This window comes from Camelus bactrianus, chromosome 5 (assembly GCF_048773025.1).
Source record: "Camelus bactrianus isolate YW-2024 breed Bactrian camel chromosome 5, ASM4877302v1, whole genome shotgun sequence".
Taxonomy (NCBI): domain Eukaryota; kingdom Metazoa; phylum Chordata; class Mammalia; order Artiodactyla; family Camelidae; genus Camelus; species Camelus bactrianus.
The window spans coordinates 62123349-62195437 of record NC_133543.1 but is presented as its reverse complement, the minus strand read 5'-3'; the positions used below and the strand labels follow the sequence as shown (position 1 = coordinate 62195437).

The 72089-nt window shown below is 35.4% G+C and overlaps 1 protein-coding gene and 1 long non-coding RNA gene across 2 annotated transcripts; both read right to left on the bottom strand.

Annotated features, from left to right (window-relative positions):
• Positions 1-24253: 24253 nt before the first annotated feature.
• LOC123618317 (uncharacterized) lies at positions 24254-36139 on the bottom strand. Its single transcript, XR_006726732.2, has 2 exons — positions 35059-36139; positions 24254-24762 (listed from the first exon to the last, which is right to left on the bottom strand). It is a non-coding gene; the product is annotated as an uncharacterized LOC123618317 (long non-coding RNA).
• Positions 36140-46095: 9956 nt separating this feature from the next.
• Positions 46096-71656, bottom strand: NUP35 (nucleoporin 35). The gene is made up of 9 exons (XM_010960010.3): positions 71512-71656; positions 68318-68488; positions 66463-66590; positions 63771-63831; positions 52360-52501; positions 49769-49838; positions 48847-48975; positions 47614-47778; positions 46096-46750 (listed from the first exon to the last, which is right to left on the bottom strand). Exons 1-9 carry the CDS (start codon positions 71549-71551, stop codon positions 46673-46675), a joined length of 984 nt encoding a protein of 327 aa, XP_010958312.1. The 5' UTR covers positions 71552-71656; the 3' UTR covers positions 46096-46672.
• Between the last annotated feature and the right edge of the window lie 433 nt (positions 71657-72089).

Sequence of the window (72089 nt, the reverse complement as noted above, 5' to 3'; positions counted from 1 at the left end):
AGATTGCTTTATATGAAGAGATGGAAGGGAAACAACCATCAGGTGGGTAGACTCGTTTGAATTCATATTCTTAAAAAAACATGTGCAAAGAGACTTTTAAAAGTTGGAGAAATGTAAGTAAGAACCTCATATGATATGACAGCAAAGAACTTTTTTGATGTTCATTGTGAAAATGAAACTGTAAGAAAATAACAATTTTTCTTTTAGACGTGAATACCAAAGTTTTTAGGGGTGAATGATATTATGTGTGGTATTTGCCTTAAATTTAATCAGCAAAGAAGTAAGGGGGAGAGGGAAGTAGATAAAGTAGATGTAGCAAAATCCTGATAATCTAAGTGATGGGTATATAGAGAGTCTATCCAATTATTTTTCCTATCTTGTCATATTTGAAAGTTTTCATAATAATTTTTAGTGGTCATTCATCAGATCTGCATTAGGCAATTTGTTTGAAAATGTCTTTTCGAGGACAAATAATATTAGCAAAGGCAATTAAAAAGAAAATATGTGGCTATTGAAAATGTAGTAACAGATACAAGCTGTCATATATTCATGGTGCACCACAGGGAAAAATAATTTACATTTATAATGGTATATTTTTATTAATTATGAATTGTATATATTATCAGTATCTGCTCAGTAGGAAAAACAGAAGAAGATTAAAGAAGGGGAGCTCAAAACTGATCCTCAGTTCTTACCACTTTTTAAGAAAAGAAGTCAGATCAGAGCCCATACATACAAATACAGTTACTGATTTTGGATTTCTTACAGCGCCACGTAGCCAACAACATACAGACTTCTGCGAATCTAAATATCTGTACACTTTTGCATAGCTCTTAAATTTTGCTTGTTTAAAACAGATCACTGTAAATTGTTGCAGTCTTTTTGGAGAGTAATCTGACAATCTATATGGTTGTCTTATTCACTTTGGGCTGCTATAATCAACTATCATAAATTAGGTGGTTTAAACAAATATTTATTTCTCACAGTTCTGGAGGCTCTGAAGCCCAAGATCAAGGTGCCAACAGAACTGGTGTCCAGCAGGGGGACTCCTCCTGGTTTGCAGAAATGGTCTTTTCATATAGCACCCTCGCACAACTGAGAGAGGAAGCAAGCTCTCATTGTGCTAAGACAGCAAGACCTGGAAGTAACCTAATATTAAGTAAGCCAACTCTGTGAAATAGTACAATAAATATGCAGATTATGCAGATGTATGCAATACTATAAATACACAATGTCAAATGGAAAGTATAATTTTAGATTCATTGAGTTTATAGTGATATTGTTCTAACATTTAGTAGCTGTAACTTTGAACACATTATGTAATACTTCTGGAGTTTAGTTTCCCTCAGAGACTTATAGTACAGATGCACTCAAAATACCCAATAAATACTAGCTACTGTGTTTATCATCATTTTTTATATTATCAGAGGGAGTCAAAAAGAAATACAAAAAAAATTGTATGCTTGAGGCAAAGGAATAATAGGTATCATTTCTGTAAATTTATTTTTCAAATCTTATTTAAAATTCAAACTAAAAAGCTAAAACTGAATCGCATGCTTCTCAAGTTTAGGATGATTTCCTTCTGTATCTATAGATGAGTACAGCATATTCAGTTTACCCCGGCAGTGAGTACAGCATATTCAGTTTACCCCGGCAGTGTCTGTGTTTGAGATTTCAGTCAATCAAAACCTGATAACTGAATTTAATAATACAGTTAACATGATAAATTACAATGAAAGATTTTCTGTTAACCCATTCTTACATTTCTAAGGGAAAGACTTGTCTATGATTTATTTATATACTGCTGAATTATTTTTGCTAATATCACATTTAGAAATCTGGCTTCATGTTCATAAAGGGAATTATCCTATAAAATTTCTCTCTCATCTGCTTCTCAGCATTTTTAATCAAGGTGTATTAGCATCTTAAAGTGATTTAAAGAGCCTTAAATTTAGAAAAATTCCTATAAATTAGAGATTATTTATTCTGTGAAGGATTGTTAAAATTCACCTGTAAAACAATCTGGACTTAGATGAGTACGTGTGTACATTGTGGGTGTGTGTGTGTGTGTGTGTGGTGTAAACTATTGATTTAATTTCTTTTTTGACAAGTTATAGGTATGTTTACTTTTTTATATCATCATAAGCCAATTTTCTACAAAATTGTCTGTTTTTTACCTTTTCCAATTCATTAGCATGTATTTGCACATGCTATTCCCACAGGATTTTTTAAGTCTCTGCTATATCTGTAGTTATGTTCTACTTTTGGTTCTAGAATTACTTATGTCTTCTATCTCTTTTCTCAGTCTTGCCAGAGGCTATTTTTTTTCCAGTTTTATTGATAAAATTGACATAAAACATTGTATTAGTTTTAGGTGTACAACATAATGATTTGATATATGTATGTGTATATATTGTGAAATGATTACCACAATAAGAGGTTGTCTATTTAATTCATCTTTTAACATAATCAGCTTTTGGCTTTTTGAACTTCTCTGTAATTTTTTTCTAATTCACCAATTCTGCTCTCATCTTTGTATTTTTGTTCTTCCACTTTCTTTGAATTTTCTCTCATTGTTCTTTTTCTAACTTCTTAAGTTGTACACTTGGCTTATTTATCACTCTTTGTTCTTTTCTACTATAAGTAGTTAAGATATAAATTTCTCCTTAAGGACCATTTTAACTGTATCCCAGAAGTTTTCATTGCTTTCCAGTTATAAATAATTCCTAATTGTATTATGATTTCTTCTTTGATCTGTGGGGTACTTAGCTAAATGTTTTTACTTTTCTCTTTTTTATTGATTTCTAATCAGTAATGAAGACATTCTTCAACCTTGAGAAACACGACCAGTCAGGTACAATTGGTCAAGGTGAAAATAAAAATGTGCAATACCAAAACAAAGGTGAGAAAGAAAAGAAATATTTTCACACTCTGCAATATGTATCAAAATGTACAATGCAGCAATTTAAAATACTGAAATACTTCTATACCAGTTGAATCATTGGCTTGAACCTCCAGGTGTCCCCCTTAAATTCTTCAGCCACCCAGCCCCTCCCATGGGGCCCCATGAACCTCCCCATGATGGAAGAATAATGGGTTAAAGCTTTGGGCCATTTGTTCTGATTGGTCAGTGTCCATGCCATAACATGTTAAATTTTTCACTAGCATCACTAATAAATGTGATTTGAGCCAGTTGTTCAAACATTTCTATTAATAATAATACCTAACAATTACTGAGTTTTTTCTATGTTAGTTTTTTCTAACAGTGCTTTACACTAATTACCTTGTTTGATCTTTGCAACAAATATGTGAGTTTAATACTACATTTAAATAAAAATGAAACTTATACTGTAAACTTAAACTGTAAAATGCTGAGAAAATGCAATAACTCACATCAAAAAAATCAATCACATAAAATATGGGTTACATTATGGTAATGGTCAATGAAATGTGTAAGCCTGCAGAACTAGCCATCCAGGAGTTCCATTAATCTCATTGTGCACACTAAAATCTCTAGTCTCAGTATGCTTTGGCATCACCTTGTAGGTAGTTGTAAACTCAAGCTTAAATATGAATAGGGATAATCTGACTGTCTGAGACTTTCAAGACAGTGGCAGGGATTTCAAGAATCTCCTGGTTAGTTCATGACCATTCTATCAGCCCATTCTGGGGAGAAACCTGGGGACTCAGAGACATACATCCCAATTTCCCAGTCACATTCCCTACCTAGCCTCACACACCTCCCACCTGCAGAATAAGAATGAGGGCCGGCCACCAACTGGGTTTCATTCAAGTATATATCACCGTGAAGCAAGCCATTGTGACCTTTTACTTTATTGAGAGATTTCAAGAAACTTGAGACTACCAAATTAAGTGCTATGCCTAATAGGATTATTTATTGAACATTTAATCACACAGTACCTTGTGATTTTCCTTCTCTTATTTCCCTGAATTATTATTTTGTCTCTTTAATTTGTTTTTAAGATGTTTATGCATATTTTTCACAAGATTTTAATTAACCTGAGATAAGAACTATGTTGTTGGGCCCCAAATCTCTTACATTGCCTTGCATAGAGCAGGCATAAAGAAATTAATTAAACTGATTAAATAAATAAATACATTGATTGAAATGTGAGTTTCTAATTCATAATGAATTTAAGAATATCATGTTGCATTCAGACAGGGGGAACAGAATGTGCAAAACTTTTTGGTAGAGAGTACACGGGGAGTTGTAAGAATTGAGAAAATCGTGAAGAAGTAAGAGTCTAGAAAATATATAGACTTGGAGGTTCTGGTAAGGATTTTGTTCACAACCTTATGATCAATAGAAAGCCATTAAACATTACTCGTAGCATTGTCAAAGTGGAATTTGGTTTTTGATTGTCCTTTGTTAGCTATCCATCTACTTTCTCGGTGGTTTTTAGAAACGGTACCCTCGTTAACTTTGCGTGAATGAAAAAGAGTTGAGGGTTTAGTTCCTTTATCATTATTTTAGATTTTTTTTTTTTATTAACAAGACTGTAAGAGCAAATGCAACAGTATTTTAAAATAATCTCCTTACAGCCCTGTCAAGTGTTTTATAGCTCTTCAATCCAATCACACATTATTAAAGTCCTCACTTGCTAGAGAGGGTCCCAGGTCTCTACGGCTGAATTCTGAGGATCCCAAAATTGCACATAAGAAGTGGAGCTTCTCGTCTAGTTGAGGTGAGAGTATATAAAGTCTCTTGGCTAACTCAGACCTCTGACAAGTTCTTGGGAAGCTTAGGGTCTAGTATGGGAGGTAGACTAAATATGTAAATAACTTCAAAAAACAAAAAACAAGAAGATGCCTTCAAAATAAAGATACAGACTTGGCATTATATAGATTTAAGGGGACAATGTCCAGCCGGTGCCATTAGGAATAGCTTGCTAAAGAGAGACTAATTGAAAAGGATGAATATAAGAGGTTAAAGATAGAATGTCTTTCATGGTTACTTGCAAGAACTTTGCAGTTGCATTTTTTTTTTATTTAAAATTGAGCTCCTACAGTTGTGTGAATTTGGGCAAATTATTTATTATCTAAGTGACTAAATTTCTTCATTTCCAAAATGGGGAAATTCATAGACTTGTAAAGAATAAATGAGAAATAATGACGGAGACTCTTCAGTAGACTGATGAGCTCAGTAAATACTAATCTCTATTACTCGTAGTATTAGTATTATTCAACAGGTAAACAAGATGGGTTCCACTAAATTGTCTAGAACTTGTTTCAGTTTTTGCATTTCACAGGATCTGTTTAATTCTCCCAGTGTCTTCACTGAAGTGCAGTGGAAAAAGCCTTTGGGGGTAAGGACAAAAGACCTCAATTAGTGTCCAGGTTATCTGCCTTTTGTCTAAACACCACGATAGGCAAGCCCCTCCTTTTTTTCTCTCCTCCTCTTTCCCGATTTCTAAAAGGATAATAGTGCCTAATTCACAGGGCTGTGCTTAAGACTAAACGAGACCATCGAGGCAAAATAGGATGGATCAAACAGGGAGCTGTGGAAACTTGGGCAAGTCTGCCCAGGTAGTTTTAGATTAGTGCTAAAAAAGTAAATTCCTTATTATGTGAAACTGAAATGATATTATGTTTTGTCAAAGCTAATTTAAAGATCTCTTTCTAATAATTAAGGAATGGAGGTAACTTGTTACGGTGTTGTCAAGGAGGAAGAAATTTTCCTCTATCCTCCTAAGTTCTTCCGGCTGATCTAAGAATTAAATTGACGTGAGACAGATTAACAGAAGGAAATCCCAAAAAAAGTTTAACAACATGTATGCATGAGAGAGACCCAGGAAAACTTGCCAAAATCGCCAAAACCCTCATCTTAAATACCATCTTCAGCTAAAGACAGAAGAAGATGTTGGTGGGTAGTGGTTTGAGAAATCAATCGGGGAAAAGGTAATTCACATGGAGATGGAAAAGCAAATGTTTGGTACATAAATGTTTGCTGGGCCAGGCAGAGACTATGGGACATGGAGAGAAATTTTAATAAATAGACTTTGCTAGGATCTTCCTGGTCTCACACCTAATTGATACTATAGTTATTTATGGTGACAGCTCCCTTCCTGGAACAGATCCTCCATCTATATTCTTTTAGACAGTCAGAGGAAAGGTGAAAAGTTTTTCCTGAGTCTTTTGGGATTTAAAAATAATCAGCCTAAATTAATCGCCATGCCCCAAATACACATTTTGGGGTGACAAATTTTGCTCCCCTACAGTGTAAAAAACATGGTATCAGACATAACCCTGTTCAAATGCTGACTCTACCTTTTACTAGATAAATCTGTGACCTTGAACAAATAAATTAACCACATTGAACTTCAGTTTTCTCCTGGGTAAAATGGAGATAATAATTACCTCAAAGGGTGTTGGAAAGATTTTAAAAAGATTTACTCTCTAAAGCTTAGTAACTAACACATGATCGGTCTTAACTCAAAGTCAGTCCCCTCTTCCACTTTTACTTTGTCCTGTAGATGGCAGGAAATAGACTCCTGATTTTTTTAAATCCTTAAATAAGACAGTCATATTCTACAAAACTCTTAAGGACACACGATAGCAACTCAAATGTTTTAAAGGAAACATGGAGATGAGATAATTCTATTTTTAAAATGTCAGATTGTATCATGTCAACTGTTCAATAAACAACTGTGAATTTTCTATTTGTTTGGATAATAATCTATTTTATACTTTATTATAAATATTTAATTTATAAAAGTAAATTTGAATAAATATTTTATCCAAATAAAATATTTTCTTTAGCATAGAATTGCACAGAAGTTAATTATATAATAAGGATTTATTAAGAGTCATTATTCAATGAGCTTGAATTTTTAAAAGAGCTAATTCAGGAAAACCATACCCCAAATTTAAGAAATATTAGAGATTTTTAATATTTGGATTAGTCAGACAGTTAATGTTGTTTTCTGAAGATACAATGACAATAAATGAATGAATAGAGTGGAACCTAGACAGATAATTCAGCCAACATAAACCCTAAAAAAGCTTAGGTGAAAAAGTTTTCCCTACTAATATATGTGCTTTGGTCTAAAGTTACCCAGATAAAAGCCAAAGTATTTTTCATCTTTGCTTTAGTTAGTAAGCATACACTTATAATCCAAGCTCTTTTATTTTAAAATGCCACTAAACAAAAATTAATATGAGAAGTAAATCAGATGGAACTGCTTAAAGACACATTTTTGGCACCTAAACAATGATACTTTTGGTAATGTAATACAGGCTGTTCACAATTTAATTTTAATACTAATGTCTTTCACATCATTATGTAAATAAACTCAATAAATAAAATGCCTATTAGATAGTATATGTTTGTATAAATCAGTAAATTAATATTTATTGAAGGTTCATTTTGTGCAATGCAATGTGATATAATCATTGGTTTAAATCATTTTTGATGAAATTAATAATGTCTCACATTTTAGACCTAAAAATTGCTTTTCAACAATCTATGACCATGAAGCCATGTATATCTTACTGGTCATTAACTTTAACTTTCCTTCTCCATCAAATACGTAACTGAGATAATTTGATTTTCTCTTTGTCTTAATCTCCTTGAAAGCTGTATTAGAGGTGCAAATAAATGACCACAATAAAATGACCACTAGTTCTGACTAAAAGTTCTTCCTTTGCACAGAGTAAGACTTACGTATGGAGAAGTAGAGTACATTTCACATTCACCCACAATAAAAGCTCAACAAGTTATTTAGCCCCCAAAATTTAGCTCAGGAAACCAGATTTATAGACACATACATCAGAAGCACTAAACAGGACTTTTGGATACAATATATTAAAATGTGGCTTAAAATTTTAGAAAGGAAAAATACATAGTTAGAGCTATATTTATATATGATTTTACATGTATATATACACAATTATATATCGTTTTATACTATCTAAACTGTCCCTGTTTTATTTTGAGAAATAAGATGTTAAGAAACAAGTGAGTTGAGGAATAGCAATGGAATTTTCAAAAGTATTTTGGTCCTTTATTAAAGATTTCTCGGGAAAGAAAACAGCTTAAGGCAAAACTTTTTAATGATTAAATAATATAAGGGTTTGTGGTGAATAATTTTAAATGTGAGAAATAATAAAAGAATTTCAACCATCTGAATTATTTCATAAATCTTAGTGAAGTACAGTGAGAATACTGTTAATTTAGCAAAGGCAGGTGATATTGCTAACTTGTCCCTCTTGTTGGAGCCCATAAGAAGTGGCAGATAGAAAAGCAGAGTGGAAAATTTGACAGCTTTGTGGCAAAAGAATTCAACCTAGATAAATATTAGGCAGAAACAATAATAAAATTGTCCAGGCTTCCCATTTACAGTGATAGCTTCTCAAACCACAGGATCTTCTGCTTGGCTTAGAAGTCATTACAAGTCCCAATCAAAGTGTTCTTTTTCAAGTACTCCTATTCCTTGCTTAATGATTTTCATTAGTACTTGTAAACCCTGCCGTTAAGTAAAGAGCTTTTAAAATGTCTTTTAAAAAGTGTTTTCATTAAATTTAATAGGAAAATTGTGATGTGCTTCACCTCAACACAAGATACTCAATTTTCACAGCTAGAAAAATACATCAATTGAATGAAAACATGTTTATATTAGTAATAAACAGCAATTTGAAAGTAAACAAATACAGCTTGTATATAAACTGCAGTGCTATTGTATTTGTCATTTTTTCTTATTTCTGAAACATTTTCTTCACGAATCTTTCAGATTTGGGTTTTCATGATTATTTTGCACTTACACTGCCCTTGAAAATAAAATTATATTCCCCTAAAAAAGAAAACATCTTCTGGATAAGAGCACAACAGACTGAAGATTCATAGAAGATATTACATCTTCATCTCTTTCCTTAGAGTAGGCACACAATGCAATTCAGAACACGCCACCCTAAAATCAGGTGCCTTAGCCGGTTGTTTTAAACTAAAGGAATTTGAGAAACAGCAGGTGAAGAAAGTACTCTCTGACCTTCCTTTCTCTCCCAAAGCAGTTCATGTAACCCTCATGTGAGAGGTGCCCTCCCTATGCCCAGAGGAAAGGACCATTCCTGCTGAACAGGACTTGCTAAGTTTCCCCTAGTTTACTAGCCTTAGTTCATAACCTTTGCTCTATCATATTTTTCCATAAGTTTCCACTCTTCATCAAACCCAGTATAAACATACTCAGATTTAATCATTTCTTTGGGTCTTCATTTCTTTATGAAGATTCTTGTATCACATAAAACTCATATTGAATAAACGTGTGTGCTTTTCTCTTGTTAATCTGTCATTTGTTAGTCAAGGCCCCAGCCAGAGAGAAACTAGGAGGTTAGAGGAAAAAGATATCCTGCCCCCCCCCCCCCAACACACACAAAGCAAAATGTTTTGGATTCATCCACACATGGCAGGTAATTCAAATGTGTTCCACATGATAACCCCTGCCTAGAAATTGTCGTGTGAAATAAACTGTTGAATGTGTCTTTGCCTGATGTCATAATGTTGAAATGTCACCTTTGATAGTACATTTATTTAATGTCTCTTTTGGTGAAAAAGGTGTTTTAGTAGGGGGGAAGAAAAGAAGAATCATTGACCAAAACGGTATCATTTTTCAAGATTCATCATGGTGGGAGAAAATCTGCACAATGAAATTCATTATGAGGGTAAATCTGAATAGAGTTACAGATTACTCATTCACTAAGAATTGTTTAAATCTTTACTTAAAGCAGGTTGGACTGCTTTTGTAATCTAACCCTTAGGATTATCTTACTGTCTAGTTCATATTTTCTTGAGATTTTGCTGGAGAAAATGCCATGGGCTTAACCTGTTTCATCTAGGAGACCTCCTTAACCTCAACTATGCCTTTTCTGTAGGAAAGATCTGCGAAACAAAAGATACATCATTTTGCTACAACTAGCCTCATTTCTTAGGAAAGGGTAATTGCAACTAGCAGTATCAACCACACAATTCCTATGTCAGTCTCATATACTGAGCAACTATTACTGCTTCTAGATCTTTGTCAAAACACTTGTCCTGTTTCATCTAGGAGACCTCTTTTATTGGGGACGTCAGAAATGGCCTGGGAGGAAATGGACAGCTGCCTGGCCAGTGAGGATCAGCCAACTCAACACCAGCAGGTCACATCTACAGCTGATTTTCCTTTCCCCTGAACATTACGCTAATATCATCTCCTCCCTCTTTATGTCTAAGCCGAACAACTGCTGCTCCTCAGGGCTTTACACAGGTAATTAATATTTTACCAGTTTCATTATCTTTCAAAAGTATATGACAATTAAATATGGATTACTGCCCCATTGGCTGAGCCTGTGTGACTGTAAATTTCATTTAGATGTCAAAAAAGCAATATAGCTACCTGAACTCAAGGCTGAGGAGCTGTGCTGTTATGTCTTCCTGCAAGTCAAGCCCTTTAGGAACAACCTAAGGCAGTGCTCTTGAGCAGAACTTTCGGCAGTGATGGATGTGTTCAGTATCTGCACTGTCCAATAGGGTAGCCACTAGCTAATCTCTATTAATTTAAATTTAAATAGCCACATGTGCCCGTTAGGCAAAGAGGAGAAGCAAGCAGTGAAAAGCTGGGAGGTCCTGGTAAAAGAATCTTTGTAGCATAGCAAAGAAATAAAATGCAATGCAAACAGACACCTCAAAGTTACAGCTGTCAGGCAAGAGGCCAGAGTTGGCAAGCCCTCATTTCTTCTCAAGAAAGCAAGAGCCATAATTCTGATAGTTCATATGGCTAGAGCTCATTTAAGGCTTGCTATTGTAGGGGAGAAAAAAACATTTTCCTCTACTCTCTGAAGTTTCTGAGGCATGTGAATTAAAGTGACAAGAGACAGATTTAACAGTAGAAAAATAATAAACTTTACTTGTTGTTGGAATTTTAATTTTTTATGTGCACGGAGGGCCTCATGGATGAGAAATGAAGACCCACAGAGGCAGATCATAGTGGGTGGAGGTCTTATATACCATTTTAACAAAAGGCAATAAATTTGTAGAGAATTAGTAAGTCAAAGGAAAAGGGTTTGGACTTCTAGCATGGGAAATTGTGCAAAGGGAAATATTGGGAAGAAACGAATGGAAGACAGAGGTTATTTTAGTAAAGGTTGTTTGTGCAGCTCCATCTCAGTGCTTTCTGTCTCCAATTACAGTGGTTGTTTTTCTCCTCCCAGTACAGGAGAGGGGAAGGGAGATCTCCACAAAGAAAAATGTATGTCATGCTTTGAGACAGAAAGGGGGAGGGCAGAAACATTTCTGCATTTACTATTTCTTAGTTGCCTTCAGCTCAAAACAACCCTTACATCTGTTAAGTAGCATATTTAGGGGTAGCATATTCTAATTCCCTGCATCATCACCACTGGTTTATGTTTAAGGAGAAGCTACTTGTTTTCTATGATGATCTTTTCAGTTTCTTCCTTGTTTAAAATAATTTGTTCAAAAATATAATGGGACTTTAGAGTTCAGCCTTCTTAAAGACATAGTCCTACCTCCACCATTTTTGAGCTTTTGCATTCCCCTATGTCTAACTCACCTCAAATTTGGACTCTAAATCTTTATTAGGCTCAAATTTCTGCCACCAACACTGAAACACATTGAAATACATAAGACTGGAATCATACTCCACATTTATTCAGAATCCACTGTGTAAATGAGACTGCTGAATGCTGATAATTTATTGGTGAACAAAGCTGATGGAGTCCCTGTCCTCAGTGAGCTGATAGTCTGGTGCATAAGAGATACATTTTAAAAGTACACAAATGAATAAATATAGATTCATGAACAGGAGTGAGACCCTGAAGGCAAGGAACTGAGTGCTGTAAGAGAGAACAGCAGTGGGATGGACCTTAGCCAGGAGAGCAGAGAATGCCTCTCTGGAGAGGTGAGACATGAAGCAAGCAAGTGAGCTAAGGCGTTAAACATTAAAGAGGAGTGACTGTGCAAAGGTCCATTTGAGGGAACAAGAGGACAGAGGTACATACACAAGAAGAGATCAAAGAGGCAGGCAGAAATGAGTACACTCAGGGTTCTGTAGTCCTGAGTGGGAGCTGGGATTTTTTTCTAAGAGCAGTGCAAAGCTTGGAAAGATTTTGGAAAGGAAGTGAAGTGATGACCACTCCAATTCACATTCTAAAATGGTAGTTCTTCACGGACACAGAAGACAAACCATGGTTACCAAAGGGGAAAGGGCAGGGAGAGATAAATTAGGAGTCTGGGATTCATAGATACACATCACTATATATAAAATAGATAAACAATAAGGACTACTGTATAGCACAGGAAACTATATTCAATTTCTTATAATAATGTAATGGAAAAGAATCTGAAAAGAAAATACGTATGTGTATGCCTTTGTATAACTCAATTGCTTCACTGTACACCTGAAACTAACATTGTAAATCAACTACATTTCAATAAAAAATAAAATTTTAAAAAATTATTTTAAAAATAAAATAAAATAGTGGTTCTAGCTGCTGTATAATAAAGAACAAAAGAGAGGGAAAAGAGTGGATGCAGGGAGACCATTTGGGAAGTTATAAAGTATTTCTTGTAAGTGCTTATAAATGATTGCAAGTAGTGTTTCCTTCAACAGTGTATAAATAATAGCTGTTGCATAAGAATCATTTTTTGAAACCCAGAACCAGATTACTAGGTTAAGAAGGAGGGTACTAAAATTTCATTTCAGACTGATGCCTGAGATATACTAAACTAAGAGACCACAATATGACGGTTATTCTGGCATAAGTGACAAGAACCCAGAAAAGGAGAAGAAAGAACGAGCCAAAGAAATAATGAAATTATAATACTTCATGACAGAAGGATGATGGGAGACGGGAAGAAATCATGAAATAAAACTCACTAGGTGACATGACTCAACCCCAAGACCCCACCCAGCTGCTAGCAATTTTTGTCCATTTGGAGCTCTACATTGTACTTTTCTCATCCATAAAATGGACATAACTCGGGTTTCCAGGTCATGGTGTTATTGTGAGGATTAAATGGCTAACAAATATGAGTACTTGGAATGGTGTCTCAGAAATTGCAGCAGGTTTGGGACACATACAAACTTTGTTTAAATAAATTTAAGTAAAATGTCAGGTATCACATACATTTTGTTTTGACTTCAAATAACAGCAATTTCATATGGCAATCTAGGAAAATTGAAGTTAATATTTATAAGGTCTTTTCAATATAAATTTTGTTGACTTATATGATTTAGCTGCCCCATTTTATTAACTTTATTTTTCATTAGTTATTTTATATACACTCAGGTACCTCCTTTAGAAATAAACCTTGTTTATTCAGTTTCCGGCTCCCTATTGAGTTTAATAAAATATTTACTCTGAATAATGTAATAATTCTAGGTAAAACAGCATGAATCGTTTGAAATTTATTTTCTAAGTTAGTAATATATTTAAATCTCTAGATAGAACTCTTTTGCAAGGCTAGGATCAACTTAGAAAATAATCACCTTCCAGATGATGAGTGGAAGTTCTGGAGACATCAGACCAAAAAAAGATGCATTCTTGTATTTTGAAACATCTTTGGGAAAGGTCAAAAAGGAAGTATTTTTATTTGAAGAATGATTCATACTGCCCTTGCAGTGATTAAAAACAGTAGAAACTGTTTTATTCCATACCAGTACCTAAACTATAAATCAAATAGCTATTTGGGGCCATATGTACTTATAATACATAATAAAACTTTCAGTCACAAGTGCTGATAGGAATCAACATTAACATTTTTATTCTTTTCCTTGTAAAATGGTTAAATGATGAATATAGTTATCACAAAGGGATTAAGGGATTGAAATTGCTTTAATTGTTACTAAATCCTAAATCCTGTTCTGAACTTGATTTGCAGTTATGGAATTTTTAAAGCACTAGCAGTTTGAAGTCAGTCTCCTTTTTACATAAATGCCATTTATTTCTTGCAACTTTCTTTTAATAATTGCTTAAGTTCTTTAATGCATGCAGACTTCTTACTGGGTGCTGAAACTGTGTACCAGCACTAAGGGTAAAATTTAATGACCCATTTCCTTTATGAGCAAAGCCACAAACCTTTTCTCATTATTGTGTAGTGAATTCCAGCAAATAACTCCACAGCCGTTTATTGAATTTTTTTTTTTCTTTCAGATATTCACACCTAAGCTATTGTATCGTAAGTGAACTGGTACTTTTTTCAATAACCTCAAAATTTCATTTTAAATGCCCTGCAGCAAAGACAATACTAGCTATTACCTGGCAGTGGAGTGAGCCAGTGTAGCCTTTCCAGAGTCTGACATTTAAAAGAAGTCCAGAAACACAGATTAAGACCGCCTTAAATTAATGCTGTAGATTAACATGCAGCAAAGAACACATTTGCCATTAACCGTTTTTGAGTAAATCCCTTACTAGAAAGAAAAAAATTCACCTTCTTTCCTAAATAAGGTATCCTCTTGTGAGTAACCCTGAAATATAATTTCCAAAGTCACAAAGCACCTTTGCTCTTTTTCAACAAATATAACAATTCATACACCTCTACTTATATCATGACATCATTCCATTGAAAAAGAAAACCAATCAGAAGTCTACTACTACAACAGTAAAACTTGGCAATTGCTAAATGACAATTCTCAAGAATCTAGAACAAAATATCGGTATTAAACTCTAAGAATCTTGGTAATTGTTTTTAAAAAATTGATGGAAGTTTGATATGACTATATGATGGTCGTTCATTAAAGTGAACTTTCCAGCCTCCTTTTAAATCAACTTTCTTGCTCTTCTAAAATCTTACTCAAGATCAGTTTGCCTTTAGATGGAGAAATAGTTTAACTCATCAATCACCAATAAAAACATGATCTTCACACGACTGGCAAATTGCATTTCTGGTTGCTAGTCCTGATGAAGATGACAGCAAGACATCAATCAGTTGATATGATATTCCAAAGGATCTGTTATGAGATGAATTAGGGCAGTGTAACGTGCAATGCCGACTATTAAAAACCATCAGCCCACAGTATAATTTCCATAGGTACCTTTCACTCTCTCCCTTTATCATCTACAGTCACCAAGTGCTGTCATTCTCCTGTCAGCATCTTCCTTCTTTCACTTACTCTTTCTTCTCCTTTCCCAGGTTTTCATCATCCCATGCCTGAATAATTATGATATTCTCTTAGCTCAGTAGGCCTCAGCCATCAATCTGAGAAGACATGCAGGTATGTGACAAAGCTTTACTGGTACAAGAGGAAATGAGAAAATAAGGACAATGCAGCAGGTCGTTAATACACCAAGTTTATTCATTGTAATGTTCTGTCCTTCACTCTGGAAGGACACACTTGTCCTTTCTGCAATTTGATGTGAAAATTCAGTTCTCTTATGAAATGGTAGAGATAGAATGTGGTAATTTTTTAACATCCTTCCTTAGGAAAATAAATATTTGACAACTATATATTAGCCCTCAAGAATTTTGTTAGGAACTTTACTGGTCTATGAAATCCAAAATTCTGCAAAACAGTAATGGCTGATCTCCCTGAGTCTAGTTACTTCCTTCCCAATTTCAAAACCCAAAATCAGGCCAAACAGATGTAATGTACAGCATGATGACTAAAGTTAATAACTCTGTATTAAAAAAAAATTTACTGACATATAGTTGACTTACAATGTTAGTTTCAAGTGTACAGCTGTATTATTTTTTGACAGTTACTAAGAGAGCAGATATTAAAAGCTCTCATCACACAAGAAAAACATGTATGTGAGGTGATGAATGTTAACAGAGTTTATTGTGGTAATCATTTTGTTCTGTATATCAATGTATCAATACATACACATATATCGATACATCGATGATATTATAATAGTTATACACCTTAAATGTATACAATGTTGTATATCAATTATACCTAAATAATTGGGGGAAAGAAAGAAATTTCAACAGCTCTTTGCTGCATCCAGCATGCATCCAACAGCTACAGCAGCCTCTAATCACCAGGCCTTACTATTGCTGTCCACCTCCTCTAGTGAGGCAGGTGGCCTCAGTGTCTTCCATGTGTAATATCCTCTAAGCTCCAGGTTTTCAATCATCCTCTTAATGCCTGGAAAAACCTCACTTTCCACGATTTAAATACACCTGAAACAAAACAATTCTATTTCTTCCAATAAATGATTGCTCATCCTGTTTGCTTGTTCTAGTTCCCATCTAGAACCAAATTCCCTGAATTCCTTTTCTTGCTGAGTCAGCTGATTGATCCTCTTAAACTTATTGTCTTGAATATTCCCAGTAGTCTGTGCATATTCTCAAGGAGACTGCCTTTGCGAAGGATTTTGTTAATATAAATTTGAACTGGGAAGAGCAAAGCCAGGTTTTTGCATCTGGTGTTCACATACCTATTACTTAAATTTTAAAAGTCATCTAGAGAGCCTAGATTTTAGTAAATCATATATACATCAGCCTTAAAGACAAGGTATTGTTTTGTAGTTTCACAGATACTGATAAATGAGCCAGAGGTGCTCACAAAATTTTGTAATGAATATTTTAGGACGGACTGAAACAAATCAACAGCCTGATGGCTGTATTTAAGACAACATCATATCCAATTACTCTTCTCACCATTTACACTCAAACTTCTTTAACCTCTTCTCATTACCAAAGGGTATTAAACACCCACTTCTATGTTAAAGACAATGTGACCATGTCTGTTCAGAGTGGGGTGGTGTGAAAGAATATTTACTAAAGTGCATGGTGGCTCCTTATTGTCAACCTAAACTCATTTAATATCTAAACTCATTCCACATGTAACATTTTAACAAGGTATCAAAATAGCTTAAAATTATGGGAAATGTATGGTCCTGTAATGTTTGAACAAAAATGTCAATTTAAAAAATGAATTTCATAAATAAATAAACAAATAAAAATAAAAAATGAATTTCCTTTGAATAGTCACTGTATCTTTGTTGTTATTTATGTATATGTACTGCAGCTAAGAAACCGGCAATGGTAGAAGCAGCTCTAAATTTGGAGTCAGAAAACCTAGATTTGAGCAAACATACTCAAAACCTGTGGCAACGTGAATGTGGCAATTTATCTTCTTTGTGTTTCCATTTCTTCATCTGTAAATAGGGGGAAATTAAACACCCTTCAAAAAGTTGTTAAATGAGGAAATATCTGTGAAAAATCTTTGTAATGTTGTTTATTACATTACTACAGGGAAGTCTCAAATTGAACAAGGCTTCATTATTGTGCTCAAGTATTGTGACTGTGAGTCAGAAGGGGGAAAAAAAATAAGCTGCCTGCAATTAAAATCCCAACTAAAATAAATAAGAACAGAAAACACCTTGTATACTTTCAAAACTTGCAACCAATGATATTTCAAATGCCACAAAAATATTTTTATTGTACAAGTTTCTGTTTACTTCTATTAAAAACTTATTTCTTATTCCATGCAGTTTGACTGACAGGTTCAATTTGCTCTTTGGCTAAGACAAAATGAACTACTCAGCAAATAATCTGCACCATGTCATAACATAAAATTAAAGAGATTAATGCAGAAAGTTTAAAAACTAATTATATATGGTTTTTTATGAAAAATCTCCCTGGTATTACTCATTTCACTAGATTGATGAGGTCAAAAGTCAATTTGCAATAGGCTAAAGAGGAGAAGAAGTGTGAATTAAAATTACATACTTATTTTTTAAGAAGTTCTACTGAGAAAGGATGGAGGAAGCTACTATAGAACCTAAAGGGTAGCTACAGAGACAGGAAGGAGGGAAAGAAGGAAGGAGTATGGAGTACGTAAATTCAAAGTGACCATGGAACAGGGAAGGGAGAAATTGCTGGGCTCAGAAGCCAACTGCTGATGTTTGCAAAGTAAATGAGAAGCAAGGAAATAGCAATGGCAAGAGCCTCAATTTTGCTGCTGTCCAGGCGTGTATTTTTTTCCTTTGACTGTTAACCATTTGAAAGAAACTGTTTTTTCTTCACATTGCATAACTTACTAAAATTACACATGACCTACTAAATGCCAAATCTAATGAACACTTTTCAATCTGTATCTTGCAGTGAAGGATTTGATATCTTTATCTTCTCAAAACCTTCTCTCACTGTTCTTTTCTATTCTCCCTGAGAGTCTCCTTTTCTTCTTCTTTTTTTATTTATAGTAATGTGTAACTGTTAACCACAAACTCCTAATTTCTCTCTCCCCCTTTATTGATTTTTTAATGGGGGTACTGGGGACTGAACCCAGGACCTTGTGTATGCTAAGCACGCGCCCTACCACTGAGCTATATTCTCCCCTAACCCATTCCCTCTCCCCCGACGAGAGTCTCCTTTTCTTAAATCCCTCCCAGAATCACCAAGACAGAGCAGATTATAGTGTGGTAACAAACAACACAGTGACATAACCCGACAAAAGTGTCTTCCTTACTCACACTGCTAGTCCAGGACAGGCCTCAAGGGGCTTCAATATTGATAATCACTCAGGGAAAAAGGGTGACAGAGGCTCCATCTCATCACATTTTATACTCATCAGGGCAAGGAAAAGGGAACCAGCTGACTCCTGTATATCCTCTTAAAACTCCTCCTAAGAAGTGATACACAACATTTCCACTCACATTCAATTGACCAAAGCATGTCGCATGGCTATAAATTCACAGGAGCCAGAGAGATGCAATACAACCCATATCCAGGAGGAAAAGAACAGGGATATTTGTAAACAGCCCCTATAACTATATCCTCTCCCTCCTTCTATATATGTTTTATAAAATTACATTCTTAATCCCCTTTTACACTATGTACATTCTTCCTTAGTGACCTTATTCCCTTCCTATATGACAATGACACCAAAACTAAATGTCTTGCCCAAAACTCTCATAAACTCCAGAAACATTTATCTCCACTTGGATATCTCAAAAGTACCTTTAACATGTCTAAATCCAAACTAATCCCACTCTATCCCATCTCCTATAATGAACTGTTTGCTGTCTTTTCCTTTCTCTTCAACTCTAATTTTCTTTAGACTACGGGTATGTTTTATTTATGCTTGTATTCTCAGGACCAAGCAAAATGCCTGTCATTTAACATAAATTCAAGAAAAAATATTTTTTGAATGAATGAATGAATGATGAAGGCCATGTTTATCGAGTTTGTATATATCCTTCAAAACCTTCGAATTGGTCATGCAAGCTTCAGGATTCAGTGCTTTAAATTAAGTGGATGCCAGATATTGAAGAAAGGACTTAAAAAGTGAGACTCCAAGAAACAGGAAATCAATCAACAAATAGATATTGAGCAACTACTATTGACCAGGCACTATTTTAAGTATTTAAGGTGCATCAATAAATACAATAGGCAAGGATTTCTGCTCTTTGGGAGAGAGAAACAGTAAAACAATAAGCAGTGCATAACATGAACATAAAAGAATGAATCATACCATATGTTAGTGTGAGGCAAGGCAGGATCAATGGCATGCTGAGTCCCAGAGAAGGGATAGGGTGCAATTTTAAATTAATAAGGTGGCCAGAGTATACTTCATTGGAACAGTAATATTTGTGTGATGTGCGGATGTGAAGAAGGTGAAGGAGTTGGCTGTGTGGATATCTAAGCTTTTCATTTGGCAGGAACCACTAATACAAAGACTAAGGTGGGAAGATCCCTAGGATGTTTGAGAAACATGAAAGAGAACAGGGTGAATGAGCTGAGTAAGTTGATGGGGGGAAGGAGGAGAAGGGGTCAGTGAGGAAACAGTGGAGAAGGATCACATCCTATAGGATCTTGTCCATCATTGTTTTAGTCTGGTCAGGCCACTATAACAAAAATACCATTGACTGGATGCCTTAAACAGTAAACACTATAAACGTATGTCTGTATATGCATGACTGGACATTGTGCTGTATACCAGAAACTGACAAATTGTAATTGACTGTACAAGGAAGGAAGGAAGGAAGAAAAAGAAAGAAAAAGAAAGAAAGAAAAAGAGAGAAAGAGAAAGAGAAAGGGAGAAAGGGAGAAAGAAAGGGAGAAAGGGAGAAAGAGAGAGAGAGAGAGAGAGAGAGAAAGAAAGAAAGAAAGAAAGAAAGAAAGAAAGAAAGAAAGAAAGAAAGAAAGAAAGAAAGAAAGAAAGAAAGAAAGAAAGAAGGAAAGAAAGAAGGAAAGAAAGAAAGAAAAAGAAAGGGAAGGGAGGGAGGGAGGAAGAAAGAAAGAAAGAAAGGGAAGGGAGGGAGGGAGGGAGGAAGAAAGGAAGAAAGAGAAAAAAAAACAGCATTTATTTCTCACAGTTCTGCAAGCTGGGAAGCCCAAGATGAAGGTGCTGGCAGATTGCATCTGGTGAGTCCTCACTTCCTGCTTCTTAGACAGTGTCTTCTCGTATTCTTACATGGCAGAGAGCTGAGAGACAGAAGCCCTCTCGGGACTCTTCTAAGGGCCAGGATCCTCTTCTTACAAAGACATCTAATCCTAAATACCTCCAAAGACCCCATCTCTTAATACCATCACATTAAGGGGTTTCATCACGAGACTTTGTGGGGGACACATTCAGTCCATAACAACCATTAAAGACTTTCCATTTTGCCCTAAGGAAACGGGGAGCTATTAGACTGTTGTGTAAGAAGTGGAAAGACATGACCTGACATATTTTTAAAGCATCCATGTGGTTGCTGTTTTGAGAACAGATTAAAAGCAGGTGTATGAGTTATCTATTTCTACATAAATTTCCAGAAGATATAGCAGCTTAAAACAATAAACATTTGTTATTTCTCAGTTTCTATGGATCAAGTATTTGGAAGTTGCTAAGCTGGGTCATTCTGGCTCAGAATCTCTCAAAAAGTTACAGTTGAGATGTTAGCTGGGGCTACAGTCATGACAAGGTTCTACTGGGGCCAGAGGATTCATTTCCAGGATGGCTGACCCACATGGCTGCTGGCAAGAGGTATCAGTTCCCTGTTGGTGAGAAGCTTCAGCTCCTTGACATAGGGTTTCTCCACAGAGTTGAGGTCCTCATAGCATGGCAGCTGGTTTCCCCCAGAGCAAGTGACCCAACAGAATGAGGCTAAAACTGACCCAGTTCTCAGAAGATGCACATTGTCATTTTTGCCTTTTTCTATTTATTAGAAACAAGTCTGTAAGTCCAACTCACACTCAAGGAGAGGGGATTAGGCTCTATCTTCTGAAGAGTCAGAGTTTGTGAATATATTTTAAACCACCAAAGAGGGCAAGGATAGAAACAGGAGACTGACTAGTTCAGAGGCTAATACAGTAAAAGATGATCGTAGGTGGAACAGGCTGATAGCCATGGAGATACTAAGAACTGGTTGGATTCTTTACACATTTTGAAAATAGAATTAGCAGGTTTACCTCGGGATGAACAAGATAAAGAGTAAAAAAGAATGAGAAAAGTCAAAAATTGACTACAAGCTGCCTGGCCTGAGCAACCAGAGGGATAGAGTTATCAACTGAGATAGAACTGCAGAGGGAACAACTTGGGGTCGGTATGAGCAGTTCAGTTTCAGGTATTTTAAGTATGACATGTCAGATACCCGAGGAGAGATGTTAACTAAGCAGTTGAATATCTGAATATGAAGTTCAGGAGAAAAGCTAGGGAGGAGACATAAATTCGGAAGTTCTCAGCAACAATGGTATCTAAAACCTGAGAATAGATGACCTCACCTAAGGAATGAGTGCAGACAAAGGAGATGGCCCAGGACTGAGCACTGAGGCGTTCCACCATTAAGAACACAGAGAGAAAAAAGATAAGAGAAAAAAAAAAAAAAACAAAAAACCCGAGAGAGAGTAGTAAGATAGAATGAAAACAAGTATGTTGTCCTAGGAAAAGTAAAAACGTGTATCAAGGAGAGGAGAGGAGAGTAACTGATCTGTTGTATTAGCTACTGCTAAGTCAAGTCAGATGAGGACTGAGAATCGACCATGGAATTAGGAAGGTGCGGGACATTAGAAACCTCATCTGGTGTAGTTTCAGTGGGGTTGTGGGGACAAGAGCCCAAAAGGAGGGAGCTTAGAGAGAACGGAAGGGGAAGAAAGAACTACCGTTAACATTTTAAGAACCAGGACACGAGTACAATTGGAAGCTAACATGCATTCTCATCATTTTTACCAGTAATTAAATCTTTAGTTAGTAAAAAATATGAAGTTTCAGGGATTTCACATGACCTATCCAAATAGTGGGGGTTTTTTCAACACTTTTTATTGAGTTACAGTCATTTTACAATGTTGGTCAAATTCCAGTGTAAAGCACAACTTTTCAGTTATACATGAACATACATACATTCATTGTCACATTCTCCTTCGCTGTGAGCCACCACAAGATCCTGTATATATTTCCCTGTGCTATACAGTACAATCTTGTTTATCTATTCTACACTTTGAAATCCCAGTCCCTTCCCACTCCCCGTCCCCCTGGCAACCACAAGTTTGTATTCTATGTCTATGAGTCTGTTTCTGTTTTGTATTTTTGTTTTTTATTTTTTTTGATTCCGCATATGAGCAATCTCATATGGTATTTTTCTTTCTCTTTCTGGCTTACTTCACTTAGAATGACATTCTTCAGGAACATCCATGTTGCTGCAAATGGCGTTATGTTGTCGTTTTTATGGCTGAATAGTATTCCATTGTATAAATATACCATCTCTTCTTTATCTAGTCATCTGTTGATGGACATTTAGGCTGTTTCCATGTCTTGGCTATTGTAAATAGTGCTGCTATGAGCATTGGGGTGCAGGTGTCATTTTGAAGTAGGGTCCCTTCTGTCCATATGACCAGGAGCGAGATTCCTGGGTCATATGGTAAGTCTATTCCTAGTCTTTTGAGGAATCTCCATACTGTTTTCCACAGTGGCTGCACCAACCTGCATTCCCACCAGAAGTGTAGGAGGGTTCCCCTTTCTCCACAGCCTCTCCAGCATTTGTCATTTGTGGACTTTGGAATGATGGCCATTCTGACTGATGTGAGGTGATACCTCATTGTAGTTTTGATTTTCATTTCTCTGATAATTAGTGATATTGAGCATTTTTTCATGTGCCTATTGATCATTTGTATTTCTTCCTTGAAGAATTGCTTGTTTAGGTCTTCTGCCCACTTTTAGACTGGGTTTTTTTTTTTTCTTGTTAAATCATGTGAGTTGCTTATATATTCTGGAGATCAAGCCTTTGTCAGTTTCATTTGCAAAAATTTTCTCCCATTCCGTAGGTTGTCATTTTGTTTTACTTATGGTTTCCTTTGCTGTGCAGAAGCTTGTAATTTTCATTAGGTCCCATTTGTTTATTCTTGCTTTTATTTCTATTGCTTGGGTAGACTGTTCTAGGAGAACATTTTTGAGATGTATGTCAGATGTTTTGCCTATATTCTCTTCTAGGATGTTTATTGTATCTTGTCTTCTGTTTAAGTCTTTGATCCATTTTGAGTTTATATTTGTATATGGTGTAAGGGAGTGTTCTAGCTTCACTGCTTTACATGCTGCTGTCCAGTTTTCCCAATACCATTTGCTGAAGAGACTGTCTTTATCCCATTGTATATTCTTGCCTCCTTTGTCGAAGATTAATTGACCAAAAGTTTGTGGGTTCATTTCTGGGCTCTTTATTCTGTTCCATTGGTCCATATGTCTGTTTTTGTACCAATACCATGCTGTCTTGATTACTGTAGCTCTGTAGTATTGTCTGAAGTCTGGCAAAAAGTGGGTTTGATGAGACTAACTTTCTTACTGATTTGCTTGCTTTGACTAGTAATCACATTATCATTATATAAAAATTTATAATGCCCTATTTATGATTTTTATATGGGTCATGCTCAAAAGAAATTTTTTGCTTTGTTTCTAGTTTTAAAAATTTAAGTAAACTGCCTTTTTGTAAATTTTCTATTCCTTCCCCCCATTGTCTTCTTTCCTGCGCTTCGCTTTTGAGTGAAGGGCTTAAAAAGTAAAACTCCACTTTTTTGTCTTTAATTCAATTTATGTTTATCACAATCTTGACATACTCATCCCCAATGATTTAAAGAATTAAAAAGTAAATGTAAATGTTTTCAAAAGATTCAAATGTAAATATGTTTGTATCAAAGATGTGAGTTAAAGTAAATGTTAAAAAACTAAAAAATTACTCTTCATATATTTTTCAAATAGTTTATTTTTTCTTAAAGTATTCAAAGTTATTTCTTAAAATTAAAAGGCATAACTATTAATGGAATTACTTTTTTTAGATCACAAACTTTTTCCCTGGAATTAATTTTTATTTAGAAATTAAAGTCAATAAATTTGTTTAATTTTTTGAATTTAATTAATATTGCTAAATAGTTTAGAAAAATAAAACCATTCCCAGTGCTAACCTTCAACAGCCATCTAGTTGTCAATGTGGTAATCATACTTAATGCATAATTACATCTAAACATAAAGGTATACAAATTCAAGAATAAAACAAAATGTTTACCATTGCAAAATATTGCTCAGTCAACACATGCAACCACTGAGCATACTTCACCAACCCATGAGTATCTCCAAAGCCACACGCTGGAACACAAAGTGAAACAAGAAAATGGCACTAGGCACTGCTGGGATCTCCTGCATTCACACTCTCTGATAGGAAGGATTTGACAAGTTCATTCATCTTTCTTCTCACTGTTTCCTCTGCTCATATTCTCCCCATGAAGCTGTGTCCTTTCCAGTGTGAACAGCACCACAGCACACAACCTTCACAGCATTTTTGTTTCAAGGACTTTGGGCAAGAAAAGTAGGGAAGTTCTCCCAGAGGCCTGAACAATGAGTCCTGAGAGGGAAAGTTTTGTAATTGAATTTCACCATTGGCACTTCTCTCCCCTCCTCTACCAAGAAAAAATTAAAAGGTTCAGAAACACCCACACTTTGTTTCAACAGTAACCCTGTGCCCCTCAACAGGTCACTGGATGAAAATCAGAGCCTCTGTTACCTGCACACAAACACCAATGAACAAATTAAGAGTTTGAGATCTAGGACATCTCAGACAGTTGAAGACTGTCATCCTCAGGTAGAGGACTCAAAGTACTGTGACTAATAGCTGAATGTTATTGGAAGCATCGCATGTGATAGAAAATAAAGGGTGTGCAAATGTCATTAAACGATCTGTCTTTCTTTTCTAAAATTTCCATCTCATTACTATTTAAAAAAATATATTAAAGGAAGTTCTAGCCTAAGATGGAAAATCACCTCTAGTTTTTGCAGACAACCATTTTCTACTTAATGATCCTTTTATTTTTAAACTGTCTTATTTCCTTTAGTCTAATTAATTTTAGTTCCTATAGATGGATTAATTTATGTAACTGCAGCATATGTTCCATTAGTTTTCACTCATAGGAGAAAGTTCTATAGTTTCGCATATATTCTGATTTACGGATATAATTATGCAGAGTTTTTTAAACAGCTGAGATCTAAATTTTAGCTCTTTTGGAAAAAATTCTTCCAAGAAGGTGGTATACTTTTTTTTAATAGTCACAATGTTCCCTACTTAATTCAATGAAAGACTTAGTCCTTCATTGAGCATATGATAAAACTGATCCCAGATGCAGTTTTTATTTCACTAAATGCAACCTGAAAATGAACACGCTCTTTCATTTGGGAACAAAATTCAATTATAAAGAAACAGAAAAATGCAACCTGAGATCAATAGCCTATTATAGTGCCAGCATGAGGAATAATTTCAGCTCAGTTTAATCTACTGAAATATGTGGCTATATACTGTTCATTTGCTTGTTCATCCCAACATGAGAAGTGACATACATTTAGTTTAATTTTATTGAAATATAAAGGGTATATGTAGAATTGAGTAGTGTTCAAAAGCATAATAGAAAATTCAAAATCAACAAGCTAACCTGAAGCCAAAAAAAAAAAAAAAATCTCAGTAAGCTAGATTCTCTTTAAAATTACAATTGGAATTTTAATATCCAATAGTCTCATTTCAATGAACATTATTTTTTTTAAAAGTTGATCACTAAGAAAACAGAAACACACTCTGTCTCCGAGCTGGAAGTTAATTTTTAAAAAGATGCATATTTCAATTTCATCAATTTGTTTTAAGATACAAGTCTTGTATAGATTATGTAATCCACTTCTGCGATCTCATGGATGAGCAAACAAGGTCCAGAGAGATTGAGTGACTTGTTCATTCAGTCAGCTAGTTAGTTGGGAGAAGAAATGTGCTCTCCTAGCTGGTTAAATGGGATAGAAAGCCTCCAGAGTTGAAATGTCTCTGACAGGGCTCAGGACATGCTACCCCAAAATAGGGCACCCTGGCATATTGGATATTTCAAGCTGAAGGAATTGAGAGATGGCACATTGAAATAAAATTCTAGGACCAAGATTGAGCCGCTTCTGTCTGGGTTGCCATGGCAGCAAACCAAAACATACATGACTTTCATGTCCCTGTCAATATTCCACTTGACCAGAAATACAGCCTGTGCCCACCTTCTAAGTGTTACATGCTGATTGTAAATAATTCAAACAAAAGAAAGGCCTAATGCCTTGTTATTTCACAAATACACCCCGTTATGCAGCATTCTTTTCTCTTAAACTACGTAATGCCTAGTTTTACAGTCTTTTCGGGAAATTTCTCTCTCCATCTCAAATACTAACTTTGATCAGGTGCAAGTTTTCAATCAAACGTATTCTTCTGGTGTTGTAAAATAAACGAAGTCCCTCGCTAGGACTCCATTGTTCTGATTTTATCAACAGTAATACAGGAACTGAAGTCCAGATTTCTGGCATTACCCAAGCCTCCAGCCATTCAATTTCCTCATCTTCTCTTATTAAAAAAAGAAAATCATCAACAGAAAAAAGAAATAATGCCATCTGGATCCCTGACTCCTTTAACGTTCTACCAGAACATAAAATTTTTTAGAAATTTCTTTCAGGTTTCTTCTGAGTACATATTTCAGCTCTTTAATAATAATAAATGGGACAGTTTCACAAAGGAAGGTAGGTGGACCACCTGCATCAGAATCACCATAGCAGAGGTTAAAATCGCAGACTACCAACCCAGAACCCAAACCCAGAGCCAGGAAATGTGCATTTTTGACAAGCCTCTCCACCCCACAGCCTATTCATGGTGATTCTTACCCATACTAATTTTGGAGAACCACTGTGATTTGGTAAGTCTTAGCTGCAGTCCTCACTGTCTCCTATGCCCTAGTCTAGATAGAGTATGATATCACTAACAAAGTGGAGCACAGGACTTCTGAAGGACTCTTCTCTTACTCCTAGAACAGGACAATAAACTTAAATTTGCAGTTAATACGAATGTAATTAACCTAGGTAGAATGAAGACAGCACAGGTTTCTGCACGAGGTCTCTCACCTCTCGTTTTACATCGATGTAAACCAATGGTATTCCTTAAATCCCCCGGAAATTTCCCTCTGCAAACTGCCCAAGAAACAGATTCTATGTTTCTTCACACTGTCCTGGGTTAACAGTTCCTTTTAAGCCTACTTAGCCTTGCCCTTGTCCAGCTGTGAACTGAATTCTCTGTTTTTAACAAATTACAGTTAGACTCTAATTCTTGAATATAGTTCTACAACTACTAACAATACAGTAGAACTCTATTAAAAATAAAATAAATGCATTGCATTGGATATGAGAAAGTGGTAAAAGGTATGGAGAAAAACAAAGCCAGACAATGGACAGGGAATGCCAGATTAGGGGGTGGAGATTGCAATTTTAAGTAGGGTAGTCAGAGAAGGCCCCACTGAGAATGTGATATTTGAGAAATAAAAACAAATAGGGTGAGAGCTTGAGTCATGCAGATATTAAGGTAAGAGCTTTCCAGACAGAAAGAACAGCAAATGCAAAAACCCTGAGATCAGAATGTGCCTGGTGTGTTTGAAAAACAGGAGACCAGTGAGGCTGAACAGAGTAAACAAGGGGGAAAGTAGTAGAAGATGAGGTAAATAGGTGGGAGCAAGGAGGCTGGAAGACTATGGAGGAGCTTATGGACCAGGGTAAGAAATTTAGCTCTTAAAAAATAAATAAGTTAGTTAGTTAATTAATTAATTAATTAATTAATTAATTAATTAAAGAAATTTAGCTCTTACTCTGAGGGCCACAGGGAGCCACTGGAGGGTTTTGAGCAGAAAAGTAACATGAACTTACACTCAAAAGCATCATTCTAGTTATATTAAGAATAGTCGAAGTGGGAGGAGAGTATAGCTCAAGTGCTTAGCATGCATGAGATCCAGGGTTCAATCCCCAGTATCTTCTCTAAGAATAAATATATAAACCTAATCCCCTCCAATAAAAAAGAGAGAGAGAACAGACTTTAGGGGAGACAAAGGTGAAAATAGTGAAAAATGATGGTGGTGAGGGTGGTGGTGGTGATGATGGTGGTGAAGAGTGAAGACAGTGAGAAAGCTGGATTCTAGGAGTTGATGGGTTTGATAAGAATTGTAAGAGAAATAGAGGAGTCAAGGATGACTCCAAGGCTCTCTAACCTGAACAACTGTAGGTTGGGGCTATCATTAACTGAGAAGGAGTTTCATTTGGGCATGTTAAATTTGAGATGCATATTAGATATCTCAGTGGAGTTGATGAATAGGGAATTTACTGTAGGAGAAGTTCAGAAGAGTTTCATACTAATAAAAAAATTTGAGAAGAATGATATTAAAAATCATGAGACTGGGTATGATCACAAAGTGTAGATAGAAAAGAGGACATTTTCAAGAACTGAATTCTTACAACCTCCATCACTGAGAAGCTGTAAAGATGAGGAAGCACCAACAAAAGAGAATGGGAGGGGCAGTTATTAAGGTAAAAGAAAGAGAAAGAGAGTGATCAACTGTGCCAAATGCGCTGAATGTCAAATCAGATGAAGATGGAGGGTTAACCATTGCATTGAGCAACATGGATGTCATCAGTTACCTTCGTAAGAGCAGTTTCAGTGGAATGTGTTGGGTGAAAACACACTGCAGCAGGATTAAAAAGAACTGGAAGAGAGAAACTGGAAATATTTGAGATTTGCTATAAAGAAAGAAGAGATATGAAACTGAAGGGGATGAAATTACATGAAGAGGATATAATAGTGTTATTGTTGTTGTTTTCAACGGGCATGTTATGGATAAATATTTGTGGGCCCCCCCAACCGCCCAGCCTACCAAATGCAAATATTGAAATCCTCACCCTCAATGTGTTGCTATTAGGAGCTGGGGGTTTGGGGCGGTAATTAGGTCATGGGGGTAGAGCGCTCATGATAGGATTAGGTCCTTATAAGAAGAAACACTGAGATCTTGCACGTGCTCCCTCTCTCTCTTTCTCTCTGCTCTTAACCATGTGAAGACACAGCAAGAAGGTGGCCATCTACAAACCAGAACACGGGCTCTCACCAGACAACAGATCTGCCAGTGCCTTGATCTCGAACTTCCCAGCCTCCACAAATGTGAGAAATGAATGTTTTTTAAGCCACCTAATCTATGATAGTTTGCTAGAGCAGCCCAAACTGACTAAGACAGGATGGAAATAGCACATTTGCTTTATGATGGAATAAATCATAGCAAGGAAAGAACTGACGACTCAAAAAGGAAGTGAGAATTGTTGCAATCGGCAAGAAGGGACACGAACTAGCGCCCTGGTAGAGGCGTTGCCCAGGGATGAGACACCAGACAATTTCTCCAAAGTTACAGAAGTGAATATAGGAGAGATGGTCACAGAAGTTTGTAGGTATTTGTAGTAATGGAAACTTGTGGATGTTCTCTTTCGATTTCGTCCATTTTCTTAGTGAAAAAGGAAGCCAGAAAATCAGCTGAGAGTGAGGGGAATGAACAACAGAGAGAACAGCAAATTCATTAGCAAATTCTAAAATTTACACCACTCCTGAAATGAGCAAAGAAAAGTCTAACATCTCTATTTTCTATAACACATTTAATACTCATCTCAATATTCCATCCCATCTGGGGAGAAGTGAGAGGACAGAGACACATCTAAAAACTGTCAATTAACAGTTTCAGTTTACATAGTCTCCATAATGTAAAATGGTCAATCACGGCACAGTTTAGCTCCCCATCAGAGCTGTTCTCACCCTCTTCTTCCCAAGATGACATCTGACTGAGTATATGGGAAAGATTACAGAATCCAAGGGATTCTCCCTTCCATGGAGCCTGCCATCCTTGTGCTGGTCTCCACTGAGAGATGGCGGGTGAGATCCTGGGTGTGCCAAACTGTTATGACTGAAGAATACAAATTCCGTTACCTTTACTTTACCCAGTCCTGGTCTAGTGAGACTACACCCTCCATCTCACCCCACACTCCAGGATTCAACCCCCAATGAGACCTGGCCAATGGGCAGACGTTCACAGGGAGTCTGCGGGTGACTCCCACTGAGTGTCTGGCCTCACCCACCAGTGCAGCAAACCACTGAGAACAAGTTCCCAGCAATCTCCCTTCCAGATAGAGCTGGATGGGGAGACCTGGAATGCTGCCTCACACTTGTCTTTCCACCCACCTTCATCAACCATGGCTACACTACTGCCTCCGACGTTGACACAGAGCCACCCTGAGTGGCAGCCTCATGCCAACAATCCAGAAGGAGAATGAACAAAAACTTTATTTTTGCTTTCTTGCAGATGTATCAGCCTGGAGAAGAGAAGTGAGACATAGACCTCTCCCACATGTTTCGGACCAGAAAACCCAGTCTTCCACTTTCCTCTGGTCCAGAGCACAACATCTTACTTTTCTTTTAGGTACTAAACCTAACGCTCAGTCTGAATGGTTGAAGGGTTATCTTTGCTTTATTATAGGAGAAAATATGTGATCTGAGGCCTCTTTACATGATTCTAAATAACGAAAGGCTTGGATCAACTTGGAACTAGGAATTACTAAAGATGAAAATATATTGGTTTAAGAGCTCCATGGTATTATCCTCCACACCAACTACTTTCTACCTGTTCTATGTAATTTGGAGCTGAGTTGAAAATGTATGACTTTCCACAAAAGTATGTCATTAAAACAGTGACTTTTTTTCAAACCAGTATTTCATTCTACGATTGCTTTAATTGTTCAGATTTTGTTGTCATCACTGTCTTTTTGCTTTAATTCTGTACTGAGGTGATTTCTCAAAGGGCACAATTTTAAAAAATCAAATCAATAAATATGCTTTACTTCTATCTAAATTGTAAACCCAAAATATGGCACCAAGTGATTATGCTAAGATTATTTATGCATTCCCTTTTAAAGGTCACCCCTCTAAGCTGAAGGCTTTCTGTCAGACTGACATCGCCTCTGTTTTGCTCATCATTGTTTAACCTACGACAACCTATTTTCCTCGTAGGAGAAGAAAAGCTCATTAATTCACATTAATACACACAGGTTTGACAGCCAGTGCTGTTAGGACTTCAATGCTTATTAATACTTATGTACATCGACCTTACTGAGAACTTTTCTTCTAGTCAGATACACTGAAAACATGATATGAAAATATAGCTTCACCAAAGATGCTTGCTTGAGAGTTAACATTGTACCTAATGGATCAAAAATATTTACTCCATTTATTGTTCCTCTTCAGTTCAAGGTTTAATAGACTAATTCATTAATCATCCAGAGTTGTTATACGAAGGAGGGAGTCAATTCATTTACACTAAATGTGTTTTTGTGATGTGGGAACATGGACCTTTTTGAGCTAAACTACAAATACACTGGAGGTAGGCAGAACTAAAATGAAAATTTTATAATGAAAAAACAAGTTCTAATTGGTATAGCAGGAAAAACTTCATGATACTTGGTCTATAACATCCCTCAACTATAATATTTCATTTCAGTTTTTAATGTTATATCCTATTAGTGGAATTTTTCTGTTAATACTTGTGTCTTAAAATCAACCACAAAGAGAAAATGTTTGTAGCCCTAGAGTGGGTCATTTCTTCAAGGAAAAAAGGGAAAACGGAGAAAAGCAGAGGGTCAAAGGAAAAGGAAGATCAGGTAAGGAGACCTACCAGTAAATCTAAAACTAGAAATAAAACATATTGTTCAAATTAATTAATTTTATATTTATTCCCTCTAAAACCTAGAGAAGAGCATTAAATAATTTCAGAGAAATAATTTTGATGTGCTGAAATACTAGAAGGCAAGTAATTCTCTGATTAGCTATCTGAAGTTAGAAATAGCATTTTGCCATTCATTTGTTCATTCGTTCATTCATTCATTCAAAACCTGTTCTACACTATGCACTGGGCAAGAGACTGAGGATACAGAATAAATAAAATAGTCCCTGACCTAATGAAGCTAATTTGAATGTTGTTTAAAAGTTTGCCTATAAAGAAGCCTATGTCACTTGGTTCAAATTATGCTTGAATGTTTCGGCTACTGTAAGAAATGAGACCTGGTTCCTAGATGCATCTGCTTTGGAAAAGACAAGCACAACTACCATTATATTTGGCTTGCCTGTTCAGTTTGGAATTGGTGCTGAATCCTAGCAAACAGGGAAAGTCCAATTAAGGTAAACTATACTCAGCAACTAAAGCAGCTGTGGGTATAGATGTAGCTGTTTGACTCTGAGGTTAAGATGGAATCAGTGAGTATATGACAACACTAAATTACTATCTTACAATTCCAGAGGTCAGAAGTCCAAAATGGATCTTACTGGGCTAAAATCAAGGTGACAGCAGGACTGTGCTTATTCTGGAATTTCCAGGGGAGAACTGGCTTCCTTGCCTATGCCAGCTGTTAGAGGCCACCGTGTGTTACTTGGTTCATGGTCCCTTCTTCCATCATCCAAGCCAGCAGTGGAGCATCTCCAAATCTCTCTGACTCGGACCCTTCACATTCCTGCCTCCTCTTTCATTTATTAGTACCTTTGTGATCACATTGAGACCAACAAAACAATCCAGAATAATCAAATCCCTAATTCTAGCACACCTGCAAAGTCCCTTTTGCCAAGTAAGGTAGCATATTCATAGGTTCTTGACATTTTACAGCGTCATTAATCTGTCTACCACACTGAGGTTTTATTTCATAATTAGTTATTAACTAATTAGTTAATTAGTCTATAAACCCTTTTCACAAACACTGCTAGGAGATGGGGTTTTATCAGAACTTTTCAGAAATTGGCTGCATAGGAGGGTGCAATATCTAGAGACCTAAAGATAGTCAGTTCCTAGCCTATGATAAAGTCAGAAAGAGAAAATTAGCCCGTTAAAACTGTTAAGAGGAGGCTACTATTTGTGAGCTTCATACACACAGGTAATTGATGTATGTATACTCATCCTACCAACATTGTAACAGTTAAACAACAAGAAAAACGTCTAGAGCAATGGTTTTGAGACAGGATCACTCCTTCAGTAGTTAGTGGGCAGTTACTAAGTCAGTTAGTAGTTAGTGGGTGATTAGTGGGGATGTTCTGAGTTGTCAAAATGATTGGGAGGGACACTAGTTGCATTTAATGGGTAGGGATCAGACATGCCAGATATCCCACAACATAAGGACCAAGACTACAAAAATTAAGTATGAAATGACAACCCACATGGTTTGTATAGGTAAGAACCTGTTTATAACTAATTACATGGGCCTAGAATCTAATTCCATTTTACATGTAAAAACAAAGTATTTTTTTTTGCATTCTTTAATGCAATGAACATATATCTTGTACTACATAATCAAGCAAACAATGTGGGTTTTTATTCAAAACTGAACGAAGAATTGTTATCATTTTAGAAAATTATACCATCATCAATCATGCTTCCTCAGTGTATCAGTACAATACAACCTACACTATTAGCTATTCCTTTCAAGGTGTTCCTATGATTACGTACAAGGCCCTGGTGACATCATTATGTCTTCTAGTGTGATTGTGCCCATGGATTTACATGCTGAAATACATGTTCATTATATATTATTTTGTTTCTATTCCTTTTTATATTACAATTAGGACATTATATTTATTCTCCTAAATTTGTGAGTGTAGGTAGGTTAAATTATCTATGAATTCTATGTTAAGAGAGTAAGGGAGGCAAAATAAAACATTTGTTATAGAAAGGGAGCCATAGGACTGTGCTGAATCTTCAGGGCTACAACTAGCATTGATCTTCACTTTGGCATTGACTTTAGGTAGCCTTTGAAAATTACAGATGCTCCTTACTTCAATCAACAAATAAAGATTTTGCTTCCACTTTTATATTTCAGACAATTTAGTTGGCTGCTTACAGCTTTGCTACATATCATGGCTAATGGTCTACAACATGTCCCTCTACTAGACCCCAGTGACTTTTTCTCCATCACCACTCAATCAACAGTTGTGGACTGTGGAAGATATGAGAACATTAAATTAAAGAGGTCAAAGAGGAAGTCTCAAGGGAAATTTTTAACTATTTTGAACTAAGTGAAAATTAAAATTAAACATTTCAAAATTTGTAGAATACAGCTAAAGCAGTACTTAAGGAAAAATGTATAGCATTAAGTGCCTATATTAAAAAAAAGAAAGATATAAAACCAGTAACTTAAGCTCTACCTTAAGAAGCCAGGGGAGGGGGAAAAAAAAACTAAAGCAAACAGAAGGGATGAAAAACTAAATATTACAGCAGAAATCAGTAAAATTAAAAATATAATTGAGAAAAATCTATGAAATCAAAGGTAGCTCACACTAAATAAAGGTGAAATGAGAACTTCCTTGAGATATCATAGTGCACTGGTTCTCACACTTTTTAGTCTCAGGATCCCTTTACACTCTTAGAAATTCTTGAGAACTCTCCAGCCCCCAAATTTAGAACACAAGAATGCACAACCACATATTCCATTAGCCACCAGAGATATTATCATCACATATCATGTAGCCTCTGAAAACCTCCACTGCGTACTCATGTAAGAATGGAAAAGGCAAATAATGTCTTATTATTATGAAAAGAGTTTTGAGTTTATGGACAATCAGCAAGCCTCTCAGAAACCCCCAGGAGTCCCCAGATAATACGCTGGAGAATCTGAAGAGGAGATATGCAAAGGCTTAGGTAGATTGGAATGCTAGAGTGAATTTATCATATAAGACTTGATCATCTACCATCTAAGAATATATCCCCTGGAAAGGTCCAGAGGACACTCTTTTCACCAAGGCTATGCAACATACATTCATGAGGGGAATCTCATCATCCTCAAAGCTCTGTGGTGGTTGTTCTTTGCAGGCCAGGAAAGACAGAGGGAACTGTTGTCATCAAACTGGGCTCCTTAAATCCAACAGGGATAGTGGCAGACTGGCAGGGACCAAGTTGCAACACTCAGTTGCCAAAGACAGGTTGATGTGGCTGCCATAAAAGGTAGTAAAATTAAAGCATTAATCAGAATAATTTGACATAAATATGTATCTTTGGCGTAGGTAACTGACCATGGTGTCCCTAGAACTAAATTAGAAGGGCAGCCTACCAAAGTCTTAATTTAAAGATGTGAAATGTTCTAGGTCTGACTTGAATCACCACAATGAGGAATTTGGGTCCCCCAAAATTCCCAGAGTGAAGCCTCTTAACTCACTGTAAATAAGTTTACATTAAATTTTACAAGCCCTCAGTCTCCTTGGTTTTCAGTATTGCATAGTACTAGCTTCTCTTTCCTAAATTAATCATAATATTGACACTAATGTTTCTAATTTTAACTTAAATCTAACAATGTTACATTGGGGCTAGGGTTTCAGCAGGAATAGGAACTTGCTGCTATGAAAAGTTATATTATGCTAAAGATTCAGTGTGACCAGGCTTTATTGATACTTAGAGAACCAACTGCCTTAATGTTTGGTGCAATTTACAATGCATAAGCAAATCTTAGGTAAAGTAACTTCATCGTTTTTAGTTCAGAAAGCTGCAGAAGCAATACATCCATTGTACCCAGCGTTTTATCACAAAGAGGATTAAATTCTTTTCTCTCCAGGGAGATGGGAGTTTGTCCCTAAGAATGCTTATGTATTATACATAGTTCTATTACTTACAAATAATTTCTTAAAGCTAGTGTCCTTCTAGTGCACAGAGTCGGTCAATTTATTTTGAAACACAGAAGCACAATAGAGGATTAGCTTCCATCAATGTATATACTATACTGAATATAGATACTTTTGAGAAAATCTCTTTTTAAGAATATTCTTTCTGCTAAGTCCCATTTTGGGCCTTTCTGCGTGCTGGCCTGGAGGTTTCCCTTTGCCATAATCTCTTAGAAATACAACTTCTTACCCATAGCTGATAGGAGAAGCTCTGTGGTCCCAAGCTGAAATGTGATGCCTCAAATAGGATTAGGTATTATTGACCTAATATTCTGTACAAATTTAGAAGACATACAGTTACTGAGAATTGACTCACAAACTCATATGCTTGCTTCTGCCTAAGACAGCCAAAATGCAATGCTGTGGAAAATATATTCAAATTTTAAGAAACATTGAGACAGGAGCTTAAAGACAATCTTGGTATCTTTTAATTCCTCGCTTAATCTTTAGTAACTTTGGTTTTATCAAGGACTTATTTTGTGGGAAGAAAAAAAATGCAAAAGGCGGGGGAAAATGGAAAGTAGAGGATTAAGATTATTTTCAGAGATAATTCAGCATGGTCTTTGCTACAGATAATAGGCATCATTTTCCCCTAAATGAGTGAAATAACTTTAAATTCATTTAATTGTTCCAGACCATATTAATCTGGATTTCCTGGTAAAAAAACATATATTAATGCTGAAATTCAGAAAATGTAAAAGGCTTTTCAAACTGTCCAAATAGTGTCTGATATCAAGGATATAAATTACTCAGCTTTCAACTACCAAAGTCAAAAGGTGATTATCCTTAGTGAGAGATTAATTGTAAAAACCACTTTTGTCAAGAGAGCACAGAAATTTACATAATTAGTAAAAAGGACACAAGTCCTATCATGATACTCCTCTAAAAAGTATCTAATTGCTCCCAGTTTCACTCAGAGTACATTAGTTTTCTAATACTGCCAAATCAAATTATCATAAACTTAGTGGCCTAAAACACTTATCTTGTAGTCACCACAGGTCAGAAGTCCAGCGAGCTCAGGTGAGTCTCTGCTTAGTCTTACAAGGCCGAATCAAGAAGTCAGCAAGCATGTGTTCCTTTCTGGAGGTTCTAGGAGAGAATTATTTCCTTGCACATTCAGGTGGCTGCCAGAATTTGGTAGTTGTTTCCTTGCTGGCTGACAGCTAAGAACTCTTCTCAGATTCCAGAGGACCACCTGAATAATCAGTGATACTCTGCCCATCTCAAGGTCCATACCCTTTCATTGCTTGGTTGGTTGGTTTGTTTTTTAAACTGAGGTATAATTGGCAGAGAACATTGTATTAGTTTCAGGTGTACAACACAATGATTCACTATTTGTCTGTACTGCGACAGGATCACAAGTCTAGTCAACATCCATCACCACACATAAGCAAAATTGTTTCTTGCAATAACTTTTTAAGGTCTACTCTCAGCAACTTTCAAATATGCAATACAGTATTACTAATTGTAGTCCCCATGCTGTACATTACATGCCTATGACTTATTTTATAACTGGGAATTTATAGCTTTTGACCCCCTTCATCCATTTTTGCCTTCCCACACCCCACCTCCAGCAACCACCAATCTTCTTCTCTGAATCTATGAGCTTAGTTTTGGTTTCTTGATGGTTTGGGTTTCTTGATGGTTTTTGGTTTTTGTTTCTCGAGTTTTTTATTTTTACATTCCACATATAAATGATATCATACATTATGTGTCTTCCCCATCTGACTTACTTCTCTCAGCACAATGCCCTCGATTCCATCCATTATGTCACAAATGACAAGATTTCATTCTATTTATGGCTGAATAATATTCCATTATACATATATATACGTATGTATATATATGCGTGTGTGTGTGTATCCCTTACAATTTCTTTACCCATTCATCTATGGACACTAAGGTTGTTTCCACATCCTAGCTGTTGTACATAATGTTGCAATGCATATAGTGGTGCATATCTTTTCAAGTTAGTGTTTTTGTTTTCTTCAGATAAATATCCATAAGTGGAATTGCTGGATCACATGGTAGTTCTATTTTTAATTTTGGGAGGAAGCTCTATACTGTTTTCCATAGTGGCTGCACCAACTTAACATTCCTGCCAACAGTGCACAAGGGTTGCCTTTTCTCCACATTCTTGCCAAAACCTGTTTTGCTTTGTTTTTGTCTCTTTGATAATAGCCCTTCTAACAGGTGTGAGGAGATACCTCACTGTAGTTTTATTTGCATTTCCCTGATGATTAGTGATGCTGAGCATCTTTTCTTGTTTATCTGTTGTCAAGTCTATACTCTTAATCATATCTGCATAGTTCCCCTTGCCATATAACATATTCACAAGCTCTGGGGTAGGACAACGACATCTTTGGGGACCACAGAAAGTAAAAGGGAAAGTCCTTATAAAGGTCTAGATCTTATGTGATCTAAGCCACCACTACCTCTGATCTCCTTTCCTTTCTCTTGCTCACGCAACCCTAGCTTCCTCCATGCTGTTCCTGGAACACACTGAGCCAACTCCTGCCTTTGTCCTTGCTGTTCCCTCTGCCAGAGGTTCTTCCACAGATTCCATTCTAAAAACCTCATCCCTGTAAAAATTTTGCTCTAATCTCACCTTCTTAATGGGGCCTACCATGGGTGCCCTGTTTAATACTCGAGTAATTGTTTATCCCATAGCACCTATTACCCTTTAACTTACTCTTTAACTTATTTACTATGATTATTTCCTGCTGTCTCTTTCTGCTGGAATATTAGATCCACAAGAGTGTCTTTATTCCTCTGATCTATCCCAAGGCTCTAGTACACATCAGGAGCTCAATAAATATTACTTGAATTGGTTGTTAAACAAAGTTTTCCAAATATTGACTGATAGATGGGATTACAGGTATATGTTCTATGTTCTTTTTGAAGGTCATGTAAACTGTCACAGCGCTGCCTGAAATACTGAATTAGTTCCTTGATTCTTACTAGTTTCTCCTTTTTAAATCAATGACATTATTCAATGTTTCCATATTTTAATTCATCAAAGTCAATATTCCTTTTATTCTGGCTCAAAAGAAAACTTTGAAAACAATGAGTTATTTATACCTGTCCATTCCCTCTAAAAAAATTTTTTTGATCTTCTGTGATAAAGAGGTAGAGTAAGACTAATATCAAGCCTCAAAAAAAGGCAAAAAGAAAAAAGATGTAATAAAGTTGTCATTATTTCCAAAAGCTTAAATAAAGCAATGGCTTTTTATCTCGGATTCTCCAGCTTCCGTTTTTAAAGTTTATTGTAAAACTTTCTCATTTTGGACATTTCCAACAGTTACCACAAGATGGAGGCACATCTGTAGCTTGAGTTAAATGTTTCTGAAATATTAGGAGCATGAACGATGTTTTCAACTACTTAAATTCCACTTCAAATTATGCCTTAAAAACTACTTCTGCAAGACTTAACTGCTACTTAGAAGAAACAGCCAGGAAGAGACAGATGGTTTAAATTTGTAAAATATCTCTACTGATTAATCAAGAAATAACCTGGTAATTTAAGATATGACCCAAAGGCTCCAAAGTCACCAGTTTCACTGATCCATCTCAGAAAAAAAGTTCTCAGGCCCTCCCCAGTGTCAGTGTCACTACTCCAGCACACACTGCCCTGAGCTTTCTCACAGACTGCAGAAACTTCGAGCTAAAGCATGCATAGTTGTCCTCTGGTCAGAGATGCCTTTTGTCCCAAGAGCTTCCCTATGCCTGAACCTAGATACTAAGTACTAGCCCAAACAAATTATATGAAGACTTAAGCAAACTTTAATGATGTTTAAATACTCACAATTAACAAACATGCACAGTGATGTGTTGAGATGATCCTTTGTATACAGTAAATTTTTAAAAACTTTATAGGGCCAAAAATAACTCATTTGTTTTATGTTGTTCTTAATATTTTCTCTTCAAATATTCTTTCACACAGTAGATATTTCCAGTGCTGCAACTGGAACCCAGGTGATTCATTTAAAACACTTCTCAACCTCACCGAATCTTAAACTTAATGATTTAAAAATCAAATAGCCTAAATATTAAAGAAAATGCACTATAATTCCACAATGGTGCATTCTCAAGAATCTTGTTTCTGCCCAACTGTTATCAGCAAACATCTATGTGATTTTAGGCAAGACATTTATATGTTCTGTGTTCTTATCTTCTGCTCCAGATGCTGCAAAACCTACCTCCCTAAAACTTAGTAGCATGAAACCACCACTATATTTTTTTATATCTCACGATCTTGTGAATCAGGAATTCAAGCAAGTCTTGGCTGGGTAATTCTGTTCCACATGATAGGAACGGGCTCTGGTGATATTGAGCTGGCAGCTGGGCTGTGCTGAAGGGTCTGTGACAGCCTCACTCACATAATTGCTGCCTTGGTCAACTAGAAGGCTTAGTTTAGCTGAGTCCTTCTCCAGGCCCTTCTCATGCCCTTTCCATCTCTCTCCCACAGGGTAATGCATCTTCTTACCTGACAGATCAGGACTTCAAGAGACCACGGTGGAAGCTGCTGGTCCTCTAACAGGCTAGTTACAGGGGGACTGATGCCATGCCAGTTCCAGAACTGGCATATAGTTGGTAACAAAACCATTGTTCTCCACCTGCAAAAACATCCAACAACTCAGCCCACACACACACACTGTCCTCTCATGCGGGACCAAAGGGAGTGGATAGAGGGCCCTTATACCAAATCTTCACTATATACCCTCTCCTCAAAACTCCATTGTGGCTTCAAATGCTATTTATTTCAATGTACATAATATTCAAATTTTAATGACAGCCTCCTGAGAAATAACTTATACTAAGGGAAGATTAAGTCAAGTAGATACATTTGGCCTATTATCAAAAACAATTTTGAGTACATATGATGTTGCCATTTAAATTGGTGCTGATACGTCATCCCTCGTGAATTCACATCTGAGTGCTAAGAGCTTGTGAAGAGGGATGGAAGTGAAGATGGGTATTTTTTTTTTTTTTTTGAAAACTGAAAGAGACTGGTTTAAGATAACAGCCCAAAAAACACTTTCGTAATCTCCGTCTCGATAGCCAACATGAATAACTACAGGAAATACCATAATAAACTTAATATCAAAGACAAAAAGAGCAATCATTACCTAAGAATTTTAGCAAATTTCTACAAGAAAGTAAACGTGGGAAAGGGAGGCAGGTACAATAGACCTAAGTATACAAGCGAATGGACTTCAGTGAACATGGAAACAAGACTTCATAGCAGAACTTTGCTGTGCACATTATTTCTTCTCAGCATCAAATTCACCCTTCCTTACCCTAGTTTGTGATACTGGAACTAAGTCCTGCAGACTACATTTCTCCTTTTCAGCAAATTTGATACTGGATTTTGCCAACAGAGAGTACAGAAGGAACACTGCAAAGCTGGAAGAGGAAGAAAGGTGAAATCAAAATTGAGGATGATAGTGAAGATAAAAGAAAGAGAACACTCCTTTCAAATTGAGGGAGTAGGAAACTACATAACGCTAGCTGCCATATTTCAAACACGCTAAGAAAATAAAAGGAACCACTGTGAAGTTAGAAAGGCTTCCTAGAACATTATTTTTTCTAAAAATTCAGGAAAGCTAATTTCATATAAAAAATGAGCAAGAGCAAAGTACTGAAGTCAAATCCCATACAAAATTATTAGGAGAAAAAAGAGAAGAATGACATCCCTATAGACAATGAAAGCATGCCAGAAAGAAAGGGAAACTAAAAAGGTCAAATGTGCAACCTTGTTTCAAACTGAGCTAAAAGACATCAAGAAAGTGATACAAGCCTCAAAGAACAATATAAATGAAAATCTGAAAAACAAAATGAGGTAGATAATTCAGAAAAGAATCAAACACTGAAGAAAAAATAACTTCAAAATGAGGACTAAACCAGAAGGTACACAAAACTAAATAAAGACAAGAAATAAAGACAAAGGAAAAAGAGAGTGAAAAGAAGGAAAACTCAAAGACAAAAAATATTTAGTTTCTTCCACGTCCAATTTAGGAAGTAATTTTCAATGCCACAGCATGTCTTCCTCAGTTTTCAGAGTGCACTAAAGAAGAGGAATACAGTGGTATTTCCAAGGGCTGTTAGACACAGGGTCTGAGTTGACACTGATGAACCAAAATTTCTCATGGTTCCTGCTGGAGTGGAACCAGAAGGAAGCCAGGTGACAAATGGAACCTTGGCCCATGTCTGTTTCACGGTGGGCAAGTCACGATATACAGCCAGAAAATTCTTGATCATTTAAACATTGTGCTGATCCACTCACTACACTGATGGCATCATGTTCACTGAACCTGCAAGAAATAAGTGGCAAATACTATGGACATCCTGGTAAGACACCTGTATGCCAGATCACAGGAGGTAAACCACAAAAATTCAGGTTTACCACATGGGTGAGGTTGTGAGTCCAGTGGTCTGGCATGCTGAGACATCTATTCAAAGGATAAACATTGCACTTTGCTCCTCCTACCACTAAAGAGATATAGCATTTGGTATCATTTTTTGGTAGGTTTGTAGATTTTGGAGACAACACAGTATCAATGGGAAAGTGCTTAAACTAATTTCTCAGGTGGCTTATAAGGTTTTAGTGGACCCCAGAGTGAGAGAGGGCACTGGGACAAGGTACTTACCACCTAATTATCAAGTACATCATATCATAGGAACTGTGATCAGAGCTGCCCATCATAAGCTCAGTACTGTCAGATCCACCAAGCTCTAAGACTGGGCCAGCTATGAAACCCAAGGTACATTCACGTTGGGGCACAAAGAGGTCCACAGGAAAGGTGGCCCAGAAGCCCATGTCATTTACCTCCAAGACACTAACACTTCTCCCCCAATTCATAATCTATGACTTCATTGGAATTCACCACCATCAGCTGAGAGAAGAAAAAATCCAGGCTTGATTCACTGATAGGTTGGCTTGATACGTTGCTGTAAACCAAAAATCTGACTGCTGATATTCAGAGTGGACTTGAATGACAGTGATGGGAAAATCCACCCAATGGGCTGAGCTTCAAGAATTAACCTGGTCAGCACTTTGGTTTAGTGATGTGATATCAAAATTAATGCTCACCACAAACTTCATGTCAGTACGTTTCTAGTTACTTAGCTTGTCTGAGCACATTCTGTAGTCCACCTTTCCAAGAAGCCGTCAAAGGAAACATATTTTCTGAATTCTTGCATGTTGACATTATGTGAGCAGTGATTTTCATACTCGGAAGTCAGTTTTGTCAAACACATGTAGATGCAGAGAGGTTACCAGAGGTAAAGGGGGGTGGGGGAGGGGGAATGGGTAAATGGAGTCAACTGCATCAAACTAGACTTCTGGTGGTGAGCATGCTGTAATGTATACAGAAGTCAAATTACAATGCTGTACACATGAAACTTTATACCACTGTTAACCTCAATTTAAAAAAAGATCAGTTGTGTTACATATATACTCTTCTGCTCACATTTTTTTCCCAAAAATATCTTAAATGTATTATTTTCTCTTGGCACAGTGCTGTATTTAAGTCTTGCTTTTCTAAGTCACTTGCTGTATTTGTCTAGATAGCCACACTCAGTGTACATCTGAGACAATATTCTCAGGTAGGCAAGATGCCCTTTCAATACGTAGCTCCAAATATTCTTTTTCAGCACAGCATTCTTGATACAGTTTTGTTCAGTATGTCTTTTTATCTCTAAAATTTGTCATTTTTTCACAAATCCTCTTTATATCTTTCTGCTTTCTAAAGCCATTACCTTTTCTTTTATATTCTATTTTCCATAAGGCTTTATCTACTGTTCATCTACTTGTTTTATTCTAGTCTTCATTTCTGAATTGTTTTTCTATTTATTTCTAGTATTTTCCCAAGTTCTTCAAATTGTGATTTTTAGTATTCTTTCATACTTTGTATCATTTTTCAAAGCATCTTAGAACTTATTTTTATATAAGGTCATAATTTTGATCTATTCTTATGTGCATGCCTTTCGAGTGTGCTTTCAATGTCTATAGGATATTTTGTTTCTTATCCTATTTTTTTTTAACAACTCTGCCTGACTACAGTTTTATGTCTACTTATTTTGTGTGAAATTAGCTTTTCTGAACTTTAAAAAGAAGTTTGGTTCCAGGTAACTTTTCCAGCTTCACAGATTTCCCACTTCTATTGTTTCTGTATAGCAATGAAAAATATGGCAGTTTCCTTTCTCAGATTTTCCTGATTTTTGTTGTTGTTATTGTTGCCTTTATTGTACTTTTAAGCAGATATAACTGACATATAATACTGTGTAAGTTTGAGGTGTACAAAGTGTTATTAGTTTGATATGTTTATGTGTTTCTTGGCTCTTTTTAAATAAGTATGATGGGTACAAACACAGGTAAGATACAATATTGGGTTAAAAAAAAAAAAAAAAACCGAAACACAATAAACAAATACTTTTACCAGGAAAGCAAACTTCATACTCCACAGAGGTTTACAGAAATGAAACACCCTCTTAAAACAAAAACAAGCACAGCCCTTTAACAAAAATGTATATAACTCAAATACAAATTCAACAGGTCACTGGGATTTAGTAGCCACTTTTACCTTGAATAATTGAGTTCTGTATATAATCAAATAGGATGATAAATATAATCCTATTTAATCTGGAAAAGAAAGACTTTAATATAAAAGTTTCAGGTGAAAAACACTATAAATGTAATGATAAATGGATTTTCATCCGTGCCAGTACATTTCATAGTGTCACTTCATCTCAGAGAACTAAACAAGTTTTCAATGGTAGTTTGCTGTGATTTAAAAAGGACATCAAAACCTTCCATACGATGTGTTGTTTTACTTATTCTTTATAAAGATGTATTAAAGATAAAGAAAGATACAGATTACCTATATACATGTACTACGGTGAAATATTATGTCAATTAAAACGTCCTTTTCCCACAAGTGCCAGCTTGATGACGTTCTCACTGGACAAGGAGGATAATGTGAATAAAGTAATGACTGCAAGTGTCTTAAACAGCACATTTTTTTTAAGGGTGGGGAGAGGGAGCATAACTGCATACTGTTATCAAAGGGGAAAAAAAGTCTTTTTAAACTCAAGACAGCAATGGAGGTTGCCAGGGCACCAGAAATTACTATGAAAACTGATAAAGAATTAAATATATTTATCCTGCTATCTTAGTATGAATGTTTTTTTTTCCCATGATAACCAAATATCCCTAGTGGATGGAGCAAGGTTCTTCTATATGAAAGAATTCCAGCCAATAAATGTAACAAGAATAATAGATTTGGAAAATCATCACTATGCAAACCTGAATGAAATAACTGATTCAGGCAAGTATCATTAATGCATGCTTTTAAAAACATTAGGTAAAAAGCTTACAAGGGACTTTCCAAGGATGGTGTCCAGCTTTTGCCTGTGTGCCCAATGACCAACCTGAGGATCATTAAAAGTGGGACAACCAGAATTAAATACCTCCTGGTTTAATATAAAGTACACCATACTACTATCAAGCATTCTTGCTCAAAAACGTGAGATCAAAATCTAACTAATCTTCTCTAGATTTAACTTCTAGGATATGGGACAAGTGATAAAACAAGTTAAACAAGAAAGCACTGGATCAAATTCAGTCTGTGGGACACTCCACAGGCAACTCACATGGTTCCTTCAACAAGTTGTGGTGTACTGAACAGGGGAGAAGAGCAGGGGAACTAATTTAAACTTTAAGACACTCCAAAGACAAAACCAAATATACTGTGTAGACCTAGTCTCAACAGTGACTCAAACCAACCAACCAACCATATAATTCAAGCAAATTCTGGAAACAACTGAGAAATTTTTAAATGCACTGTATAGTAGAAGTTAAGAAATTATTATTAACTCTGTTAGGTGTGATACTTACATTGTACTCACATGTGGAAATGTTCTTTTCTGATATATCCTCAAGTATTTAAGTTAATATCACATCTGAAATATGCTTTAAACAAAAGGGTGAGAGAAAAAACAAGTATAGCAAAATAGTTATGGTTACACAGTTATTAAAGCTGGATTACAGGGAGGAGGTACATGACATTTTATCTGTTTCAGTGAAGGCTTCAAACTTTTTGCAGTAATTAATAAATCACACTTTCAAAAACTACTCAATACATATAATTGACAAGTTTATTATCAAGAAACTTTAGTAGGTTTTTAAAAAGACTGTTTTGGTCTTACAAGCTGAAAGATGACAATCCAGGACAGGACATATATAAACAAGGATAATTAAAATATTAAATATCATCTAAATTAAAAGACCATAATTCAAAGTGTTAATTATCATCTTTGTGCCTTGTTAGAAGCAGCTGTACAGTTACCCTTCATGAAATTTACCTCACCAACTCACGAAGATGACAAAGCTTCACTACAAACTCAGCTATGTAATTTACAGTAATCAATGCTGAGTTTTTTGTGCTTACGCATGCACTATCATAGAAAGCACAAAATCTTATTTACAGGGATTTTTTTGTTTCTTTAAAATGTATCTCAAATATCTTTTAAAGTGCAAGCTACAAATTTGCTGTATCCTTAAAGAAAAAGGCTTCTAAAGGAAGTATGAGACAGCTATATGACACTGCCAAGAGTGGTTATATAACTAACCGAAGGACACCCAGCAGTAACCTGATAACTGGTTCTTAGAGTAGCAGCCTTCTCCTTTGTAGTTGAGTTCTTAGCTCTTACTTTACTACCAGCCGAACATGTATTCCATTGCTTTGGATATGAGACTTTCATCTTTTTTTGGCGTCTGTCTGTCAGAAATAACCTATTAAAAAACACAAATAATTGTTAGGTTACGATTTCTTTAGGGTCATAGTCAATTCTAGAGTTAATGGCTAATTTAAAAGAGCTGAACAGTAAAATGCATTTGTAGCATGAAATTGTATATTTAAAGATTAAAACATAGATTTAATTAGAACATCCTTATGTTTTTAAAAATAGCAAAATTGTTTTCCTTAGGCAAGGCAAATTACACCTGCTTAAATTAGTAAACTGAACAAACAACGCAAAAACTGTAAGAGATGAGGACATTAAAGTACTGGTTTAAAAAAAAAATCTAAAAAACAAAAGCAGTTCTTGAATGATCTCCAAATTTCAGGGGAAGTCAAACTGCCCTACTGAAGCACAAGTATTTTATTTGCTGTCTCAGGAGCCATGTCTGCAGCTAGGTAAGTTCAGAACTCCTGGCTAATTAAATAGGGGACAATAACATACTGAATGAGTCATAATACTTCTATCATTCTTCAGTTCCAACCTGAGGTTCCTTATTTGTGATACCACCAGATTTAGTCATCAGTCTAACAGAATGTTAACATTGCCTCATGCCAGAGATGTCCACAAGAGACTTTTCATGTATGCAAACATAATGTAGAAAAAACTAAAACAGCAAACTCCCAAAATGCTTTTAAAAATGGCAAAGAATTTTAAGAATTCAAGACAAATTTCCAGTTGGCCAAAATCCTAATTTTTAAAATAAGAAATTTTAAAAGGCAAAGTTTATAGGTTTCATCAAGGCAATCAACTTCAGTAGGAAACATTCAATGGCATACAAATCAATCCAATGAAAAAGTTAAACACGTTATGCATTGCAGCCTTTAAGTATATCCCATTACTCAATCCTTAAAATACCTGATAGTCACTAGTAGAAGCTTTGTATGCTGTAGCAAGAGGTCTCATGGTAGAAATCCTAGGAGTACTCCCAGGTTGGGTTGGTGTACCTAAGGTTTTGATTGGTGGTGTAAAGGCTACAGATGGAGATGATAAAGCACACCTGTCACTGTTTTCCATAACACTCTGGAGAAATAAAAACGAAGAACTCTGTTTATTAACATAATATGTATTACCCACTATTACATCCTACTTACAAAGAAAACTTTATTAAAAGAAGCATATTTTATTTAATTAACCTTTCAAATAATTTTAGGCTTGATAACAATACATGCATATTAGCTAGTAGAGCTAATGCTTAGATCTAATGCCCAGCCTGAAATCCCACTTCAGTTTTCTCAAATATCCTCCACATAGGCTCTCAAAAGTAAACATTACGGAAAATCAGCAAGAAAGAAAAAAAGAATTCTTGGGGAAACTGAGGGGGTTTGGGGATCAAAGTCCAGTACTATTTAGTATCCGGTAACCCCAAATTTTCCTCTAGCCTCTGCAAACATCTATTACAGCACAATATAATAATTACACAACTACTCAGCCATCCTAGATTAGGATAATAGGACCCAGGTCTGCTTCGTGTACTAATGTGTATCTATAATCGCCAAGAACAGTACCTGGTAGGTAGTAGAAGTTCACATGTATCTACTTAAAGAACGATGATGATTTTACAAGTCACAGAGAAAAGTTTAAATTGTGCTCAGAATTATTTCATAAGTATATAAATACATATCAATTTTTAAGTATTTTAAAAATAGAAATGATTAATAAAAAGCTTCAGCCTTTTAAAAGTTAATCCTCAGTTAACATTCATATGAAATACTTCATTCTGAAATAGCAGAACTCCTTTAAACTCTTTAAAGAATTTGATGTTGCTTTGCGTGAAAAACGGAATGGGTTGAAAGTTAAAAGACCTAGAATGTAGGCCTCATGTTTCACAACTCTGGATAAACTACCTGAGTCCTCTTGACCTCTGTATCAGTATAATGAAAGGGCTGGCATGTGTTACCTCTAAATTCTAAAGTCTTGTGACTAAGTATCTTTGGCTCACCACAAAAGAATACTATAATATCATCCATCACATCTTGTAAGAAACAAGAGAGGCACAGTGAAGCAAAGTGACATAACACCAATGTTAGTACTGAGATCTGTGCTCTTTGTATAGAGTAAGCTATTTTCCTAACATGAGCAATAACTTACTTTATCTATACATGGTTTTACACCAATCATGATGGACTCTCCAAAAATTCTCCCATCTTTGCTTAAGGCTTTCCGGGCCTGCAGTTTAGATTGATAACGAATATGCATCCAATTTCCTGTGTTGGACATCTGCAAAAAATGAAGTTTTCTCTTAAAATAAAATATAAAGCACATAAAAATTTAAACTTAATGAGTTCTATTATAAAACAGAAACATACGAAAGATAAATCTGCTTCTACTTTTTATTTGATGCTCTGTAAAAAGCTGCATACTAGAATTCAACAAAAATCCTATTAAACAATTTCACTAATCTCCAACTAGTTCTCAAGTCTCTTATATAAAGAATATGTAGCAAATATTCTCTGAAAGTAAAGTAATTCTCAAAAGATAACTGTTTCTTACAAAAAGGTCTAACAACACTTGCTGCGAAGTTTTTTAAAACTGTATTCATTAATCTGATTTTGTGTCAGTTAAATCAATCTCTAGTAACAGAAAAAAGGTTTGTTATTTATAACTTGTGCAAGGTTAAGATAGTTTTTTTTTTTTTTTTAAAGCTCTCTATAAGCTAACAAAGCCTCAAGAACTCTTTGGTCAGAAATGTTTCCCTTTTTCTTTATCCCCAATAAAACAAGCTCAAATTGGAAAACAGTAATATAATACCCGACATAATCTTTTACAACTGTGAACTATTTTTAAAAGGGGGGAAAGCCGGAAACTCTCATTCTCTTGCTTATCTCCTCTCTTTATCCCTTTTAATCAAATACTACTCAACTTCCAACCTTCCAGACAGATACATTCTAGGAAAACTTTAAAAAGTTTTTAAATTTGGAAAAAACAAACAGCATTCAGCAGCAAAGTTTTCCCTCAATTCACAGCTTATCTTTCCAGCCTAAATCTTGAACTGAAAAGAATTAAGCCTTACCACATGTTTTAAGATATTCCCATATTGTGCAAACTGTAATAATATATAAGAAGCAGATGCTTGAGGAAACCTTGGGGAAAAAAAAAAAGTTGTCCAGTCAACTTTCATAATAAATAGAAATATAAATTGTCATACTTAAAAGTGTTTCAAGATAAACTGCCCCCAGTTGTCTAGAATATTAATAAGAGACCCTTGTTCATCCTGTTTTCCCCTATATTAGCTAAATCTATTCATCTGCCCATCACTCAAAAGCAAATATGTTAAAGTAAGTTTTGACTCAGCCATTTTCCTCCATCCCCAGATTCCAACTCTAAAATCCCATTCTCACTGCCATTATCATAACCCGTAGAAAAGAACTATGAAGTTGCAGTTCTGTGCATAACTTATTTGACGTGTGGCGGGGGGAGAGAAATACTTAGATATACTACTATTGTTATTAAAAGGGAAAGAATTTTAAATTACATAGTAATACCAATATGTAATGAGCACTACCTGAAATTCAGAAATGTAGTCATGACACAAAAATAGTCAGAACCAGTATCAATGGTAAATGAACAATTCAAAAGATGGTTACCAAAATTTTAATAGCCACACCTCTGTATGAGAAAATTCTAAATGATTTTTACTTTCTTCTTTATAAATTCTGTAGGGTTTGGATATTACAATAACCTATTTTCAACCTGAAAATCTGGAGTTTCCTTAACTAGTAACTTCAGTTATCTGGAGCTTGGATTAGAACCCTAAAGAAAACAAATGTGAGTCAAAAAAATAAATGAGAAACTCGACACATTAAAATCTGTAACTAAAATACACATTGCATTTAGGACTGGAAATTTATTTTATGTTATATAAGTATGGACATAAGATTTCTTACATTGAATATTGAAAGAAAACCCAAAGTAAAACAACAAATGAGTCAGGATAGCTACAAAGCAGAACTAAAAAAACTGAAAGGGAGAAATAATGGTTGCAAGTGAGGGAGGTACTTGAGAAATAAAACATAATTCTGATCAATAAAACTTAATTCTAAGAGTCTAGGACCACTTTGAGTAGAAATATTCCAATATCCTGTCAAAGAATCACCCTAAAACAATAAATGATACTTCATGACAACCCTGTGTCAGCAAGAAAAAGTTAAATTATCAAAGAAAGAACATACATAATGTATTTTAGATGTACTTGCCTATAAATGACCAAAATATTTTATCCCTTAGAAGAAAATGCTTCCATTCTTGCAACTAAACTCATATACAGGGTTACTAAAACATAAAACCAACAGAAAATAAATAGCTAGCAAAGTGGATGTCTTTAAAATGAAGGATTAGCAGAAGTACTTCAAGTAATTTATTCAATTACTGAGAAATCTTAAAAGTGACAGCACTACTACTGAACCTGAAAACAGACTTGAGAGACATGCATGTTCAAACACATACAGCCACTTACTTCATTAGAGAATGCAAAAATTTAAATACAAAACAAGGGGGAAAAAGCAGCAGCAGCCAGCCTAACTGCTATGAATACAGGGCTTAGCATGGGCTTCCTGGAGAACAAGGGAAAGCAGCGACCCTGCTTTTTACCTAAACAGAATCAGTAATACATAATCTCTCTGGAAGGTCACACAAAAAACAGGTGGCAATTATTGCCTTACAAAGCAGAAAAACTGTAGCTAGGGAAAAAAGTGGGAAGGAAAAATTTTACTATATTCTTTTGAATTTTAAAAATTTAAGCATATTGAATATATAAAGTCCACTAATATTTACTATGCATGGTTCTTCCTTCAAGGAACTAGTACCGTTTCTATTTTTTACCCTAAAACTAAATATAGTAAGGTCCAGTATCAGTATGATGTCACACTTTCAGAAACCAACATTATGTAGACAGTATAAATAATAGCCTGAAAATAAAAGACCTAGGTTTTTGCTGAAGCTTTACTAATAACTAGATGTAAGCCTCTGAGTAAATCTCTTAATTGGTCTATACTTCAGTTTCCTCATCTGTAAACAATGCAATATGGCCTCTAAGATGTTTTAAAGTAATTTTTTTAGATCTAAAAATCTATTCAAAATGCATCTAGGACTGTCATGCACAATTTCTATTAATATTCAATATTCTCTAACTAGAAAGTACCAACCCTGTGACATAGTATGTATGTGTTACACAAATTAAATTCAATTTGTTAGTTCAAAACTGCTTAAGCCCAATATGAACACAGACACAGACACTAATAAGAGAGAAGGGGGCTTCCTAATTCTAAAGGGGGCAACCCTCTTCCAATAACCAGCGAATATGAAGATAAATAATCTGATAAGAGACAGATAAATGATGGGAAAATCTTACAAAAATTGAACATTACTTAAAAATATACATGCTGAAACGTCGAGGTGATGTGTACTGATGTCTGTAACTTACTCTGAAACCTAACAACAACAACAAAAAAGGAACAGTAGACACAACAAATGTAGCAAACTGTTAGCAACTGTAGAATCTAGGTGGGTATATGGGTGCTTGTTGTACAATTTTTAAAAATGTTTATATGTTTGATAATATTTGTTATAAAAATTTTTTTAAGGTAAATGATCCAGAAACCTTACCCGAACACAGTCACCCAAGTGTCATCAAGGTGATCTTCAGATGTCAGAGAATCTCCTTGAGTATAAAAAGGATCCATCTGGGCAGGAGATAACGTTGTCTTTCGTGGTTGACCAATATTTGCTGGACTAAACATACTTTGCCCTATATTAGTATATTTAGTAAGTTAGTTAACTGATATAAACATCTAGGTTTATTTTAAATCAAAGCCTTAGTTTTTAAATGAAAAAGTATATTAAAAGTTGGCAACTGCATAAATAATTCAAAATACATACTATAATCAAATGGTAATTATATCCTACCAATCTGTGAGGAAGTCATCAAAATTTGATCATAACTTATGATTTTTCAAATGTTTTATAATTTATTATAAATTTGCTAAATGCTTTAGTAATTTCCAGTTAAGCCTGCACCAGAAGGACCTCCAGTTAACCTCAAGGACTCATCCTCCAAACCTACTGCTTTCATCATGGCACCTCTGCTTTAAAAATAATAACTCCTCATCACACACAAAACTCCAAATGCCTTAGCCTCCACAATATAGTCCCAACCTTATTTTTCCAATATGCCCCTAAACAGTATCCACCCTAGTCCCTAAGATGTGAATGCATTTTTCTTTTTATTCAGGTCATTTCTATCTGAACTGTCTGATTCTGTTCTTTCTTTTCTTATCCTTCAAAAACAACTACCAATTAATGAGTACTTCATGTCCAACAAGCCAAGCTAAATACTTTATGTGTTCATTTTGTCTCAGAGGCTCTCTCTTATTGAGACCACACATTTCTGAGAAGCAGAAACTATTTTCCTTTCATCTTTGGAGTAGTAATAATGATTCACTCATATAAGAAATATTTTTTCAGCACTTAAATATGCATCAAGCATCATTCCAGGTATTAAATACAGTAGTGATCAAGTTAGATCAAAGGGGGGAAAATCTCTAATAGAGCTTAACTTCTACTGGAAAAGAGACAAGTAAACACCTAGTATATTAGAAAACAGAAAATCCCATAGGAAAAAAAAATAATAAAGCAGAGGTGGGTGATGAGGAATATGTATGTATATACATATCAGATGGGGTTAATATCCAAAATATATAAGAAATTCATACAAATAGCAAAAAATTCAAAAAATCAAAAAATAGGCAGAGGAACTGAATAGACATTTTTTCAAAGAAGACATATATATGGCCAACAGGTACAAAAAAAGGTGTTCAACATCACCAATCATCAGGAAAATGCAAATCAAAACCACAGTGAGATATTACCTCATACTTTTTAGAATGGCTATTATCAAAAAGACAAGAGATAAGTGTTGGTAAGGATTTGAAGAAAAAGGAATCCTTGTACACTGTTGGTGGGAATATAAGGTGGTACACACACTATGGGAAACAGTACAGAGGTTCCTCAAAAAAATTAAAAAATAGAGCTACCATATAATCCAGCAAACCCACATCTGAGCATATATCCAAAGAAAATGAAAACAGGGTCTCAAAGAGATATGTGCACTCCCATGTTCACTGCAGCATTATATACAACAGCCAAAATATGGACACAATCTAAGGGTCCAAAGGATGAATGGATAAAGAAGATGTGGTACATACATTCAATGGAATATTATTCAGTCATGAAGAAGGACATCCTGCCATTTGTGACAATATGGATGGACCTTGAGGGCATGATGTTCATGATGTCAAGTGAAAGAAGTCAGACAGAGAAAGACAGATATAAATCACCTCACTTATATGTGAAATGTAAAAAAGAAGAACTCACAGAAAGAGAGCAGAGTTGTAGTTACCAAGGGCTAGAGGATGAGGGGTTTGGGGAGTTGTTAGTCAAAGGGTACAAACTTCCAGTCATAGATAAATAAGTTCTGGGGATCTAAAGTACAGCATGGTGATTATCAGTAACAATACTGTATGATATACTTAAAAGCCACTAATAGTGTAGCTTGTGGTTCTCACCACAAAAGAGAAATGGTAATTAAGTAACATGATGAAAGCGTCAGCTAACGCTAATACTACTGTCATTTTGTTAAAGTAAGTGTATCCAATCAACACACCGTATAATTTAAACTCCACAATATCAACTAAATCTCCATAAACCTGTAATAAATAAATGTTTCTCTTTATTATATCCATAAATTAACCTATAACAGAAGACTTATCTGTTACTCCAAGAATCAAATGGAATATTAGATAGAAAAGAACTCACAGAAGTTAACTGTTTTAATAATACATAACTTCAATTCTATAAGTGATGCACTTGGTATAATTATTCTTTTGCATCAACAGCACAAATATATTGAGAGTCAAGTCTAAAACAAAAGACCTCCAGGAATGATGTCCATTCTCTTGCCTCCAAACAGTACAAAACCAAAACTACACCCTCAACAGAATTAAAAGTTAAAGGCATCAATCAAGTAAAAACTATAATGCAATAATGTGATTTTAGCTAAAAAGGAAACCTATGATCATCTAAGGATTTCAAAATTCTTAACTCCTTATGCCATACAATTTGAATCCTTTACTTCGTCTGGACTCAAATTTAGAAACCGGAATTAATCTAATTTAACCCACTAATGTAGCCTTTCCTTAAGAAAACAATACATTTCAGATCACCAAAAATCTATTAGGCTTACTAAAAAATCTATTTAACACAGAACACTATCCTAGACTCTACTGGAAAAAAAAAAAATGATGCTCAAAACTGACTATTTATGTTCAGCTGTCTAGTAACCAGTCTAAAAACAATTTAGCAGACAGAAACTTGAGAAATGAATATTCAATTATTTTTATAATAGTAATCAAGCAAATGAAGATACGTAAGATTATTAACTCTAGAGAAAACAAAAAGATATACAAGAAGGAAATGGAATCCTAGTATATTAGATGGCTCAGCCTTATAGATTTATCTAATTTTAAAACTGAGTTCATGCTTAAAAGAGACAATATAAAGTAAATAACTGAAAAGAATGTCAAGCTGCATACATGCTATAACACATTTAGCAATTTCTTTTTCCTAGCAATTATTCTTCTTCCTCATCATCATAGATGCATTTAATAGGCACAAAACATTTATAAAGTAAGGCTGATTTAAAATGAAACACCCCACTTTGACAATTCTCTGCTAAACAACTAACTTATCAACTCTCTAGGAAATAAAGAAAAGCATGCAAAAGATATTCCAATAAATTTAGTTCTTACTACAAAGACATGCCTTTAACACAGAAAAGATTGTAAAAGTTATTTGAGAATAAAATCTGAAGCCAATTCAAAATTATTATGTCCTGTATTACCATTAGAAAGGTACAATTTAGTTTTGCTACATCATGTGATAACCTTCAAGCAAGAAATTAAATCAAGGCTCAAAATGAGACAACCATTATGACCTTTAAAAATAAAGCAAATCAAAATTAAGTCTCAAACAAATAAGCAATCTAATTTTTGCCCTGTCAACTACTCTGAAAAACATAATTACTTGTAATCTAAAACTATTTACATAACTTTAGCATAATTGCCCCCCACCTTGTTAATGTTTCATTGCTCCACTGATTTTACTTCCTTTCAATCAGACTTCTGGTACTTACATGCAATACTTTATAAGATGAAAATAAAGTATGTCTACCAAACCATATCAAATTGAACCGTAATGAATTTCCCTTGGTAAATCACTATTCCAACAGTCTTCTTAAGATCAGACTGAAGTGGAGGGCAAAATAACTTAGTACTCTTTATGAAAATGTCTTCAATTAAAGACCAGATTCAATTATTTCAAAACAGACCACAAACCTAAATGAAAATAAAAGACATAAAGAGTGGGAAATTTAAAACAGATACATGGCAATATGAAACTTGGAGGGGGAAAAAAAAGAGGTTCCTGGCAGTGTTGTTACCTTCTTACCATGAAACAACGTAGCACAATGTATAATAAAGAATTTGGCCTCAGCCCAAAGAGATGCCTCGCCTTTGTCAGGTTTCTGGAAGACAACCTCTAAACTCTAGGAATTTCCCCAGGGAAGGGAGTGTTTTTGCTATTCATAGCAAGCCCCTCAACCTCAAAAACATCTGATAGTTATGCTAACAAGGTGCTCATGGTGAGGGCATGTCATGCCACAAAAACCAAACCATGAGCCAACCACATAATGAAAAGGTTGTAGCTTTGAGTCAATGATATTATCCCACCTCTGGGCAGAAGAAGGGTTGGAGACTGAGTTTGGTCACTCAATCAATGAGTCAATCAATCGTTTTTATGTAATGAAGCTCCAGTGAAAACTCAGGGCATGGAAGTTCCAGCGAGCTTCCCCACTTGGCAAGACTCTGTGTTGTGCCATGTATCAATGCCCAGAAGGTAACAAGTTACAGAAGTTCTTGTTTAGACCCCCTTCAGACTTCCTCCTACAATCTTTCTTTAGATGGTTCTAATTTGTATCTTTTTGCTATAATAAAATTATAACATTAGTATAGCACTTTCAGTGGGTCCTAAGTCTTTCTAGTGAATTATCAAACCTTACAGTGAGTTTGGCAACACCTGAATTTGCAGACAGCAGGTCTGAAGTGAGGGTTGCCCTGGGTACCCCCCAAAACTTGCAGTTGGCATCAGAAGGGGGGGGGGCAATCTTATAGGGACTGTTTCCTCACTTTTCAGTTTGACAAACTCATTGTACCAGAATAATACTGAACAGTGCATATAACAACGTCCAAAATAATACGGCAAACTGAACATGTATATTCATCTCTAATCCTTGTCAGACAACCTAATGACAGTCTTTCTAGAAAGTCTTAAGTTTTGAAGACGACAAAAGCTTTGAAAGATGTGAAAGAGGCTCCTGGTTGAAATCAAGGAAAACTAGTTTTAACGTGTGTAATAAGGGATTAGATGGCAAGCCTTTCTTCACCTTATACAACCAGATGATTGTCACTTGGCCACTCCACTCCCAAGAGACCAAAGCTTTAGTCTCTGAGGAAGAAGAATCTCAATGGGTCCCAGTCACAGGAGAACAACTATAAGACACTAAGTGAAAATCTGCACATTGAAAAGAAGACTTCTTCCTTTCTATATTCAGAACACCACCTTAGAATATTAAATAATTCTTCCTTGGGAAATTTAAGAGAAAAAAGACCTATATATGCTGAAATCAAAGATTTTCCCAACAAAAATTTACCTAACTGTCCAATCCCCCCTACACTGAAGCCCAAAAAGAGAAAAAACAGCCTTTCTCCACCAATTTCCCCACTCCTACCATAGTTAACACACACACAAAACACACACAAACAGATTTCAAGTAGCTTTTTGGTGCCTCATTCAATAAATATGCCTCCACCAAGAAAGGAAGAAGAGGTGGAAAAAAAGAAAAAAACAAGAACTAGAAGGAAACAGACAAGATGAGCAGGATTAAAAGACCAATATTAATCTTACTGATAAGTTATTTTACCCATGAAACAATAATGCTACATGTTTAAGTACATTCACAGAACAACAACAAAAAAAGTTACTGGAAATTAAAATGACAAAACAAAAAATTAGATGAGTTGGAAACTGAGATTGTGAAACATCTTTCAGAAAGCAGAATATAGATATAAAAGGTAATCTTAATGGAGAAAAAGTAGAAATTTAGAAGTCTCTGCAGTTCTCACAAACAGAAGGAATCCCAGAAAGAGGAACAGAGGAAACATTGGAAAGCTATTATCAAATACAGGGAAGTTTCCCAGAACTCAGGATGTCTTGATTTAAAGGATCCACCAATTTCCCAGCAAAACAAATGAAAAAGTCCCACATCAAAGTACATCTGTGAAATTGAAAACACTAACCATAGAAAGATCTTAAATTTTTTGAAACCAGGCCACATACCACAACTCAGGAATCATTACTGCAACTGACTTCTGCAGAACACTAGAAGCTACAAGACAAAAGAATGATGCCTCCAAAATTCCAGCCTAAAGTTCTATAACCAGCAAAACTAGCAATCCACTTCAAGGCAGACAAAAAGCATTTTAAACATAAAGTCCTCAATTTCAATTCCCAAGCAAGCTTTCCTAGAAAATTACTCAAATATGTTCTTCACTAAAATTAGGGAATAAACTAAGAAGAAAACAAGCTAACTAGGAAAAATAGCTCAACTCTAGAAATTTACTAAGGTAAATCCTAGGATGATAGCTGTGCATAAAGGTGATATAGGGAACAGCCAAAAGAGAAACTAAGAGAGAAGTTCTCATTTTAAAACAAAAACAAAAATGTGTTTGACACTATGTTTGAGCATTTTAAAAAAGATAGATATGTATCATAGCAGCATAGTATTTGCTTAAAAGAAAAGGAGCAGATGACACATAGAAAATTAAACAGACAGAAAATAGACAGTTATTAACTAAAGAAAAATAAAAATTTTACAGGAAGAATTATAATATACTTAGTGCAGCACTAAACAATGTTTATATAATCATAATAATATAAACACTGACAAAGGAATAAAGTTTGATATATTTTAATTATATTCAGATAATGTGAGGGAGATGTAAATAAACAAGAGTATACTGTATAGCACAGGGAAATACATACAAGACGTTGTGGTAGCTCACAGCGAAAAAAATGCAACAATGAATATATGTGTGTTCATCTATAACTAAAAAATTGTGCTCTACACTGGAAATTGACACAACATTGTAAAATGACTATAACTCAATAAAAAAGTTAAAAAACAAAAACAAAAACACACAATATATGTGTATTAGTTTCCTCTGTCTGCTGTAACAAATGACCACAAACTGAGTGGCTTAAAATAGAATTTATTGAGGCTAGAAGTCCAAGATCAAGTTTTCAGCAGAGTCAAACGCCTGTTGAAGGCACTAATTATTGCCTGCCCCTTGTAGCTTCTGGTGACTGCTGGTAAGTTTTGGTGTTCATTGGCTTATGACTACAACATTTATGTTTATTTTTATATAAATAAAATTTGATGAGTAAAGTAAAAAGGAAGTAAAGTAAAAATACAGTACACTCCCGAGATTTGGGAGCAGGCCAATCCAAGAGAGGAAAAGTAGCCAACACTCTGTTTACAGTCTCTCACCTTCTCCTTTGTATGTCCCTTCTGTCTGTGTCAAATTTCTCTCTGCCTCTAACAATACTTGTAATTGGATTTAGGGCCCACCCAGGTAGTTACCAGGATTACCTTCCACTCTGCCTCTCTCCTTAACTCTAGTCTAAACTCTCCTTGAGAGCTACCCCTCTCAAGATCCTTAACTTAATTCTATCCTTTAGCCACATAAAGCAATAATCAAGGTTCCAGGAGTTAGGATGTGAACATATCATTGCAGGAGTGCACCATTTAACCCACTACAACTTACATACACCAATCTATTCAGTCAACCTACATTTACTGAGGTCCCTTTGTACCCAGCTCTGTGATGTGGTAAACAACAAAGATATATAGAAGAAATTTCTGTCCTGAAGATCATAATCAAGTAATAGAGAAAGATAAGAGCCTAGCAGAGAGTTTTACAGGAGCACATACGAGGAACAGCTAACCCAGATCAGATAAAGAAGTGTCAGGGAAAGGTCACTCACAGATAAATTAGTCCTTTATCTACTGTTCTGGGAACACTATCAGAATTCTGAGTTCCTGTCATCAACAAAAGTAGCCAAAAACTGCTATAGTCCAAATACCACACTTAATCTTTTAACAACATGCTAACATGTTGTTAAGGATTCTAATTCAGTGGCTATCAGTGGCTATACCACTGGAGAAGAGAGCTGATAGATAAATGAAAGAATGTCTCAAAATTTTTTTTTAAATTAAAGAATGAAAAAGTAAAGGAATATTTAAATAGTAACAGAAGAAAATTGAAGGTGAGGATGGGGATAGATAGGGCAAACTTTCAATATTCTTTACCAGAGCCAATAATATACCATGGTTGAAAAGTTCTGAAACTCTTTAATCCAGATTTCCCACTCTGTCATGTGACCAAGGTTCTCCTGCCCCAGAAATAAGACTATAAGAGATTCTTAACATGAGTTATAGAATTTAAAACTAACCAAAATCTCTTTATCAGATAAAAAGACCTAAGCATAAAATACCACTCATGCCATTAGATCCCATGATCTCTCTTTATAAAAGTTTCCAATCTCAGACAGTTAAAATTTATAAATTATACAAGAACTTCTCATTCATTTAATATGAAAATTATGGCTAAAAAAACAGCTCTAAGGGAAAAGTGTAAATTTTCTCCCTCAATTTTCTCAATTCCTTTTTTCGGTTTCTTGTTTACTACTGGCCATGCATAATAGGTCATCACGCCCATCACATTTTTTTCAAAAGTATTCTTTTTCACTTATGCCCCATTAAGACTTTCTATACATAAATACCTTAAACTCAAAGTAGAAGCAGCAGTGGTTTCCAGTGGCCAATTTATGACAGGTGTATTTATCATGGTTCTCCTATTTTCATACATGTTTTCAAAAAGTACAAGAAACTCATAGAAGTTACAGTATTAGGAAAAAATAAATTAACAAAAGGAGGTTTAATTAATTTTAATCCTGTGCTCTTCCACTTGACAGCAATAAGAATTATAACGCATGCCTTTCAGACAACTAAGAGATCCTTTAAAGTATAAAATACATTATTTAACATTACATATTTTTGCATTTTCAATGTCTCTAGGACCACTTACTGACTCAACTAAATAGTCGCTACTGTAGCAAATAGCCACATAACAAAGCACTGTCATCTACCTATTTGTCTGATCAAATTAAGACTGCTAAAACTTGAACTAATTCCCCTAGAACATTTCACCTCAAGTATTATGTAAAGTAACTGAGACAGAGGTGACATCGACATCCTAGATTTTTCACCATAATATATGTCACAGACAGAAATCTAAAGACATGGCCCCAAAGTTTCTGTCCCCTGGTTTGACTAATTGGTAATTCAATCAAACTCTAATCCAGGTATTGCTGTGAAAGGACTTTGCAGATAGAATTAAGGTTATTTATCAGCTGGTCTTAAAATGAGGAATTACCCTGGATTATTCCAGTGAGCCCAAAGTAATCAAATGAACCCTTAACAGCAGCAGATGGCAGAAAAGTCAGAGATACAGCAGAAGAGAGTTCAGAGAGATACAAGGCATAAAAAAGGACCTGATCTGCCACGGCTGTCTTTGAAGATGGATGGGAACCATGAGCAGGGGAGAAGGGCAGCCTCTAGAAGCTGAAAACAACCTACGGGCAACAGCCAGAAAAGAAACAGGGACCTTGGTCCCATAACGACATGGAACTGAATTTGGCCAACAAACTGAATAAGCTGGGAAGCAGATTCACCCACAAAGCTTCCAGAAGAGAACACAGCCCTGCTAACACCTGAGCTCTAAAGCAAAGAACCAAGCTGTGCCCAGAGATCTGACCTATAGAAACAGTGAGATAATACATTTGTGTTGCTTTAAGCCACTAAGTTTGGGATAACTTGTTATGGCAACAATTTTAAACTAATACAGATTGTGGTACCAAGTGGTGCTGCTATAACAAATACCTAAAAGTCTGCACCTGGCTTTGGAATCAGGCAGTGGGTGGAGGCTCGAAGAAATCTGGTAGCCATAATAGAAATAGCCTTGAACAAACTGCTTGTAGAAATCTAAACTTTAAGATTTGCCAGTGATGGCTCAGACTGAAGAAATTGAGATTTGCAGGGTAAAAAGATCTAACTTGTCATTGGATATTACTTTTGTTATCCATCTTGCCTTTTAACAGAGCGTTTAGCACATTCTGTTTTATATAATTGTTGATCTGGTTCATTTAAGTCTACTGTCTTCCTACTGTTTCTTCTGTTCCATCACTTTTGGCAGTTGTTCCTCTTTTCCTCCTTTCCTGCCTTCCTTTATATATATAAGCCACCACGATCTCTTACCTGGATTAATGCAGTAGCCAACTGTCTGGTCTCCTTGCTTCCACCCTTGTCCCTTATCCCCAAAGTCTATTCTCACCACAGGAGCAGTCTCATCATCCTATTTGTTTTCCACCTTTTCTGGGTAAAGACCAGCTTTTACAATGACTTACAAGGCCTTGTTATATCAGCCCCCATTACCTCTCTGGCCTCATTTCCTTCTATTCTCCCACTCCATTTCATACTAGGTTTCTTACTCTTGTCTGAACACCCCAGACACAATACCACTTCGGTGCCTTTGTTCTTGCTATTTCCTCTGTTTAGAACACCTTCCCTGTTTTTGACCAAATACTACTTTTCCCATAACTATCTGTAGTAAGAATAATCCACCCCTCTCCCACAAAAGATGTCCATGTTCTTCTCCCCGGAACCTGGGAGTATGTTACATTACATGGCAGAGGAGAATAAGGTAGCAGATGTTAATATTGCTAACCAGTAGAACTCAGGATAGGGAGATTACCCTGGATTATCCAGGAGGGCTCAAAGCATTCACAAGGATCCTTAAGAGAGAGAGGGAGACTTGACTACAGAAGAATGGTCAGAGAGATGCAATGCTGCTGGCTTTAAAGATGGAGGAAGGGAACCATAAGCAAAGAAATGTGGGCAGCCTCTAGAAGATGGAAAAGGCAAGAAAAGATTCTCCTAGAGCCTCATAAGTTAACACAGCCTACCGATGTCTTGATTTTAGCCCACTGAGACCCATTTCAGATTTCTCACCCCCAGAACTGTAAAATAATACATCTGAATTGTTTAAGCCACTTTTAAGTTTGTGGAAATAATATGTTATGGCAGCAAAATTAACACACTACCTTAGTTAATATAAGCCCTTACCCCTACTTCCCTTTGCTATTTAATTTTCCTCTATAAAATGCATTATCTTCTAATAACCTTTGTTTTACTTATAAATGTAAATTCTGTAAATAAATGTAAGCTCCATAAAAACAAAGATTATCTATTTTGTTCGGTTTCCCAGGACCGGGTACATGCTTATGTGCTGAAATATTTGCTGAATGAACATCTGATCATAAATATATGAATATGTTACAAGAGTTGTGCTTATGATGCTGATCATGATAAAAATACCACTAATCTTAAAAGAAAAAAGAGATATAATCAGTGATTGTAGTCAATGACATTTAATTTGTAGCTATGCATTGATACCACTCAAAACACCGTTACTATTCAGTCTCTGTATTCCTCTTCTTACCAATTGCAAGAACTTTTTTTATTACAGTTTTTAGTTACTCGGGAGACATTAGTAAATACATAATTTTTTAAATTCTGAGTATTTTTCAGTAGAATATCACATCTTATCTATAAGTTCAGAAAAGAATCAATATATACATAATTCCTTCCTCAAGGAAGTTACTCACACTTGAGAAAGTCTCCAAGTTTGAAATGTAAAAGACAAAATTTTGGAAATTACCAACAAAAGTCTTATATTAACTTCACTCAAAAAGTAGAGTCATTGGTGTTGAAAAGCATTGCTTACCTGTTCCAGGAGTAGTTGTCATAACTCCAACAAGAGGACTCTGCATTACTGAAATGTTTGCCTACATGAAAACAGAAGAGCTAAGGTAAAAATACAAAGTTCTAACCATAACATAAATACAGTAAGTGTTGAAAGACCTCATTCAACAATTAAATGACTACCAGGTACTGGAAATCCCTCTTATTAGCTCACAACTGAAGAGTACTCTCAAGTGTTTTTTAAGTTAATATATACAATAAGCCAAACTTGTTAGCATATTATATGTTTAACATAAAAAAAGTTGTGTTAGGTAAAAAGATACTATTTTTAGGCGAAAGTAACACTGCTGTTTTTAGTTCCTAAGATACAATATCTGAAGTATCAGAGATAATCTTGATTCTTCAGAATCATCAAGTTCACACAGAAAAATTGAAAGATGTCAAAATTTTATTTTTAAATTGACATTTAAAAACCATGAAATACTAGACTGAAATCAGTCTACACAATCAAAGACAACTTATTTCTGCCTCTACTAGTAGAAAGTCACCAAGCAGGAAAACTATCAATCCTAGTTCCTTTAAACCTACGAGAATTAAAGCTTATAGTAGTTAAAAGTCTTTCTATAAACAAAAACAACAATATCCAATCAAGAACAAGAAACTGACTCTTTCTTTAGAAGTAAATATATAGAGAGAGCTTTTTTTCAAAAACAGATTCTGATTAAACTACAAAAATCTAAAATCTGGCCATTATCCAAAAACCAGAAACAAATGTTGAGAGAATGTCAAGAGAGATACAAAATGCACTGTTCAATTCTTAATGCCAACTTCTCTTCTGATTAGAGATTGACCGCTGTTCAGTGGACAAAACTAATTTGAGTTTTAATCTAGTAATATTCTTACCAGCTTTCAACTTTCTCTACAAATTATGATCCATAAGATTTTTAAACATTTTGAACATAGCAATAACTATAAACTACCTTTCTTTTCAATGTATTATCAGAAGAGTAATGAAAACTGCCATAAAATTATAAGACAGTGGTTCTCATACAAACTAAACATCAGATTTATCCATCAACGTTTAGAAAAATACTCCAGTCAAGAAAATGCTGGACTTAGTAAGTTTATAACACCACTGTCAAAATTTAACATATGTCACACAAGTGATTTTTATTTTGCAGCACGTATATCTCAATCAACTATTGGACCAGCTACATTTCAAGTGTCAAGAGCCATACTTGGCTAGAAGCTACTATAGTAAGCAACAGAGCAGCTGTAAAATGTTAGAAAGAGAAAGTAATACAACGAATTAATTTTGCTTTGCTTGACTAGTAGGCATAGTATACCAGATACATTAAGTCTATAATCAAAACTTACTGAAAGATTTTTCTACTTTTCTTAAACTTGCCAACAATTATTTGATTTATGGAAAGGCCATGAAATATTTCTCCAAATCAAACAACAGAAAAATCTTTATACAAAGAACTTATCCGTTTAGCTGATACACTTTGCTTATCTGTCCTATTAAGCATAATAGTAAAAGGAGAGAAAACTTGTGACTATAAAAGCTATTAAACTTCCTACTTAAAAGAAAAATCCATACTACCCTTGAAATGACAATCAAGAGTAATCATAGTAGTACTAGCACAACATAGCTCTTACAAACATCAGCTCTAGATTCAAGATTGTCCAGGTTTAAAGCCTGGCTCTGCTAGACTAGCTACCTTACCCTTTACCAATTACTCAGGCTTTCAGTGTCAGTTTCCTTAGTAATAAATGATAAAATAAAGCCCCTAAGAGATACCTCACAGATTCATTGTGAGGATTAAATGAGGTAATACACGTGAAGTTACAAGATGAGCGTGTGTGCACTGTAGGTAGTTCCTAAGTATCTGACACTTTTTTGTAGCTATCAGGCCCATGAGAACAGAATCTCTACCTTGCACAATCTATGACTGAAAGTAACACCATCAGAGCACCAACACCAAGAACATACTAAACCATTAGCTCATAAATATGCAGAAGGCAACGTTTTTAGTAAAATAAATAAACAGTGAACATAGCTCTAAAATGATATTGGTCTTATATTATTAAAACCATTCCTAAAATAAAGATCTCAAATCATTACAAGGTGCCCTAGATCTAGATAAAACCCTGAATCTTTGTTTCTTCTTTCACAAAATTGTGTATAAATATAGAATTTTTAAACAATGAATGACAAATGATAATCATTTCTACATGTTTATTAAGTAGGATGGAACAGGTGAATAAGCACACCTTTAAAAAACACAGAATTACCTATATGAGAAAATTATCTGAGTTCTATTATATTTTTAAGTATATTTCATGATAAACACAATTTAAGTAGATTCTGTAATAACAGTCCTTAATGCTTATTCTATGCAAAGAGTTACACTAAAATAGACCTCAGGGAAACATTTCAAATTACTGACCTCACTGTATAGCCACACAAAATGATGAAATTATTAACTATGGATCATGAATGAGGGTATGTATATCACCTGTCTTCTTTTTTTTTTTTTTTAGAAAGGAAATGACTTTAATGTCACTGTATATCAAAGCAATGTATATTACATAGAAAACCGCATTTAAAGTGTACTAATATGTGGAGACCATGTAATTTAGAACCGTGAGTACAAACATAATATGAAATGGGAAAATAAACTTAAATTTAAAATTGACCACATTATCACCTGTCTTCTTGAAGTTAAAGGTGTTGACCCCAGTCCTGGGCTGGAAATGTCATCATATATACTTCTAACCGGTGGAGCTCCACTTTTATCTTTATGAGCTGGTACAACTGGCTGTGGTGGTGACCCACCTAACAATGTACAAAAAAATATAGTCAGGTGAGAAAACAAAGAAATCCTCCATTCTTCTGGTAAGATCGTTTAAATTAGCATTATTAAAATAATGACTTAAGCTCTTTAGTGCTTCTCAAACCTGCTTCTCAAAGTCATCTGGAGATCTTGTTAAAATTCAGGTTCTGATTCGACTGTGTGGGATGGAGCCTGAGATTGTAAGTTTCTAACAAGCTCCCAGTGGTGCCAACGTTGGTGATCCATAGACTGTACTTTTAATAAATAGTAAATATAAATTTTAGTTTTTAGTAAACACATAACTTGTGTTTTCCCTACAAAATGCTTAACATTTCAATACAAACCTTGATCATATTTCTCACTTAAAAGTAGGTATTAAACAGCTCCAGTCTGTATACAAGAGTAAATATAATAATCTTCTAATGTGGAATCTGACTGTCAGATTCTCATTTGTGTTTCTCACAGTAAAAATATATTTAAATCTCTAATAAACATACAGGAAAAGGATCAATTTGAGGGGACAGAAAGAGAATCAGCAATGCCAAGTAATGAAGATCCGGCCCTCTGGAAGACTAATGTCTGAGCCTAGGCAGTGCAGCATAAGCTGTTGAGATTAGAGCACAGGCTTTAGTACAAGCCTGACCTGGGCTTTAACTTCTGCTGTCACTTTGTACCCAGTGAGCTTCAGCAAGTTCTGTACTGCAGTTAGCCTCCGCTTCCTCCTTTGAGAAACAGGGATACTACCACCTACCAACTTTAAGATTGATAAAGAATGAAAATAGCATATAAAATGCTTAGCATACAGCCTGGCTCACAAATACTCAATATACGGTAGCTACAGTAATAAAATAATACATTTGCAATATATAAAAAACAAAAATCTGTCCAGAATAATGTTCTCAAGTGAATTACTTCAAATATAACTTATGTTAATTCTCTCTAATCAATGCTAAGAAAAAAAATGGATAATAAACCACTTTAACCTAAATAATACCTTAGGGACAATTAAAATAAGAACTTCCATTTAAACATATTACAAGGATAATAGGTCACATTTAGATTTCAACCATTTTTGTAGCTCACTCACTCCTTATAATCAAAACTTCCAAGTTATCTTTTAAAATATTTGTTTCTGAAAAAAGTCCTGTAAAAGATACATGTTTCATTTAGATACCAATATTTTGTGCTGACAGTTACAAATCATAGTTTATGGAGTAAGTCGTTTCACTAACCACACTGTAAAAGTAGAAGTCATATATACAAATTTTCAAATTATACTTCTTTTGACCAAATATTTGCTATTAATATATTTGAGATGAATTATTTACATTGAATTCAGCTGAAGTTTAACAACTACATTCCTCTCCCCACATCCACATGCACACACACACTTAACATCTCTGAAATACGGGTATATACAAAAATGTCAATTTAACATATTTAGTGTTCTGCTTTCTTAGTGGTACTTAAAATAATGGTGAGTTTTATAATCAATGGCATCTTAGATTGAATGAAATGTGATATGCATATTTTAGAGAGTGATTCTTGCAATTAAAGTAACATACTGCTTACACCTCTATTCCAATAATCTTAAAATAAAAAACTGAGGCATTGCTTAATTTTTTAAAATAAATGTGTTGATGAGGGTGAATGTTGCACCATCACCCTTTTTAAAGTTTTAGTACATGTATTGTTAGTACTATAAAACTACTTTCGGCAATTTACCTACCCGCAAGTAAAGGTGACCTCATTTCCATTACTCCTACTGAGGGGCCACTAATTGATCTAGGTTGTGGAGTCACTGGAGCTGGCAAATCCCCCATTAAAAATCCAGGTAAGAACTGGGCATTAACCCCTGGCTTTGGAGACGTGGGTGAACCCAACATCATTGGTTCAGATCCTAGATGAATCAGAAAACAAAATAATACAAAGAAAGGACTTTAATGTAACAATATCTAACAAAAAGATGTAACAATCTAGTAATAAATTAGCCTTTGACAGCCGTTTTGTTCACATTATTTCATAGACTGAAGAATTAACACTTATTTTTAAATTTTTAAATTTTAATTTATTATCTTAAAAAAAAAAACAAAAAAACCTAACATACAGAATAACTTCTTTCCATTTCTGGGTGAGCTTCTACTATGTAACAACCGAAAACAAGGACAGGGTGCACTAGTTATACAACGTCTTAGCAATTCAAACACGGTAGGTTTAGTATGTTATTATGTCCCATTTTTCTTTCCCTATACACAAAAATTGTTAAGTCATTTCTGTAATAAAAGTATAATCATGCACACATTACAGCACATATGAAATAACAGTGATGATTAGCATCCCAACTAGAAACATACTGAAAAAATCTGGAAAGGTGATGTTTTGGATCATTTTTTAAAATCATTTATTCATATTAAAGTTAGAAATAACCAATAAAACTCTCTGTAATAGTAAATCCATTTAAAAATAGAACTGATACTTCATAATCATCAATTCAAAATTAATCCTCACAATGTATAGGATAGATATTATTCTTATTCCAACTATGAATAGAAGGAAACTGTAACTTACTCTAATTTCAGAACAAAATTGCACAGTAAGAAAAATATGGGCTCTAGAGTCAGAGACCTGGGTTCAAATCTCTCAGCAAATGTACATAACCGTAGCACCCATCCACAAAGCTTTAATCAGAATTACAGCAAGTAAAGCACTTAACTCAGGAACCAAGTATACAGTAAGCACTCACCAAATACTAGTGATTATTATTCTAGTAGTCTCTTAAAATAGCCAAAACTGAGGGACTGGTGTGAACATGCAGAATTTGCAATTTCTGCTTATGAAAATATAACTTTTTCAACTATACGATTCATGGCACTTAGAAAGGTCAAACATTTGGTATATTATTTATATGATCTTTATTAACTATTCCTTAACTTCTACACAGCCTCAAAAATGTTTCTTGCTATTCAAATGCTGTCAATTATTTATTCTTCCTCTTATTTCTCATTATGGTAGACCTAAATATTAACAATGCAAACATATAAAAAAAGAAAAAGGAAATTAAATTCAGAAATACTGACATAAGGTATATATAATACCTTATACCACATACTGAAATAAGGTCTGAAGAGTTATATTGCATTGTAATTACTTCAAAGTGCTAGTTACGATGTTACCACAGTATTATTACATATTTCCAAAGAACATAACACTAAAATCAAACCAAAAGTCTAAACAAAAGCATATTCTGAACATATATTTAGAAACCCATAGTAATAAATGTATTACAAAGTTTTTGATACCAACTACCTTCACTCTCCCAGCCCCAAAAGAAAAAAATACATACATGGCAACTGTAGTAACAATTAAATCAAGAAAATTTCTGACACATCTGGATACACAGTGTGACACAGTAGAAAGCACCAGAGTGAAGAGGGCACAAAGGGCTCTTAATTGAACTGTCACTAACCACTCAACCCTCGAGCTAATTTCAGTCAGAGAGCTAGACCAATGGATCCTCCAAGTCTTAAATTGCATTTTACAGTCTCTATTCCTAAAACGTTAAGTACTGTGTCTAACTCAACTAGTACTGTAGCACTGTTTGTTGAAGTAACCCTTAGTTTTAATATACCATTAGGTGCTGGGAAATATTTATTCCTCGCCTGTAATATCTGCCATATGTGGACATGAACAATTAGTATCAGTTAATGTCAGATTTCTGACCAGAGGATGATTCATATTTGTAACCCCAAGAAATATACACTCCAAAGTATTTTTGTTTAGTAGAAAACTTTAGAATTGGAATTCAATAGCTTTCTGCTCTCTAAAATAATACAAAACATAGATAACATTAAAACCTAGACCAACATCTGTACATAAGTCTAAACGTAGCAGAGTATCTGCATTGATGGTATGCATTTTATAACTAAACTAAAACAGTTCAAGTTACACTACTCTTAAAAGAAACTTATTTTGCACAAAACATGGCATTATATATCCTTCAACTCTAATAAAACTCATCCTACAGATACATATCATGCTTGCTTTCCTTTCCAAACTGAAAGTTGTAATCGAATTCTCAAATACTTCTCTAAGACGGTTTATTTTCTCTTCTGAAATTTTTGACAGTTCTCACAAATCCCAAAACTCAGCAGACAAAAAAAGACATCCTGTTAACTTTATAGATTTTTTTCAACGACAACACATTTAAGGAACGCTCTCCATTAAACACTGTCAACGAATTTTTTTAAAAAAATAAAAGAAAATTACGTGACCGATTAGAGGAAAAGACCTCCTACAATACTGAGTCACTTTCCCAAGATAAAGGCGAAGCAAATCGAGTGAACTCCCGGCTTCCTATTAAAGCTAATATCTCAATGGCTACCATCACCTGGTTAATTAATGTCGCACGATTCAAACTTCCAGTAAAAACAGATTCTTCTGCAAAGCCCGGGAGAGGGAAGTAATAATCAAACAAGAACTAGAAACCTAGATGTCCAAACAGTGGCGGACAGTAACCACACTCCAGGGCACCGCCCACCCACGTGTTTCACAGGTGAGCTCCTTCCCACCAGCGCTTCCCCGGACCGGGAAAAACCCAGTACCGCGTCTCGCGCGCTGGCGGAGTCACAGGTAAAGGTAGGTCTGGCTCTAGCGTGTGGGGGGTACAAAACGGTTCAGTCACCACAAGACGGCCGCTTCCTCGCCCTCCTCGGGGTCCGCAGCTTCCCGGAGTCGCCTTGGTAGCTACAGGGTGGCGAAGGCTCGAGTAGGCAGCGGACTAAGAGCCTGGGGCCAGCCAGGACTCCCCCTCTGAGGTTAAAATTAGCAGGCGAAAGCCCATGACTACTGCCTTTCAAACGTGCCCGCTTCCAAGCTTACGGTGTGCATCGCAGAGCTAGCGAGGAAAAGCAGTCTTTCACTCACCCAGCGTGGGGGCCTGGGGTTCCACGGCAAAGGCTGCCATCGCAGCAGCACAACACTTAGCCCCGGACCTTCCCGATTTTCAAAAATGGCGGAAATTCTCCCCACGGGTAGTGGCGCGCTACCTTATGGGGTTGCGTAGCTTCCGGACATGCGCTATACGTAAGTTGTGGGCGCCGGAGCCGCCATTTTGGAACCGGGCGAAAGTCTTCGCGCAGACTCGCCTTCTCCGAGGATTTCGCTTGTAATGGGATCAAACAGCAAGGAAACAGTGGTTCTGGGAATGCTTTTGCTCCTGATTTGTTGATGCTTGAGTTTTATAAGAGCACAAGTTATTTTACTCACGGTTTCATAATTAGCGTGAGTTTACCCAGTGCTCTGTATTCCGTCAACTTTTCCAAATACCGCCTGGAAAAGTTGGCTTGCAGAAACAGATGGTGCCACTTTCCAACACTGATTTCTGAGCTTAGTGCATGAATCTCCATTCTCAGAACATATTTTCTACCATCTCTGTGCCATTTTTTTTTAAATTTTGTGTTATATAGGCACAAATTTTACATTAAAGCGTAACTCATGCTTGC

Excerpts from the sequence above, each read along its gene's own strand:
- NUP35 (XM_010960010.3), bottom strand. The coding sequence starts at position 71,551 with ATGGCAGCCTTTGCCGTGGAACCCCAGGCCCCCACGCTGG. Across the intron at positions 68,489-71,511 it reads ACCCCAGGCCCCCACGCTGG|GATCTGAACCAATGATGTTG; the intron begins GTGAGTGAAAGA and ends TGATTCATCTAG. Across the intron at positions 49,839-52,359 it reads ACTTGGGTGACTGTGTTCGG|GTTTCCTCAAGCATCTGCTT; the intron begins GTAAGGTTTCTG and ends TTTTTCCCCAAG.